Source organism: Capra hircus, chromosome 2 (assembly GCF_001704415.2).
Source record: "Capra hircus breed San Clemente chromosome 2, ASM170441v1, whole genome shotgun sequence".
Taxonomy (NCBI): Eukaryota; Metazoa; Chordata; class Mammalia; order Artiodactyla; family Bovidae; genus Capra; species Capra hircus.
The window spans coordinates 15115870-15172464 of record NC_030809.1 but is presented as its reverse complement, the minus strand read 5'-3'; the positions used below and the strand labels follow the sequence as shown (position 1 = coordinate 15172464).

Below are 56595 nucleotides of genomic sequence, written 5' to 3'. Positions count from 1 at the left end.
CTAGTACTTAACACTATCTATTCTAGACAAGTTACTTCATTTCAAAGTCTCCGTTTCCTATTTTTTAAATGGAGGTCACCTAAGTGGTTCCTATGGTGACCACGGATCAGCTGCTGTTCTGAGTATTTTAAACATGCTAACTTATTTAATCCTCAGAATTAGGGTATGAGATAGGTGTATTATTTCATTTCACAGATGCACAGGAAACACAGGTAATAACTGCTTAGGATTCCAGGTTTCCAACACAGGCACTGAGGAATCTGCGTTCCTGTTATAATATCCACTTCACAGGCTTGCGAGGGTTAAATGAGAAGATGAGAGTGAAGGGGTAGGGCAGAGCATGGCACACAGTGAGTATCGTTTTGAAAGGTAAAACACATTGGCCTGCAAGTCAGGAATTCCTTCAAAGCCCGTGATTTTCTGCGTGAATTCATCAGGCGTCTCCTCTAGGCAGTGAAATGGATGAATGGGGAGGATACTGAGGACAAGCCTCCCAAGATCGATAAAGCTCTCACGTCCCGTTACTCATGGATACTCCTATTTTGCAAGGCGAAGTGTAAGTAGCTGGCGGGCAGAAGCCCACTTCCGGTGTTACTGCGGGCTTTTCTAGCCGAGCAGGGGCCCGGCTGCACCTTTGCCTGCCTGCTGCGTCCCGGGAGGACCCCTTGCCCGTGGAGGCCCTCCCTCGGCAAAGGTTCGATTTTCCATTCGTGGAGGCTGCGAGCTCCGTCTGTCTTGTCCTTCAACCAATGGACTCGGCTGTCTGTTCTCGCTGTTTGGTAAAGTCTTCCTCCGCTCAGGCAGGGGGCGCCAGAGCGCGGGGGGCTCGAAACCTGGGAGGCTCTCTGACACGAAAGTGACGTCACGACGCCGGAAATCCGCGTCCCCGGGGACTTGGCTTGTGCCGGGAGCCGAGCGAGGAAGGCTAGTTTAGACGGTGTTTAAAGGCATCGTTTCCACTCCGGATAGACTCGGAGACTCAGATGAGAAAAGTGAGCTTCCAGAGGCAGGGATTGGTTCATATTCCAGCGAGAACCTCTCCCAGGACCAGCGCGCTTCCCACGCGACTCCTCGGAGCGGGGAGGGACGTCCTCGGGGTGGTTTGCTCCACCTGAGAAGTCCCTGAGGCAAGTGTCTCTGGAATACACCCATTGCACAGATGGGGAAAACGAACCCAGAGAGAGACAGTGACTTGCACGGTCGGGTTGCCAGATTGAGCAGCTAAAATGCAGGACGCCCAGTTAAAGGTGAAGTTCAGATAAACAACAGTGTTAGCCCATGGGCCATACGTTTACTGAAAAAGTAGCCGTCGTTTTTCTGAATTCAGCTTTAACTGGGCGTCCTATATTTTACATGGTAATCCTACCCCAAGGTCACTCACCTGAGTGGAAGAGCAGAAAGAGCTATTGAGATATCTTGTATCCCTCCCCACCTAAGATTCACTAGTATGTGGACCCGGGCTTCTCCTGGGTTATAATTCTGGAAGCCTGCAGGGTCCCTAGTCTTTTCCAGTTAGTGGTCTGCCCTTAGCGGGATCTAGGCTGCTGTTCAGGAGCTGAGGAGAAGGGCCTAGATATTCCTGCCTCGAGGTTCAGGGATAAACCCCTGCTATCCCATCCTCCAAGATTCGGTTCAGTCGCTCAGTCGTGTCCAACTCTTTGCGACCCCATGAATCGCAGCACGCCAGGCCTCCCTGTCCATCACCAACTCCTGGAGTTTACCCAAACTCATGTCCATCGAGTCGGTGATGCTATCCAGCCATCTCATCCTCTGTCCTCCCCTTCTCCTCCTGCCCCCAATTCCTCCCAGCATCTGGGTCTTTTCCAATGAGTCAACTCTTCGCATGAGGTGGCCAAAGTGTTAGAGTTTCAGCCTCAGCACCAGTCCTTCCAATGAACACCCAGGACTGATCTCCTTTAGGATGGACTGGTTGGATCTCCTTGCAGTCCAAGGGACTCTCAAGAGTCTCCAACACCACAGTTCAAAAGCATCAATTCTTCGGCACTCAGCTTTCTTCACAGTCCAACTCTCACATCAATATATGACCACTGGAAAAACCATAGCCTTGACTAGATGGACCTATGTTGGCAAATGCTTTTTAATATGCTATCTAGGTTGCATATCATAACTTTTCTTCCAAGGAGTAAGCATCTTTTAATTTCATGGCTGCAATCACCATCTGTAGTGATTTTGGAGCCCAAAAAATTTATTCAAAAAACACCAAGCACTTAGTTGGTGTCCGGCACTGACTCAGGCTCCAGATGATGTTGGCAAGTATGAAAAACATTCCCTCTCTTTGTGTAATTGACAGATTTGCAGGGAGACAAGAAGAAAAATTACAATGCACTATGATCAACAGTTCTTTAATATGGGTGAATACAGAGCAGTCAAAGTGCAGAGATACAATTCCCAGGCATAGAGTAAAAGAAAAGGGATATATCCAAGCTGAGATGTGAAAGATTTGTTCAACTTATATGTTGGACATTCGTGTGTAGGGTAGTGTTTTAGGTGCTAGGAACATGGCAACAAAAATAAACATATCTCTGCCCTTAAGAGCTTCAGTTCAGCTCAGTCGCTCAGTCGTGTCCAACTCTGTGACCCCATGGACTGCAGCACGCCAGACTTCTCTGTCCATTACCAACTCCTGGAGCCTACTCAAACTCATGTCCATCGGTCAGTGATGCCATCTGACCCTCTCATCCTCTGTCATCCCCTTCTCCTCCTGTCTTCAATCCTTGAGAGCATCAGGGTCTTTTCCAATGAGTCGGTTCTTTGCATCAAGTGGCTAAAGTATTGGCACTTCAGCTTCAGCATCAGTCCTGCCAATGAATATTCAGGACTGATCTCCTTTAGGATGGACTGGTTGGATCTCCTTGCAGTCCAAGGGACTCTCAAGAGTCTTCTCCAACACCCAGTTCAAAAGCATCAATTCTTCGGCGTTCAGCTTTATAGTCCAACTCTCACATCCATACATGACTACCAGAAAAAACATAGCCTTGACTAGACAGACCTTTGTTGGCAAAGTAATGTCTTTGCTTTTTATATGCTGTCTAGGTTGGTCATAACTTTTCTTCCAAGGAGCAAGCATCTTTAATGGCCACAGTCACCATCTGCAGTGATTTTGGAGCCCCCCAAAATAAAGTCTGTTACTATTTCCATTGTTTCCCCATCTATTTGCCTTGAAGGGATGGGACCAGATGCCATGATCTTAGTTTTCTGAATGCTGAGTTTTAAGCCAGCTTTTTCACTCTCCTCTTTCATTTTCATCAAGAGGCTCTTTAGTTCTTTGCTTTCTGCCCTGAGTGTGGTATCATCTGCCTCTCAGGTTATTGATTATTTCTCCCCACAATCTTGATTTTCCAGCTTGTGCTTCATCCAGCGTTTCTCATGATGTACTCTGTGTATAAGTTAAATACACAGGGTGACAATATACAACCTTGACGTACTCCTTTCCTGATTTGGAACCAGTCTGTTGTTCCATGTCCAGTTCTAACTTGCTTCTTGACCTGCATACAGATTTCTCAGGAGGCAGGTCAGGTGATCTGGTATTCCCATCTCTTGAAGAATCTTCCACAGTTTGTTGTGATCCACACAGTCAAAGGCTTTGGTGTAGTTAATAAAGCCGAAGTAGATGTTTTTCTGGCACTCTCTTGCTTTTTCTGATGATCCAACAGATGTTGGCAATTTGATTTCTGGCTCCTCAGCCGTTTCAAAATTTTAGAATTAAGAGCTTAATTCTAATTAAATGTATGTCAGATGATGAGTTATGGGGAGTGGGAGGAGGTAAGACTATGGAGGGGATCATGGGATGGTGGGGTGGGGTGGGAGTGTTACAGTTGTAACAGTGGTCAGGAAGGCCTCACTGAGAAGGTGGCATCTGAGTGAAGATCTGAAGCTGTGAGGGAGAGAGATCAGAGAGCTATTGGGGTTATAAGGAAATGCACCTGGCATGTCAGAGGAAGACAGGGAAATAATGAACTGCCTCCAATGGGATAGCTTTCTTAGGGATTTTCAGTGGCAACTGTGACTGTGTTTCTTGCCTTAAATGTTACCTTTAGAATCTACTTTCTGTAAAATGTGACCACCACCCCCACACACACACATAATTAGATGGGAGGGGCACTTTGAACAGAGTGTACAGAAAAGGCCTTCCTGATGTGCTCTTTAAGATGGGAATGAGTCAGCCCTGGAAAGCTGGAAGAAACGCAGTTTAGGCAGAGGGAACAGCAAGGGCAAAGGCCTGGAAGCAGAAAAGAATTCCGATAAACGTGAGGAACTGAAAAGAGGCCAAACAGGCTAAAGAGTTTTCAGCAGCAGATTGACAAGATTGGATTCATATTTCAAAAAGATCCCTCTGACTGTTAGAAGCCTACATTTAATAATTTTGCAGGTTAAGTTTACACAGGCTTAGCTACTCATCCACTAGGTGCCAGGATGAGGGTTTAAAATGGAGCAAAGGGTTGACTGGAAACGCCCATCCTGTTGTCTTCCCTATGGTCCCTTTGCAGCTGGAATGAGCTGGCTTGGGCAGATGGGTTTCCTAAAGGGAGAGGGGTGGACGGGGTGAGTGACACCCAGAGAGGCACCATCTTCCTCCTGAGCAGGGATGCACAGAGGGGACAACTTGTGTCTTTTGGACCCCTGGCTGGACCTGCCTTAAACAAGCTGGGGGTGAAGGAAGTGGATGCTACCTCCAGGTCTCCCTCTGCCCCCTGTGAATAAGCTTTCATTTATCCTCTCAAAGGTCTTACCATGCTTCTGCTCGGAGGCATGTAGGGCTCCCTACTGCCTGCAGAATTAAGTTCAGACTCCTTGCTTTGTTGTTCAGATTTGTAGGACTGAGCCCTTAACCTGTGGGATCTGATTCTATCTCACTCTAGGTAGGTAGTGTCAGAACTGAGTGGAGTTGTGGGACACCCAGCTGTTGTCAGAGAATTGTTTGGTGGTGTAGGGGGAAAAACGCACACATTGTACCAGGCTTACCCAGGAAGAAGCTCAATTCAGAATCTCTAGACCAGGCAAATCCACAGAGGTGGAAAATAGTTAAGTGGGTACCAGAGGCTGGGGGAAAGGGAGAATGGGGAGTGAATGTGAATTAACACAGTTTCTTTTTGAGGTAATGGACATGTTCTAGAACTAGATAGTGGTGATGGTTGCACAGACTCTGTGAATATACTAAAACCCACTGACTTCTACACTTTGAAAGGGTGAGTTTTAGGGAATATGAATTATATCTTTTTTAATTGCAAAAGAAAAATCTCTAGGATCACCCATTAACAGCTGGGGGACCTCTAAAATCTGAACTCCTTTGCTAAGCAGCTCACACACCCCACGCGCACAGTTTTGTGATCCTAACAATGTGAAGTCCTGACGAGAACTGCCCCACTGAGGAGCCGTGGGCCTCAGGGCCCTTGACGTTGGATGCGGCAGCAGTCTATGGCCAACCATGTGCTAACAGTCACTGCCTGAGTAAGCAAGACCAGCCATGTATCTGTATTGCTCCGACTGCCTTGCTGACGTGCAAGGAGAGGACGGGTAGGGGATCTCCTTAGAACCTCCCAGGTATCCACCTCTTCACTCTTCGTCTTTGGTAGGAACTCCCAGAAGCTGTGTCAAATATTCGATTGCCCCCACTTTAGGCCAGGATTTAAGCTGGGTATTGAGGACACCCAGAGACACCTCCTCAGCCATGAGCTGCAGCTCCAGTGCTACAGGGAAGCAACCCTGACCCCCACCCCAACTCCTGATGGCTCTGCCTTCCTCATGATGCCAGTGTGGAAGCTCGGGAAAACAAGAGAGGTGAATCAGAGAAGCTGGGCGCCAGTAGGGGAGGCCCACACTGCAGTGTGAGGTTATCATTGTAGGATGGGGAAGTCTCAGCCCTGGCCTAACCCCGGCTGCTTTGTGAACTGAACTGCCGATTGCACTGGAGTATTAAAAAACCTAAATATTTTATTTGCTTTATATTTACAAAGGTGAGAAGGAGACCAAGGGAGACCCCCAAGAACACGCCCACACCTGGCTGACCAGGCCCCTTGCGCTGCAGAGGAGGCAGACACAGCTGGAAGGGACAGGATTTATGTTGCATACTTGAACTACAGCGAGTGTAAGACTGGTCCTATTTACAGGGCAGAAACACTACAGGTGGAGTGTGGGGGGTGGCAGAGCGAGCACCAGAGTCCTGGCCAGAGGGTGCCCTGCTTGCCACTTTCCCCACCTCTCCCAGAGGCATCTCTGGGGCCCCTCTGGGGTTCTCCGGGGGGGAACGGGGCCCGCTCACATGATGCTCGCCGGGGTGAAGACGGGGCCCATGCACAAGGTGTCCGTGATCTCCCAGCCACAGGACAGAGGCTTGCACATGCCCTCAGCATCCTCGTCCTGTTCTGCAGGCAGCAGCTGCCCTTGCAGGGCTTCCCTGCAAGGGAGAGGGGGTCTCTGGAGGCAGCTGGCATGGGGCCCATGGGCCAAGAACTCCCCATGGCTCCTGCACTGGAAGACCTGGTGCCACTGGGGCCCCAGCACCCAGGGGCAAGGGCGGAGGGAGGCCTGCTGCCCCCTCTTTCCCCACTGCTGTCTTCTCCCAGAGCCTAACCCACAAGGGAAAGGAACCCACATTCACTGATGTGCCCATTATTGTGCCAGGCACTTCACTTACAGTCTAATTGTATTCTCCCAAAACCCTGTAAGGGTGACTTTATCATCCCCATTTTACTCCGAGCAAACTGACTTAGAAGTTACCTGCCCAAGGTCACAGTCCTAGAAGGAGGTAGAACAAGGACTCAACCCAACACTCACTTCAAAGCCCACATTCTTCATACCCCAGGCTTGGTACTTAAAAAATAAAAATCTGCCCTTCCCTCAAAAATCCTACAAACTGTTTCTCCTACATCCTCACATTAATAAACGGCTCCTGTTCTTGCCACGAGTTGGAGATCTTGTTCCCACACCCAGTGGATCCTTGCTGAGCCCCATTCCTAAGCATCCCCAAAGGCACCCACTTCTCTCCATTCACACTGACACCACCATCTCTAGCCAGGAAAGCACAGTCTCCCAGAAAAGTCCAACCCAGGTTCATCTTTCCAAAAAGCAAATCCCTTCTGAGTTGCCGGCAGTTTCCCTCCACGCTCAGGCCACACAAGATCTGGCCCCTGCTCGCCTCTCCCACCACGCACAACGGTGCAGCCATCTTCGGGCTTGCATCCCATCCCAGGCACATCCTGTGCACATCCAGTCTCTGCCTGCATCATCAACCCTAGTTGAGTCCCACAGCACAGTGTACTCCTTGATAACAATGAGCATTCAATACCTGCTTCCCTGACAATCCTCCAACTAGAGAGGGGCAGGGGATGTACCTGAGTTACTCATTGCCTAGTGCCCCTGACAGCAAATAAATACACACTTGGTGTGGAGAGGTGGACGCTGGGTGGAGGACGGGGAAAGAGCACTGCGTTCAGTATCAAGAGGCCGGGTCAGGGCAGCATGACAGCCTGTTCCTTACTCCTGCCAGGATCTGCTTCCCAGGACCCTCCCTCTTCCATCTACATCTTCCCTCCCCTCCTTTCATACTTCCAGCCTATTCCAGTCCCCCACCTGCAGGAAGGCCTCCCCTCTTTGCTGATGTATACAATTCAGCAGCAAATCAGTAGTCAGTCCAGCCAGGCCATTCCCTTCCAGGTGGGAGGTACTCTGGGCCAAGCGCCCTCTGTCTGAACCTCTGTTTCCTTATCTAAATGGGTTTTGAAAGATAAGTTTCTTAGACTCCTTCACTGGCTCCCCACTGCCTTCAAGATCAAGGCCAACCTGGGCCTCCAAGGTCCTCCTTGACCAAGTCTTCCTCTCATGCCACTCCAGCTAGATAGAACCACTTAAAACTCTGGATGAACTGGACTCTGAAGCCCCCCACCAGCCCAGGCCAGCCTCCAGTCAGCTTGCCTGGCCCTCTGGTGCCCGGCTAACTCCTCCCTCACCCATCAGGCAGTGCCTCCTCCCCAGCTCAATGGCCCACTCTCCCTCCTTAGTGACCTCTGCACTCTGCTGGTATGTGTCTATGTGTCTGTGTGTGTGTATCTGTGTGTGTGCGTGTGTGTGTGTGTGCGTGCAGGTCTGATGCTTGGCACTCCATATTCTCAGATGTTCTTTTACCCTCCAGGATCCAGCACAGAGCCAGATTCTAAAGTAGGACATGCCCATGAGGCCTCTTTGATATGGAGAATTTTTGGACGTGGCCATTTCAATACATCAGAATTTTATGTTCCTAGTAACATGTGCATCTGACTCCATGCAACTTCATCCACCTGTGTTTGCTGACAATGGAGCTGGGATAGATAAGGAAGCTTGTGTGATTATTGGTTTTTTACATTTGGTGTTTTGGGGGGGGGTTTTGGCCTTCTTAAAACACCCGTGATTTCAAAATGGCAGCATCAGCCTATCCCGTGCAGGGAGTAGAAGCGGCAGGTCTGTTGACTGGATGAACTACAGGTGACTCTGATCCCGAGCCCGTCAGGCCTGCCGTTTGGGACCATTGTTCCCGGGCTGGGGGAAGCTCAAGCCCCCTGCATGTCCCTGGGGGCACAGGCTTCACTCATTTCTGAGGACCCGGCAAAAAAGCCCCTCCCGATGGCTCCTGCCCTCTGCAGCCGTCTCCCCAGCCCCATAAGTGGGGGGGCTCTTCACTGCTGAGCAGCTGTGTGACCTCAAGCAAGTGACCTCTGTGTCAACACTGATCCCATAGTGTTCTGTGTTTGAGTAAAAGAAAATCATCATACGATGCCTAGTGTAGAGCCTGGCAGAAAGACCCAGGACTTTCAGGCTTGTCTTGCTGGATCCCAGTGCTGGCCTGGCGAGGGCATGCTCAGTGAGTAGCCACCCGACTGGTCAGCTCTACCTACACCTGCCCTTGTCTTCCCTTCATCCACCCAGTAGTTAGAGTGATCTTTCTAAAATCCAAATCGGACCATGTCACCCCCAGACTTCCAATCAGTCCCTGCCAGCTGCTGCTGGAAGCTCTAAGCTGCCCTTCATGGCTCTTCCCATGTCCAGCCCTGCTCCCTCTCCAGCCCCGACCAACCTCATGTTTTTTGAAGGCATGTTTGCCCCCAATTCCTTCTAAAATCCAAATCAGACCATGTCCCCGCCGTGGAAATACCCTCTTCCGGGGGACCTTGGAACAGAACCCCCTTCCTGCCCTTCCAGCCATTTGACTCCCTCCAGGCTTTGACTTCATCCTTCTTTCCTCAGGGAGGTAGATCTGGGGTGGGGATCTAAGCCTCCAAAACCCGGCCCCTCCCTGCAGCACTGTATTCTCAGGCACGCCTGTCTGCTTCTGTGTCCCTCCAGGGCTCTGAGCTCCCCAAGGGAAACTCGGTCTCATTAAAGACCACAGCCAGGTGCCCAGCACAGGCCTCACTTGAAATCAGTAGCCCAGGATTATGTGTCCCATTGGACTACACAGGGGCAGGGCCCCAAACCTGAGGCTCCCCATGTGGCTTCAGTCCAGCCTGCCCCCTCTCCAATCCCCATTCCATTTCCCAGCAGAGCCCCCTTACCAGGCCACCCGGGACATGGCGTAGGTGATGCGGCAGGTCTGGGCATCCCTGAGGAGGGAACCCATGCCCACAGTGTAGGCGCCCATGTTCTCAAAGACCAGCCAGTCCCCTACGTGTAGTTGCGGCAGCCACAAGCCCTCAGCTACACAGTCACAGCCATTGGCCACCGGGCCCCACAGGCTGCTGCTGTACAGGGGCTGTTCCGTGGATGGTTTCTGCAGGAGAGAGGGACAGTCAGCTTTCCCGGGCATACGTACACAGTCTGAGCACTCCCCCCCTCCAAAGCCTGCACGGCTCCCAGAGCAAACAGGATCAAGACCAGCTGGGCCTCCTAGCCTGCATTTAAGGCCCTCCCACTTCTCTGCATTCATTGCCTCCTACACTCAGAAGCCACAGTGCCTGGTCTTAAATGCAGGCTCCAACACTTGCTAGCTGTGTGACCTTGGGCAAGCTACTTAATCCATCAGTTTGCTCATTTATAAAATGGGAATAGAAGCAGTTACCTACCTGCCGGGGTTAGTGAAAGATACATTACATGACTAGAGGATGAGTGTGTGGACCAGCGTCTGACACACGGCAAGGGCCCAGTAAGTTAGCACCATCTTTATTCATCGCAGGGGTTGCTGTCAGCCTCTGGCTTCAGTCTTCACTGGACCATCTGCCGCTTTGCAGAACCTGGGTGTTTCCCCACCTCTGCAGCCCTTCCCCCTCCCTCAAATGGAGATTGTCCTCCCTGCCCAGCCCTGCGGCTCCTTCTATGCAGGCCATCACGATTGCCTCCTTCCAGGCCTGACCCAGTAACAGGGGCCAGAAGGACACCAGTGAGTTAGACCCTCCCTCAGGCTCCCACAGCACTCAGTCTGGTGAGGAGGACTGGCCTCCCACAGATGGTCACAGGGTGGCCTGGCAGGTCACAGAGAACCTCACAGAGTCAACAGAATTACTTCCATTTCAGAGAAACAGGAATTCTGAGAGGTTCAGTGACTTACCCAAAGACAAAACTGACTTACCCAAAGACACAACTAACAATGACGTAAAATTTTTACTTTGTCCTTAAGTGACTTCCAAATCCAGAAAAAAGTCTGTAGCACAGACCATCTGAAGACAACCAAGGTATCAGTGCCGTTTGTCGCAGTGCAGGGATGCTGCTAGGCAGGCTGTGACTGGGGCTGTGGAGCTGTGGCTCCCCAGGGAAACCCTGCTTCTGTCCCTCCCTCCCCTCACCCCTGGCTCCCCACGCCATCCCCATACTATTCCCTGAGGTCCCAAACCCACCAACTCCTAATTTTCCTTTAGATCTCAGGGTCCTCCTGGAAGCCTTTACTAAGGCTCTGCAAGGTTTGCCTTCATAGCATTTCCTATCATTTATAGTTCGATATTTAAGAAATGTATCTCCCAGGCCCGTCTTCCCGTCAGACCATAAATTTGGTTGAGTCCAGAGATCACGACAGTCTTGTTTACCCCCATCTCCTCCAAGCCTAGCGGTCTGGCATACAGTAAGTGCTTTTGTGAAGACTACTTAAGTGAATGAATGAATAAATAAAGGCATAGGGAATACTTGAGTGATGGGAAAGAGCAAAAAAGAAAAAGAAGGTACAAATAGACGCTATCCAAGAGCCTAGGAGGAGGCAGCAGAGGAGACCAATGGGAGGAGGAGGAGAGGTGTTTAGGTGCCTCAGCCAGGAGCAGGGAGAGCCACAGGTGCCATGAGCAGAAATATACTCGTGTGTTACTGCATAAGCCATTAATTAGTCTCATTAATAAAGACACGCACATGTTATTAAATCAAACATGAGAACTATCCTATACTCATTCATTCATTCAACAGATACTCATTAAGCACCTACTATGTGCCAGGCTCTGATCCAAGAGCCTGGGATGCAACAGTGAACACACGGAAAAACAAGGTTCCTGTGCTCATGAACCTCACATGCTAGAGGAATACAAATCAATACATCCTTGTTCATACAACTTAACACTCTTGTTCATAAGCTTCTTATTAATGAGTAAAGTTCATCTCAGTTGCTCTAAATTATTTACCTTAGCTCCAACAATTGGACTTTTAAAGATGTGTGAGGGGAAATGCTATATAAATGTATTCATGAGGATCCTTAACAAATCCTTAAGAAAATAGGTTTCAAAGCTTCTTCCACAATGAAATGAAAAGAAAAGGCACCCTTGAGTTATAATCAGATTTCTCTCACTTATTAGTGGTATAAATTTTAAATGGGTAGAAAGGAAAGATTTTAAAGTTTCACAGGATATAAGGCAATTACCATTTAAAACCTTTTTTAAAAAAAAGGAAATAAAAAAGGAAACAGCAAAATAAATGTTCCAAAAGTATGTGGGAGCAGGCTTTTAAGTCTCACTTCTGTTTTTGAGTTGGAAAATTGAGCGGAAATGGACCTGTAAAAATACAAGAAGCCAAACCAGCTACTAGGGCCCCTCTCTGAGAGAACAAGAAGAGGGTCCTACTTTACAAAGCACACCCACCACCACTTCACACTTCATCTGGGAGGCAGTTGCATTCCCATCTTACAGATGAGAAAACTCAGAAGAAGTGACCTGCTCCAGGTTCTGGAGGGAGTGAGTGGCATAGCTCCTGGGGGTCCCAGACAAGGGCCCTCCTAGCTGCACCTGGATGGCAGCTTTCCTCAAAGAGGCCCAATATGAGGGCAGATCCACAGAAGAAACACAGTGAAGCATTTAAGATGGCACATGGCTCTGAGGGAATCCCTAAATAACTCCCCAACTTTTAAAGCATACATAACTTAGCTCCTATACTGCATAAAGTGTACAGAAATATTTTAAAAGGAAAAAACATGGGATGAACAAGGGCGGCACACAAAAAGGAAAAAGAAGAAACATAACAAAAGCCTGTGAACAAAATCTCAGTTGTGAACATACAGGCAAAAATCCAAAATGAAACTCTAGCTAATCAAATCTACACTCTCATTCAAAGAATCACTTTCAATGGTCAGATGATTTAAATGGAAGGCAGGGACAATGAGCAAGGTGATCACTGGCTTCACAGTAACATGAAAAATATAGATCTATACTTCAAATTTAATTTCCCAAATCATGGCATTCAATAGCCCATAGCACCCCTTCTTGATTAAAACTATAGACAAAATTAAACTCCACAATAAAGAGAAACCATTTAAAATAAGGAGCCAACTCTAACTTAATGGAGATATACTAGAATGGCTTCATTTCAGAACTAGAAGCAACCTTAATTTTACAGTTAAGCCCTCTCATTTTCCAGATGAAAAGACTATAGACACGGGGCCCAGAGAGAGTAAGTAACTTGCCTAATGTTACTCAGCTACTAGATGGCAGAGCCAAGAACCAGACCCAAGTCTTCTGACTCCAAGACTGAACCTTTCTGTCATTTCTATTTTACATAGCATGAGAAATGCTGACAATAGCTATTATCTGAAAATACAGAAACAAAAAGACATAATATAGAAAAATAAAGAAATAAAATATTATACTGCAGACAAAGCTTGCCCACCTAGAAAATTCAGACGGGAGAGGAGTAGTTACTAGAGATTAGTGAGTTTTTACATGTAAGCTGATGTCTCACCTTAAACACATAGGGGACCATCTCCACTCACAGTAATGAAAGCATTAAGTTACTAAACTCAGGGATGTACTTGGGCCATAATAATACTTAACCCATGAAAATAATAAAACCTTGAAAGGAGAGATGAAATACAAGGACTCTACCTTCTCCTAGCTGGAAAAACTTAGTAAAGCCAAAAAAGAGAATTTCTTCCAATTTCAGAAATAAATAAGCTACTACTAAGTAAAAGCCCCAGAGATAGGGATCCAATTTCATTTTTTACATAGGGACAATCAAGTGACCTAGCATCATATATTAAGCAATTCCCAATGATGTGCTTTGCAAGTCTTGTCAAAGTCAAGTTTCCAGATATATGTGAATTTTTTGTGCTGGTCTGTGTTTTTATGCCACTCTCCAAACCAAACTGTTTTAATAAACGCCTACTATTTTAGTGGTTACTCAAGATATTTACTTTGTAATATGTATTCCTAAGGTAGTCTAAAATCAGTCAACATCTTTACCTTCTGCTCAAGCAATTGAAGGGCTGGTGATAGTGGTAAAGAGCTCGTCTTCCAAGGCAGGAGACTTAAGAGATATGGGTTCGATCCCTGGGTTGAGATATGGGTTCGATCCCTGGGTTGGGAAGATCTTTTGGAGGACGGCACGGCAACCCACTCCACTATTCTTGCCTGAAGAACCCCACGGACAGAGGAGCCTGGCGGGCTACAGTCCATAGCGCCGCACAGAGTCGGACATGACTAAAGCGACTTAGCACACACACACAAGAAATTCAAAACCTTAGAATACCAGCTTGGTCACTCTCCCTCCCAACTTACATTCTATTGCTATCCAGTGTAGGCTGATAGATCGGAGCTGCTCTTTCACTATCTTCTGCCTTCCATTGCTATGGGGGGACATAAGCTCTAAGTCTAATTAATATTCTTCTACCGGTATTCTTTCATCTGTCTCATTTCTCTCACTAGTTTTATGACCTTCCGTCTCTGGTGTTCAGTTTCACTAACATGTTGTCTACGTATGGATTCATTTTTAGGTAACATACTTGGAATTTGTTGAATTTCCTGAATCTGAGAATAAATGTTCCTCTCGTTTACTCTCTGCCAGCAATTCATTTTTATTTATTTTGCCTCAGCTCCAAATCTACCCGTCTCCGCCCTGCTTTGTGATACTGCTGCTGCTGCTGCTAAGTCGCTTCAGTCGTGCCCAACTCTGTGCGACCCCATAGACGGCAGCCCACCAGGCTCCTCCGTCCCTGGGATTCTCCAGGCAAGAACACTGGAGTGGGCTGCCATTTCCTTCTCCAATGCATGAAAGTGGAAAGTGAAAGGGAAGTCGCTCAAGTCGTGCCCGACTCCTAGCGATCCTAGAGTGCGGCACTTCTTCCTTACTAGCCGGCTCTGTGTTCTTGATGATGTTTAGTTGCTATGTCTGACTCTTTTGAAACCCCATGGACTGTAGCTCACCCCTCTCTCCATGGAATTTCTCAGGCAAGAATACTGCAATGGGTTGCCATTTCCTTCTCCAGGGGGTCTTCCCGACCCAGGGATCGAACCCACGTCTCCTGCATTGGCAGCCCGATTCTTTATCACTGAGCAACCAGGGAAGCCCAGCTAGCTCTATGTTGGGCTTTGTCAATATAAGTTGCTGGAAAAACACTGCAAGGCCAGATCAGGAAGAAGGAACTCTCTCCCTTTCAGCTTGCTGTTTTCCGTGTGGCCACCTTTGGTTCAGGGTATGAGGGTGTGGTTGCGTTCACCTCAATGGCCCTCAGTTCAGCTTTGGCCTGCACAGTCCAACAAGCTTTTCTCCACTCCACAGCAGGCTACTTCTGCAATTCAGTTGTGTTGGTGACCCTCTAAAAGTTTCCTTGCCACAGGAAGGTTGCATACCATGGCCTTTCCTCAAAGGTTTCAATCTCAGACTTGCAGGGAGGAGCCCTCCTCTAAGGTGCTTCATTTTTCACTCTCCCTTACCAGATATAGTAACTGCTTTTATCCTTTTTAGTAATTAGCCATCTTTAAAGTTAGCAGTTCCTTATGTTAAAATTTCCGTGTTCAAACCACCTGTCTTGTTTCTGTATCCTGATACAATCTCTTCCTGGAACTGTGGTTAGACATTACGCCCTCTCACTCTACCACACCTACGCCTTTCTTATTTCCATTTGTCTCTTTGTGCTACATTTGCTAAGTGCCTTCAGCTCTATACTCCAATTCCTTCTTTCTTTCCCCATATCCTCTCTCTTCAACTGTCTCTAATATCTTGCTTTGTTGTTGTTGTTTAGTCATTGAGTCATGTCTGACTCTTTTCCGACCGCATGGACTGCAGCCCGCCAGGCTCCTCTGTCCATGGACAGGCTCCTCCGTCCTCTGTCCCAGGCAAGAATACTGGAGTAGGTTGCCATTTTCTTCTCCAGGGGATCTTCCTGACCCAGGGATCAAACCCACGTCTCTTGCATTGGCAGGTGGATTCTTTACCTCTGAGCCACCTGGGAAGCCCCAATATCTTGCTTACTCTGTGTATAATTTCAATGTTCATATATTTCATTTCTACAAATTTTATTTAGTCCTTTTAAAAATATGTTAAGTCAAGTTTTTATATTTGCTTACTTTTTGGAAAGCAAAAGTAATTTTCAATTTACTATTTCTTTAAACACAGTAAATATTTTTATTTTTCAGTTCAGTTCCAACTCTTTGTCACCCCTTGGACTATAGCACGCCAAGTTTACCTGTCCACCACCAACTCCCAGAGCTTACTCAAACTCATGTCCATCAAGTTGGTGATGCCATCCAACCATCTCATCCTCTGTCATCCCCTTCTCTTCTTGCCATTAATCTTTTCCAGCATTAGGATCTTTTCAAATGAGTCAGTTCTTTGCATCAGGTGGCCAAAGTACTGGAGTTTCAGCTTCATCATCAGTCCTTCCAATGAATATTCAGGAATGATTTCTTTTAGGATGGACTAGTTGGATCTCCTTGCAGTCCAAGGGACTCTCAAGAGTCTTCTCCAAACACCACAGTTCAAAAGCATCAATTCTTTGGCACTAAGTTTTCTTTATGGTCCAACTATCACATCCATATATGACCAATCGAAAAAATATAGCCTTGACTAGACGGACCTTTGTTGGCAAAGTAATGTCTCTGCTTTTTAATATGCTGTCTAGGTTGGTCAGCAAGCATCTTTTAATTTCATGGCTGCAGTCACCATCTCCAGTGATTTTGGAGCCCCCCAAAATAAAGTCTGACACTGTTTCCATTGTTTCCCCATCTATTCGCCATTAAGTGATGGGACCAGATGCTGTGATCTTAGTTTCCTGAATGTTGAGCTTTAAGCCAACTTTTTCACTCTCCTCTTTCACTTTCATCAAGAAGCTGTTTAGTTCTCCTTTGCTTTCTGCCATAAGGGTGGTGTCATCTGCATATCTGAGGTTATTGAGATTTCTCCCAACAATCTTGATTCCAGCTTGTGCTTCCTGCAGCCCAGCATTTCTCATGATGTACTCTGCATATAAGTTAAATAAGCAGGGTGACAATATACAGCCTTTACGTACTCCTTTCCTGATTTCGAACCAGTCTGTTGTTCCATGTCCAGTTCTAACTGTTGCTTCTTGACCTGCATACAGGTTTCTCAAGAGGCAGGTCAGGTGGTCTGGTATTCCCATCTCTTTCAGAATTTTCCACAGTTTGTTGTGATCCACACAGTCAAAGCCTTTGGCATAGTCAATAAAGCTGAAGTAGATGTTATTCTGGAACTCTCTTGCTTTTTGATGATCCAGCTGATGTTGGCAATTTGATCTCTGGTTCCTCTTCCTTTTCTAAATCCAGCTTGAACATCTGGAAGTTCACAGTTCATGAGTTGCTGAAGCCTGGCTTGGAGAATTTTGAGCATTAATTTGCTAGCATGTGAAATGAGTGCAATTGCATGGTAGTCTGAGCATTCTTTGGCATTGGAATGAAAACTGACTTTTCCAGTCCTGTGGCCACTGCTGAGTCTTCCAAATTTGCTGGCATATTGAGTGTAGCACTTTCACAGCATCATCTTTCAGGATTTGAAATAGCTCAACTGGAATTCCATCACCTCCACTAGCTTTGTTCATAGTGATGCTTTCTAAGGCCCACTTGACTTCACATTCCAGGATGTCTGGCTCTAGGTGAGTGATCACACCATCATGATTATCTGGGTCATGAAGATCTTTTCTGTGTAGCTCTTCTGTGTATTCTCGCCACCTCTTCTTAATATTTTCTGCTTCTGTTAGGTCCATACTGTTTCTGTCCTTTATTGAGCCCATCTTTGCATGAAAAGTTCCCTTGGTATCTCTAATTTCCTTAAAGAGATCTCTAGTGTTTCCCATTCTATCAGTGCTAAAAGGATTCAGCATACATCCCCAGATAGAAGGCTAATTTCAGAGCTAGTTTTTCTCTCTGGATTAATTCACTTAACATATTTGAATAGTCACCATTGTACATGCTTGGGACACACTAGTGAACAAAACAGACAAAGATCCTTGTCCTCACAGGGTTTATAGTCTAGCAGGGGGGAGGAAAACAAAAAAGTATATACACTTTGTTATAAAGTAATTTAAAAAACAGATTAGGTGAGGGGTACAGGTGTAACATTAAATAAGGTATAAGGTGTCAGGGTGTAAGGAGATGACTTTTCAGCAAAGACCTAAAGAAGGTGAGAAGTGAACCAGGGTGGTACCTAGAAAAGAAGTGATCCGGTCAGAGGGGAAAGCTGGTGCAAAAGTGCTGAGGCAGGAATATGCCTGGTGAGTTCAGGGAGCTGCAAGGAGGCTGGAGTGATTAGAGATGATGAGCAAGGGGACGTGGGTGAGGGAGGTGGTGTGAGACGTAACAGAGTCAGATCTCAAAGGGCCTCGGGAGCTGCTGGAAGGGCTCTGGCTTTAATTCAGAGTGAGACGGGAGCCCAAGCAGAGTTTCAGTTAGAAAAGAGACCTGATTTAACTTACCCTTAAAAAGGATCCCTCAGACTGGTGGGTTGACTGACTTTTACACTAAGTGAAATGGAGATGCCTGCTTTCACTTGTGTAGTGACCTCTGAAGATTCCCTGCTATCTTGCAGGTCAGGACACAGTCTTCTTTGTCAGTGGGGAAGCTGTTCAGAGTATCTCCTCTACCACATTGCTGGAAATAGAAGGCACCCCCTACCAGGTTTCTAAACATAGCGCAAAGCTGTTGTCCAAAGAACAGGATAAAAACTAGAGATCATTGAAAAATAAAAGTAATGGATAGGATGGCAAAGCAGAAATGAAATAAGATTAGAAATCATTACTCAAGAATTTTTAAGACAAGAACTAACCAGATCCAGACCTGAAAAAGTATACGGCAATGTACTCCAGACAGAATCCTACTTTTTAAACCATAAAATAATTAGAATAAAATATAATGACAAATGAGAGAACCCGATCTTGGCAACAAAGGTGTCTCTGTACAGAGTGGGATGATCAGAGCTTGTACCCTGAATTTTGCTTCCGAAGAGTCTCGTAAAACTCCCATGGTACTTGCCCCCTCTGGGACCCTCTCCACACCTAACTAACCCTTGCATTTATGAAGTACTGAGACACATTTACTGAACTGCATTTTAGACCACTCAGTGAATATTTAAAATGTTTATAAATAAAAAGTCTACCTAACATATCAGTAAAGAAAATCATGTCTTGGAGAAGAGAATGACAAACCACTCCGGCATTCTTGCCTGGAGAAGCCCATGGAGAGGAGAGCCTGGTGGGCTATGTCTGTGGGGTCAAAAAAGAGCCAGACGCAACTTAGTGACTAAACAAGAGCATGCCAAAAATATTTTCAAGAGTAAAGGATATTATTACCTCCATTGTTGCTTCAAAAATAGCATTTTAAAAAGATAAAATTAATATGCCCAAACATTGTTAATAAAAGACAAAGTGACTGAGTTATTATATATCCAGGGCATCTCTGGGAGGCAGAGGTTATATACTGGTTTCTAATTTTAAAATGTTCACTTTATCAAACATGATTTGGCTTTGGTTGGCCTTTTATAATTTACATAAAACAAAGTTGATTTTCCTCAATTCTATGATTTAGATATTTCCCACACTGAGCAAATAATGAAATTTGAATTAATATAAAAAAGAAAACCATGTCTCATAATATATATATTTTTTAAAGTTAAAACAATGTGCACTATGACACTTAGAGAAATGAAAGTAAAATTTAACAATGGTCATCTATGAATGGTGGGATTAGTGCATTATTACTTTTGTGCTAAATTTTCTCCAGTAATTAAACATATGGTAAATCTATAACCCGCAGAGCAGGTAGAAAGAGATAAATACCCTTACTATTAATTGCAGAACACTTAGTTAAGACATATGAGAGCGTGTTGAAATATCTATTAAAGAAGGCTTTATACTTGTCAAAGAAGCAAAAATGAAAGACTGAGGTATACCATTTCAGATGAATTAGCCAACAAGAAAAAGGTCACAGTGTGTAATGCTGGTGAGCTTATTGTGAAATAGCACTACTGGTAATAATTCATATTAGTCCAAGCATGGAGGAAAACAGCCTAACAATACATATCAAGAGGAATAAAAACGCTCAAATCCTCTTGCTCAGTAACCCTATTCCAGAGACTCACCATAAGAAAATGGTTTTTAAAAGGGAATATACTTTAAGGATGTACATTGAGCCAGCTATACAGAGACTAACAAAGAACAGTGTTTTTGACAGAGGATACTCAAAGAAACATGAATAACAAAAAATTAGCAATGCCTAAATGCTAATGAAGACATTTTACAAGGAGGCAGCGATTTTACAGGGAGACAATCATTTTATAGGAAAGTAGTTCAGAGTTTGGTCTTTAGCAACAGAGAGATAATCAAAGATGAATAAGACATGAACCCTACCCCAAGGGTCTACAGTTTAAAACGCTGCCATTTATTGACTGTGTGACTTTGAGTAAGTTCCTTCACCTCCCTATGCCTCAGTTTTCTCACCTGTAAAATCCACTATAAAAACCATTTATAAGGGAATATCTGAACACTCACTAGGTGACAAGGGATACTATGGAACTGCTCCATTTTTAGTCTGATGATGACACTGTGTTTCTTAAGTCCTTATCTTTTAGTTGTTAAGTACTAAAATATTTTTGAAGAAAACACAGTAACATTTGTTCTATAGTTTTTGTACTTTTCTCATGACGTTGTTGTAGTCTGTGTACTTCTCTGTGTGTGTGTCACACACACACGTTTCTACGCAGCAAGATTGTATTTCCAAGGCACAAGCAATCCTTCCTTACCTACTACCTTCTGCAGACCTCAGTGCATGTGGAAGGTGCTCAAATATTTTTTAAATTAAACAACAAATGAAAAAAGGCCACACATATTCCAATGACGAGAAAAATACCCTGAAGCAAGGATTATGTTTAACACAACTTTTTCTACCTGAGGTCCAAAATCAAAGTCCATGGGCACAAAGAGCAGGGTAGAAAGCTGCCGTCCTGGCTGGTGAGGGGCACCTTCCTTGGGGCGGAGAATGCAGATGCCCTGGCCGGGCTGGGCCCTCCCGACACACTCCTAGCACAGCCATAGCCCATTTCCTAGGTGTGCTGCCATCTACTCAGTCGCCAAGGCCACACTGCGGCCCCACCCTGGGTATGGTCTCCTAAGTGGTGGGCAGCTCGAAGAAGAAACCCGGGCACCCCCAGAGGAGCAGCAGGACAGACCACTGAAAGAGTTAGGAACATCCTGGTGCCCAAGCCAGGAATACCAGCTGGAGACTGATCCGCCAAGCTCCTGGGGCAGGTGTGGGGCTGGGCTGGGACCACAGCCCCGCTCCTCGGAGGAGCTGATGAAGGGAACGGGGACTGGGTCAGGGATGGCCTGCAACAGGAGGCAGTGACTGGGACCAGCAAGGGGACTAGGAAGCGACTGCTGCCTGCTGTGTAACCTGGGGCTTGGCTGGTCTAGGCCGGTCCTTCCCCTGTGCGGTAGGATGTGGGAGACCGCAGGAATGCAAGCAACGCTAGTGCATCACCGTAGAAATCTGAATTCCCGAGCACTTCATCATCGGGGAGGCTTACTAGGCAATGACGCAGCTATGGAATGAGGACTCATCCAGTTGTGGGGGGTGGTGGGGGGCGCCTGGAGGAGGGAAGCTCCCTCTGCCTGCATAGGGGATGGGCAGGAAGAGCTACAAAGAGGAGCCCACATCTGGTTGACTCTGGGGGGAAAAAAAGACGGAAAGAAAAACAGCAGCACATACTGAAAGCTCACGGTGGTCTAGGTGCTGGTTAGGCACTCGAGCTTCCTTCCTGAAGCAGGACCACACAAAGGCCTGTGAAAATACAAGTGTGTCTGGTTTCTTTCCCCTCGTAGAAGCCCACTAAAGCTGCCAGAGGCCCTGGGCTGGATTCGGCAGGCTAGGAGGAACGTTCTATCTATCCCTGTTCCCTTGTTAACATGGAAAAACTCAATAAAACAAATTCTTAGAGACTTCCCTGGTGATCCAGCGGTTAAGAGTCTGCCTTGCAATGCAGGGGATACAGGTTCGATCCCTGGTCAGGGAACTAAGATCCCACATGCTCTGGGGACATGAAGCCCATGCAGCACAATGAAGACCGAGCCCACGAGCAGTGATCAGAGATGGATGTCAAGATAGACTCAGGAAGCTCAAAAACAGGAAACCAAATGGACAATTGCTAGAGTTAGATCGCCTAAAATATTATATGGTCATCAAGAAGCATGTTGTTAAAGATTCGTGAATGGCATGGAAAGAGTCACACCCCATATGAAGTGAAAAACAATCAGGTTACAAACGAATATGATCCCAACTTTATGGGGGAAAAGTATAACACATTTTTTAAAAGACTGAAATCTAAATATTCAAGGGGTCTATCTCTATGTGGTGGAATTAGGGGTGATAAGCTTCTTCACTCTTAGTGTCTGCTTTCTCCAAAGAATATGTTTTACTTTTTTAAAATTAGATAACAACACACACCAAAAAAAAAAAGTATAAATGTACCCACACAATTGAAAACAGGCCCAGCAGGGCAGGCTCACCTTCTGCAGGATGGGGGCGGGGCAGGTGCTGTCAAACAGGACTGAGCTGAAGACTCCATATACGCCCTCACCGAGGTGGTACACGATGCTCTTGGGGGAGGAACCGGTTTCCTCTGCAGGGAGGGGAGGGGTTGGGGGGCACAAGCAGATGTGAGGGGGTGGGACAACGGCGGGCTCAGCAAGCAGACAGGAGGGCTGCCCCCTCCTCAGCTACGGGGCGGCTCCTGCCTCCTCCTGTGTTCATGGCTGGGTTGGAAACACCTTTGCAGCTGAGCAACCCTGCCTAGGACACACTCCAGGCTTGCATCTGAGCCCCTTGATGCCCCAGCAAAGGCTGAAAAGCAGCCCACCAGAACTCAAGACCCTGAGAGACTGAGTCAGCAGCTCAGAAGTACACACAGTGGGGCAACACATGAGCTGGAATGAGAAGTCGGGTCTCCAGGCTGGACTGCTGCTGCTGCTGCTGTCACGTCAGTTGTGTCCGACTCTGTGTGACCCCTTAGACGGCAGCCCACCAGGCTCCCCCGTCCATGGGATTCTCCAGGCAAGAACACTGGAGTGGGTTGCCATTTCCTTCTCCAATGCATGAAAGTGAAAAGTGAAAGTGAAGTCGCTCAATCGTGTCCGACTCTTAGCGACCCCATGGACTGCAGCCCACCAGGCTCCTCCATCCATGGGATTTTCCAGGCAAGAGTAGTGGAGTGGGTTGCCATTGCCTTCTCCCCAGGCTGGACTAGAAAGTATAATCCCAGATCTGGAAAGGAAGCCAGAAGAATTCCATCCCTACGCACACATACACACACAGAAGACCTTCCACCTGGAGCCCACCACCCATCTCTGGGAAAAACACCCAGACTTTCAGACTGGGGGTCCCAGAGCAGAGAAAAAAGCTCCAAGATCAGAGTCAGACCTCACACTCAAGAGGCTGCTGGGAGGACTGATCTATCCGGAAGGTCAGTGAGGAGCACTGATGCTGGACAGAAAAGCCTTGAGTCAGCCTGAAAGTGTTAGTCGCTTCAGTCGTGTCCAACTCTTTGCAACCCCACGGACTGTAGCCCACCAAGCTCCTCTGTCCATGAGTCAGCCTAGCCTGGACTTGAACCCTGGCGCTGCCCCCTTCTCAGCTGTGTGACCTTGTGTGAGTGACCCATCCTCTTCACGCCTATGTTCTGTAGTCTGCAAAATGGGCTTAGGTCAGTATAAGTGGTTGTCAATTATTTTTATTATGTTATGAGAAGCAGTAGGATGAGTAAGAGCCTGGACTCTGGAAAGAAGACAAACATGGGGTCAAATGCAGGGTTCACCACTTACTAGCTCTTAAGCAATTCACCTGTATTCTGTCTGGCTCTCAGTTTCCTCATCTGCACTATAAAATGCATGCTCAGTCATGTCCAACTCTTTGCAACCCCATGTGCTGTAGCCCGCCAGGCTCCTCTGTCCATGCAATTTTCCAGGCAAGAATACTACAGTGGGTTGCCATTTCCTTCTCTAGGGAATCTTCCTGACCCAGGGATCAAACCTGTGTCTCTTGCGTCTCCTGCACTGGTGGGCAGATTCTTTACCACTGCGCCACATAGGAAACCCATATACAATAGGTTTAATAAAGTATCTGTTCTCCCCAAAGTTGCTTTGATCTCAATCTTCATAAAATATAAACATGCATAGGAGAAAAAAAAGATGCTAAAAGAGTGTCTTGGGGGTGAGGAGACATGACGGTAAATTTCCCTAAAGAAGGAGCCAGTCTTCAGATTTCCCCCACTGCCTAAAATCAAACCCAGCTCAGCCAACAACCGTCCTTGGCTTTAGGGAAGAACGGGCCTCCACTGCCCACCTGGCACCTACCTTCCCTGCCTGGCTGATCCAGAAGAACCTCCTTCTTGGCGATGATGCTGATAGCCAAGGTGAAGGCTGAGGTCACGTAGTAGCGCCCCAGCTTGGCAAGGATGTCCACACCACAGCCCTCCGGGAAGTATAGGTCCAAGGCTGAGTTGATCACAGAAGCAATCTGAGGGTACAGAGACAATTTCATGTTTGAAATGTGGGGTTTATGCTGGAGACTAGCTACAGCTCCAAGTCTTACTTCTTGAAAGCAGCTTTGATTTCGAGAAGCAGAACTTGGCAGCTGCTAAGACCCCAGCTGGTAATCACAGACAGCTGGCCAAGGCAGGCAAGCACAGATGGAGCAGGGTCAAGACCCTTACCCTTGAAAATCACCCTTCAATGCCCCCCACAATGGAAAAAGGAACTTTTAATCTAACAGTTAGTACTCAGATGACAGAATCTGTGATGCAGATCTTTCTTTTCTAGGTAACCAGTATGCTAAACAACACATTTTCATAGACAAGACAGAGAAGGAAAAAGAAGATAAAAGTCACCCCTAATTCTAACCCCAGATTAACCTATTCAATGCTAATTTATTGGAATCACTCCTTTAACTCCTTTTTATACAAACCTGAAAATCTGATTTTTTATTAGAAACATAATAGGGCTATAAGTATACAGGTTTTTATAACCTGCTTTACTCAGTACATTGAATGATCTCTCCATGTATGTCAGTTCAGTTTAGTCTCTCAGTCATGTCCGACTCTTTGTGACCCCATGAATCACAGCACGCCAGGCCTCCCTGTCCATCACCATCTCCCGGAGTTCACTCAAACTCACGTCCATCAGGTTAGTGATGCTATCCAGCCATCTCATCCTCTGTTGTCTTCTTCTTCTCCTGCCCCCAATCCCTCCCAGCATCAGAGTCTTTTCCAATGAGTCAATTCTTTCCATGAGGTGGCCAAAGTACTGGAGCTTCAGCTTTAGCATCATTCCTTCCAAAGAAATCCCAGGGCTGATCTCCTTCAGAATGCACTGGTTGGATCTCCTGGCAGTCCAAGGGACTCTCAAGAGTCTTCTCCAACACCACAGTTCAGAAGCATCAATTCTTCGGCACTCAGCTTTCTTCACTGTTCAACTCTCACATCCATACATGACCACAGGAAAAACCATAGCCTTGACTAGATGGACCTTAGTTGGCAAAGTAACGACTCTGCTTTTGAATATACTATCTAGGTTGGTCATAACTTTTCTTCCAAGGAGTAAGCGTCTTTTAATTTCATGCCTGCAGTCACCATCTGCAATGATTTTGGAGCCCAAAAAGATAAAGGCTGACACTGTTTCTAGTGTTTCCCCATCTATTTCCCATGAAGTGATGGGACCAGATGCCATGATCTTCGTTTTCTGAATGTTGAGCTTTAAGCCAACTTTTTCACTCTCCTCTTTCACTTTCATCAAGAGGCTTTTTAGTTCCTCTTCACTTTCTGCCATAAGGGTGGTGTCATCTGCATATCTGAGGTTATTGAGATTTCTCCCAACAATCTTGATTCCAGCTTGTGCTTCCTCCAGTCCAGTGTTTCTCATGATGTACTCTGCATATAAGTTAAATAAGCAGGGTGACAATATACAGCCTTGACGTACTCCTTTTCCTATTTGGAACCAGTCTGTTGTTCCATGTCCAGTTCTAACTGTTGCTTCCTGACCTGCATACACGTTTCTCAAGAGGGGTTCAGTTGGTCTGGTATTCCCATCTCTTTCAGAATTTTCCACAGTTTATTGTGATCACACAGTCAAAGGCTTTGGCTTAGTCAATAAAGCAGAAATAGATGTTTTTCTGGAACTCTTTTGCTTTTTCGATGATCCAGCGGATGTTGGCAATTTGATCTCTGGTTCCTCCGTCTTTTCTAAACCCCGCTTGAACATCTGGAAGTTCACGGTTCATGTATTGCTGAAGCCTGGCTTGGAGAATTTTGAGCATTACTTTACTAGCGTGTGAGATGAATGCAATTGTGCGGTAGTTTGAGCATTCTTTTGCATTGCCTTTCTTTGGGATTGGAATGAAAACTGACCTTTTCCAGTCCTGTGGCCGCTGCTGAGTTTTACAAATTTGCTGGGATATTGTGTGTAGCACCCTCACAGCATCATCTTTCAGGATTTGAAACAGCTCAACTGGAATTCCATCACCACCACTAGCTTTGTTTGTAGTGATGCTTTCTAAGGCTCACTTGACTTCACATTCCAGGATGTCTGGCTCTAGGTGAATGATCACACCATCATGATTATCTTGGTTGTGAAGATCTTTTTTGTACAGTTCTTCTGTGTATTCTTGCCACCTCTTCTTAATATCTTCTGCTACAATTTCTGTCCTTTATCAAGCCCATCTTTGCATGAAATGTTCCCTTGGTATCTCTAATTTTCTTGAAGAGATCTCTAGTCTTTCCCCTTCTGTTGTTTTCCTCTATTTCTTTGCACTGAACGCTGAGGAAGGCTTTCTTATCTCTTCTTGCTATGTAAATGTATATAAATCTATGTAAATTCTTTTCCCATAAGAATATACCATAATTTACTCAAGGACCTCAAACAGAGGCTCTGTGACAATCTAGAGAATTGGGAGGTTCAAGAGGGAGGGAACATGTGTATACCTATGGCTGATTCATGTGGATATTTGGCAGAAAACAAACTTCTATAAAGCAATTATCCTACAGTTAAAATAACTTTTTTTAAGTAATTAAAGAGAAAGATTTAAAAATAAAAATATTTTAATAAATCATATTTGCATTTACCCAGAAAATACACTGGTATCATTGCCATATGATAAAATATTTTTATAAAAACATTTTTATAAAAAATTATATCTTTATAAAAGTAAAAATATTTTACATAAAAAGAAAGAATGTACTGTAATTTAGCCAATCCCTGAGCGACTTCACTTTCACTTTTCACTTTCATGCATTGGAGAAGGAAATGGCAACCCACTCCAGTGTTCTTGCCTGGAGCATCCCACAGACGGGGTGAGCCTGGTGGGCTGCTGTCTATGGGGTCGCACAGAGTCAGACACGACTAGAGCAACTTAGCAGCAGCAGCATCAGCAGTGTTAGTTGGACCAGGAAAGTCCACTGAACTTCAGTTATGAAGAATGTTGCAATGCTCATCTTTGAAGCTAATTTTTTTTATCCGTCACAGATTATTTTCTTAAATTCAGTTCCAAGATGTGAATAGTCCAGAACGAGGCATTTACTAAGGAAAAGCATCCCCTAGTGGTTCCAGTGGGGATTGCTATGACACAATTTTCCTGATTTAATCTTGGCATCCAGTCCCATCACTTCGTGGCAAATAGATGGGGAAATAGTGGAAACAGTGACAGACTTTTTTTGGGGGGGGGGCTCCAAAATCACTGCAGATGGTGACTGCAGCCATGAAATTAAAAGATGCTTACTTCTTGGAAGGAAAGTTATGACCAAAAGAGCAGAGACATTACTTTGCCAACAAAGGTCCGTCTAGTCAAGGCTATGGTTTTTCCAGTAGTCATGTACGGATGTGAGAGTTGGACTATAAAGAAAGCTGAGTGCCGAAGAACTGACGCTTTTGAACTGTGGTGTTGGAGAAGACTGTTGAGAGTCCCTTGGACGGCAGGGGGATCCAACCAGTCCATCCTAAAGGAAATCAATCCTGAATGATCATTGGAAGGACTGATGTTTAAGCTGAAACTCCAATACTTTGGCCACCTGGTGCAAAGAACTGACTCATTTGAAAAGACCCTGATGCTGGGAAAGATTGAAGGCAGGAGGAGAAGGGGACGACAGAGGATGAGATGGTTGGATGGCATCACTGACTCAATGAACATGAGTTTGGGTAAACTCCAGGAGTTGGTGATGGACAGGGAAGCCTGGTGTGCTGCAGTCCATAGGGTTGCAAAGAGTCAGACACAACTGAGCAACTGAACTGAACTGAAACTTGCAGGTGGGAAGGAGACAGATGGACTACAAGTAGACAGAGGGTTGGCTTTTCCTTCCCCTGCCTAACTTGATTTCTCATCATCCCATAGGAGGGTGAATAGGGCATACCCAGACCCTCAGAGAACTTTATGACTTATGCAGATATGGCCCGGTTAAGCCTCAAATATGTGCATGTTCAGAGTCCGGGCAGAGCTGGGTGTGCAGCCGGCCCTGCCATGGACTCAGGAAATGAAGTAGCTTCTATGAGCCTCAGTTTGCTCAGCTGTAACACAGGGTTAATAATGAGATAATCCAGGCAAAGCACCAAGCGCAGCACATAGTACAGGGGACCCACTCACAGGGGGCTTCCTAGGATCACTGTAACCCCCGCAACCCCCACCCAGCCCAGCACAACACTTGTGACCCCACTTACCTCTTCGAATCTCACTTTGGCGTCCTCCACTCCAGGGAAGCCGCCGCCGAGGTCCAGGATGTGCATCCTGTGGCCCAGCTCAGCACCCATTTCGAACACAACCCGGGCGTCTGCAATGGACTGAGCGTAGGCCTGAGGGTCAGGACAGCCACTGCCAATGTGAAAACTGGGGAAGAAGGAAGAGTCTCGGTTTACACACAGGACCCCAGGTGTCACCACTTCAGCCTCAGCCAGCAGCAGCCTTGCCCAAGCATACTGGATGCTGTGCCCATTTTCCAGATGCAGTGACTGTGGGCCTAAAAGGTTGAGTGGGGTGCCAAGGGCCATGTGGCAAATGAAGAGTGGACAGGGGACTAGATCCAAGGACCTTTGGCACTTGGTGCCCCTCTCATCCCTCCACGCTGCCTCTGGGGGCTGAGCCTTCCTGGGATGAGGGCTAGGGCCCCAGAGTCAGCCAGAACTAACGTACATCTCACTCAGCAGTGTGGCCGGCCATGCTTCAGTTTCCCCATCTATAAAGTGGGGATCGGTTCAGTTCAGTCGCTCAGTCGTGTCTGACTCTTTGCGACCCCATGAATCGCAGCACGCCAGGCCTCCGTGTCCATCACCATCTCCTGGAGTTCACTCAGACTCACGTCCATCAAGTCTGTGATGCCATCCAGCCATCTCATCCTCTGTCGTCCCCTTCTCCTCCTGCCCCCAATCCCTCCGAGCATCAGAGTCTTTTCCAATGAGTCAACTCTTCTCATGAGGTAGCCAAAGTACTGGAGTTTCAGCTTCAGCATCATTCACCCTCCAAAGAAACCCCAGGGCTGATCTCCTTCAGAATGGACTGGTTGGATCTCCTTACAGTCCAAGGGACTCTCAAGAGTCTTCTCCAACACCACAGTTCAAAAGCATCAGTTCTTTGGCACTCAGCCTTCTTCACAGTCCAACTTTCACATCCATACATGACCACTGGAAAAACCATAGCCTTGACTAGACGGACCTTAGTCAGCAAAGTAATGTCTCTGCTTTTGAATATGCTATCTAGGTTGGTCATAACTTTTCTTCCAAGGAGTAAGCGTCTTTTAATTTCATGGCAGCAGTCACCATCTGCAGTGATTTTGGATCCCCCCAAAATAAAGTCTGACACTGTTTCCCCATCTATTTCCCATGAAGTGATGGGACTGGATGCCATGATCTTCGTTTTCTGAATGTTGAGCTTTAAGCCAACTTTGTCACTCTCCTCTTTCACTTTCATCAAGAGGCTTTTTAGTTCCTCTTCACTTTCTGCCATAAGGGTGATGTCATCTGCATATCTGAGGTTATTGAGATTTCTCCCAACAATCTTGATTCCAGCTTGTGTTTCTTCCAGTCCAGCGTTTCTCAGGATGTACTCTGCATATAAGTTAAATAAGCAGGGTGACAATATACAGCCTTGACGTACTCCTTTTCCTATTTGAAACCAGTCTGTTGTTCCACATCCAGTTCTAACTGTTGCTTCCTGACCTGCATACAGATTTCTCAAGAGACAGGTCAGGTGGTCTGGTATTCCCATCTCTTTCAGAATTTTCCACAGTTTATTGTGATCCACACAGTCAAAGGCTTTATCAAAGGATAAAGTGGGGATAAGGTCCCAAAATTGTGGGACAATGTCTATGGAGCGTTTAGCACAGTGCCTGGCCGTCCAAAATCCAGAGCATAGGAAAGTTAAATCATCAGGTCCTAATTCTGGCTTCTTCCACATCCTCACCAGAAAAGCGTCAAAGACAAGGTGTGCCAGGATGACCTTTAGCTTCAGGCTGGGGACACTTCCTGCAAAGCCAGGTCCCTCCTGGAACCTCCTGGGACAGGACCTTCTGCAGACTGTGGGATTGGGGCACTGGGACACTCCAAACCTTCTTTCCAAAGGGAAGAAACTCTCAAATGGCAGAATTCCAGAAGCAGGGACAGGCCTGCCTTGAGGGCCCTGGGGGAGGTCCCACACAGAATTGAGTAAGTCCTGGGAAAGAAGCAGGAGGCAGCGGGCATGGTGGGGGATGGCGGGGTTCCGGCACTCACCTCACACCTATCACCTCTACATGGTCCCTCTTGGCATTCTCAAGCAGGTGTCGGCAGGATTTCAGCGAAGCTCCGAACTTGAGGCTCAGGCGGCTCAGAGAGTGGGAGTCCTCGGTGGCAATGCACAGAACCATCCTGAGGAGGGAGACATGGGGCAGCACCTCGGCAGGGGTGGGAGCCTACTTCCTCCACCCCAGCCACATCTTCTCTAGTCTAGGGGGATGAACCCTCATGGCTCAGAGCTATATCCAACCCCAGAAGCCCCGGCCCCCTTCCTCCCCCTGCACAGCCAGTCAACCTCTAAGTCCTGTCCAATCCACTCCCTAAATGTTCCCCGACCCTTCCATGGGACCCCTGCCCTGGTCCCGGCCTCACCAGTTTCCCCCTGGGCAGCCCTACTTCCTCCCAATCAGGCAGGCTTCTCCAACTTCTCTTGTATGGTGGGGTAGAGGGGACCATTTTTTTTTTAAACAGTCTTATTGAAAATGCCTGTATCCTCAATATGTGAAATAGTCAAAACAGAAGCTGCTTTGGGTGAACCCGAGTGGTGCCCCTCTTGGCCCCTCCAGTGTGTCCAGTGACCAGGTGAGGGGCACACATGAAAAAGATGTCCAGCCCTGACCCCTTCCAAAGCCCATGTGCACTGGGGTGCCTGCCCTGTGACCAGCGTCACTGACTTCTCCTTCACCCCTGGCCGCACATGGTATGATCCAGCCACATCAATTTCTGCTTATCCTGCAAACGCCCTGTGCTGCTTCTGGCCTTCATGTGCTTGCTCCTGCAGCTCCCTCTGATGCACTGTTTATGCCCGCTCCAGATGCCAGTCGCCCCTGAAGGCCCACCTCAAATGCCGCCTCCTCGGTGGCATTTCCTGAGCACTGCTCCTTCTGCCATGACTTTGACCTCTGCAATACCATGGGCTTTGCCTGGACTATAACCCATCATTTCTACCTCCACCCTAATCAGCCTCTGGCATCCTGGGTCCAGCCCAGGAGTGCCTGCCCCAACCTCCTGTGGCTATGACTGGCTCCAGGGCAGGGTCCTCAGCCCCAACCCTATTTCACCTACTCCCCCCACTCTAACCCACAGCCCAGCCTCCCACCTGAGTGGTTCTCAGCTTACTTGGCACTGGGGTGGCTTTTCACCACCTTTGCCAGCTCCATCTCGTTGTCAAAGCTCAGCAGCCGGACCCCGTGCTTGGCAGCATACTTGATGTGTGCAATTTGCTTACAGGGATTGGCATAGATGATCTTACTGGCGGGGACACCAATATCCTGGACCAACTCCATCTCTGCCTGTGGGGTCCCAAAGGTGGTGGTGAGGAAGCGCCAGAGCCTGCTGGGCCCATGGAGGCCAAGGAAGCACAGATGAGGGGCAAAGTCATAGCTATGCCTAAGGAGGTCCATAAGAAATGGGCCTCACTTTTAGACAACAGATATACAACAACCAGAACTCACACTGATTCCCTGTTGACAAGAAGGCCTGCCACGTACAGCTGTGCAGAGGGTGAACTGCTCAACCCTAGGGAGGGTGGGGCCCCATTCAGAGAATCATGCATGCATATTCAGTCGCTCAGTTGTATCCGACTGTTTGCAACCCCATGGACGGTAGCCCACCAGGCTCTGCTGTCCATGGAAGTTTTCAGCAAGAATACTGGAGTGGGTTGCCATTTCCTATTCCAGGGGATATTCCCAATCCAGGGATGGAACCCATGTCTCCTGTGTCTCCTCCATTAGTAGGCATATTCTTAACCACTGCACCACCTGGGAAGCTCCATTCAGAGACTACACAGTATATTGGTATGTTTATTACAACTTCCTAATGGTGAAGCATCTTACTCTAACAAAATCCATGTATTTGTAACAGTGTCTTCAAGGTACATTTTAATTCCCACAAAGGCACTGTACAGATTCATGGTGGCCCTGAAAACAGGCTTCTGACATATTTTCCTGGCAGATTTAAATGGATAGAAAATATCATTTGATGTAGTAGAAAGTTTGCCAGCTCAAGAGTCTTCTTGGCACAGGTCATCCCACATCCAAAGGCCAGCCCTGTGTGTGGTACTGTGCTGGGTGCTCCAGCAAGGCCTCTTCCTCCTCAACTTTCCAGAACAGTGCTTCACATGATTGCTGAATTAATGATACAGACAACAGTGATGTTGTTGGTGAAGAAAGCAGCCATGGGCGCCTACCACAAGGAGGCACCGAATGACAGGCTTTACATAGGCCTTGGCAAATTTTTCCCATGAAAGGCCAGAGAGTAAATATTTTATGTTTTCTGAGCCAGTAGTTTCTGCATAGCTAAGCTGCCTTTGTAACACCAAGCAGCCACAGATAAAGCATAAGTGAACGGACATGGCCGTGAGCCAGTAAAACTCTGCAAAACACGCCATCCATAATTTGTCAACCCTTGTTTTGGATTCACTCTTATTTCCTCCTTACCATACCCCACCAGAGGGGTATTAGCTCCATTCTACAGAGAAAAAAACATCCTCAGAGAGGCCACACAGCATGTAGGAGGCAGAACCAACTTTCAACCTCAAACCTGATTCTCCATGATTAACAAGGAAGCAGTTTTGAAACATGGTAGAAACACAGGGCCATCCTTAGCCATCCTGAGTTTGTAACAAGACTGTATTTAATTTTAACGTAGCAACTTTTCAGCATGAGGTTTTTCTGTGCATTATCTCATGTGATGTCTGTAACTATCCTATGAAATATTTATGGCCACGTCTTACAGAGCATGAAATTGAGTTCAAAGGAGCCCGCTTGTCTGGGTGACGCAGTCAGTGAGTAGCAGAGGGAGAATCGAAGGCCCCTCTAGAGCGGAAACTGCCCTCATCAGAGCTGGCTTCCAAAGACCCTGCCTCTCTGCAGACACAAAAATGTGGTTCTGCTCCCGGCTTCACCCATGAGGTGAGAGGAAGCAGCAAGGGTAGCACTTTGGGGACCTGTGGTTGAGCTTTGATTATAGTTATTTAAATAATAACCATTGTCACTCCTTGATGGATTACCATATGCCAGTCATTGCATTAAATATTTTATAGACATTCTCATCATCCTCATAATCATCTTATGAGTCAGGGAACAGAGGCCCTGAGAGGCCTTAAGTGACTTGTTCAGCATCACACGGCTTGCAGGTGGCACAGCTAGAATTCTAACCCAGCTAGAATTCTAACTGTGCGACTTTAGCTCACTGGCTCTCAGCCACAGCGCTTCGGCGGAAAAGACGCCTCGAAGCTGCCCTGGCAAGTGTCTCTTGTGCATCTATCGAGTCACCAGGCTCTGTGACAGGTGCAAATGAAAGCAAAGCGCTGAGTAAAGCAGACAGGGTCTCTGCTTGTGGACCTTTCAGACAGACGGGAAAGAAGGGGAGGAACGAAGGAACACTGAATAATGATAGGATTACAAATGGATAGGAGCCATGGAGAAAAAGTATGGGATACTAGAGAATGTGGGATGCAGAGACCTGGGTGAGAGGTGTGGCAGGCAGCTTTCTGAGGGTCAGAAGTTTAAGCTGAGGAGAAAGTGTGGGGAAAAGGGAACCCTCCCAGCCTGCTGGTGGAAATGTAAATTGGTATAGTCACTATGGAAAATAGAATGGAGGTTCCTTAAAAAAACTAAAAACAGAGCTGCCATATATATGATCCAGTAACCCCACTCGTGGGCATATACCCAGAAAAGATGAAAGCTGCAATTCGAAAAGATGCCTGCACCACAACGTTCACTGCAGCATGGCTTATAGTAGTCGAGGCATGGAAGCAACCGAAGTGCCCAGTTATAGATGAGTAGATGAGGAAGATGCGGTGGATATACGCAATGGACTATTACTCAGCTATAAAAGATGAATCCTGCCATTGGCAGTAATGTGGATGGACCGAGAGATTATCACAGTAATCAGCCTGGACCGCTCAGCCTGATGGAGGAACAGAGAATGCTGGTGTGGTCTGGGCAGGGTGACCAGCGAGGGAGGATGAGGTTGGAGGGAGGCAGGCAGAGCCAACGGGGAGAAGAAGAAGGCTGATGTGGATTTATGTTCGATGCTGCAGGTTGCGGGAGACGGTCTGATGGGATCTCAAGAGGGAAAAGGACATGGTCAGATGCGCATCTTTAAGGCAAGGCCTAAGTGCATGTCACTCCAGACACCACGTGAAAACGGACAAGGGAGGGCCCGGAAGGACCTCCCCGGGAGACATGACACGCTGCGCTAGAAAGCGGTGAGGGTGTGGTCTGGAGGCAGGGCTGGAAAGCTTGCTGATAGACGGCACGTGGGGATGTGGGGTAAGAGGGGGACTTCACACCCAGCAGACCTAGGGGCCCCTCTTGAAGGGAAGATTGTGAATGCATTTGAACACGCTGGCTCCAGGCATCCTGTAGTATCAACTAGGAGTCCGCCTGCCAATGCAGGGGACACGGTTTTGATCCCTGGCCCAGGAGGATTCCATGTGCTGCAGCACAACTGGGCCCATGCATCACAACTATTGAGCCCATGCTCTGCAACGAGAGGTCACCGCAGAGAAGCACTGCAACAAAGAGTAGCGCCTGCTCCCCATAACTAGAAAAAGCCTGCAAAAGCAACAAGACCCAGGGCAGCCAAAAAGTTAATTAGAAAAAGAAAACTGGGGAGGTGGTGGCATCTTGGGGATACTTGAAGCCATGGGAGGAGATGAAATCCCCTAGGAAGATGAAGTGGAGAAGGCAACGGCAGCCCACTCCAGTACTCTTGCCTGGAGAATCCCATGGATGGAGGAGCCTGGAAGGCTGCAGTCCATGGTGTCGCTAAGAGTTGGACACAACTGAGCGACTTCACTTTGACTTTTCACTTTCATGCATTGGAGAAGGAAATGGCAACCCACTCCAGTATTCTTGCCTGGAGAATCCCAGGGACAGGGAGCCTGATGGGCTGCTGTCTATGGGGTTGCACAGAGTCGGACACAACTGAAGCGACTTAGCAGCAGTAGCAGCAGGAAGATGAAGAGTTTATAAAAGAAGGGAGCCTGAGCTGGAATCCAGAGGAACAATTCCAGCTAGAGCGAGGGGCAAGCTGGCATAGGACTGGCAGAGAGGGAAGAGACAGCATCTCCAGAAGAGGCAGGACAATGCAGAGGTTACTACGCCATTCCTGCCAAGGAAACCCTGTCTTACAGTTCACACCTGAGCAGGAGACGCCTGCACTGTCAGAGGCCTCAGACTTCACTTTGCTGTGCTTCACAGATATTGGGGTTTTTCTTTAAAACTGATAGTCTGTGGCAACCTTGCATGGAGCAAGTCTACTGGCACCATTTTTCCAACAGCGTTTGCTCACTTCACCTCTCTGTGTCACATTTTAGTAATTCTCTGGATATTTCAGACTTTTGCAGCGTGACTGTATCCATTATGGTGATCTGTGATCAATGATCCTTGATGTGACTTTGCCATTGTTTTAGGGTGCCATGAACCGTGCCCATAAGAGATGATGAACTTAATGGATAAATGTTGTGTGTTCTGATGGCTCCACCCACTAGCCATTCCCCAACTCTCTCTCCCTCTTTTTGGGCCTCCCTATTCCTTGAGACATAACAACCCAACCATACTGAAATTAGGCCAATTAATAATCCTACAACAACCTCTAGGTATTTCAGTGAAAAGTAGAGCTATCCCTTAAGAAACTAGCCACCCCAACCTTCAGCAACAACCACCCTGGTCAACCACCAGCCATCAACATCAAAACAAGACTGTCCACCAGCAAAAAGATTACAACTCACTGAAGCCTCAGATGATAGTTAGCATTTTTTAGAAATAAAATATTGTTGACTTAAGGTATGTACATTTGACTTAAGGTATGTTTTTTTGAGACATAATGCCACGGCACATTTAATAGACTACAATATAGTATAAGCATAGCTTTTATATGCACTGGGAAACCAAAACATTTACATGACTCATTTTATTGTGACCTTTCCTGTAGTTGTCTGGAACCTAACCCACAATATCTCTAAGTTATGCCTGTGTTTTTAAAAAGACTATATTTCAATGCATGCAACTAGAAATTATTATACTAAGTGAAGTAAGTCAGAAAGAGAAAGACAGATACTGTAAGGTGTTACTTTTATATGTAGAATCTAAAATATGACACAAATGAACCAATCTAAGAAACAGAAATAGAATCAGGGACATAGAGAGTGAATTGGCGGTTGCCAAGGGGATGGGGTGTGGGAGAGGGTTGAATTGGGAGTTTGGGATTAGCAGATGCAAACTGGTATACAGAAAAAGGATACACAAAAGGCCCTACTATACAGCACAGGGAACTATATTCAATATCCTGTGATAAATCATAATGGAAAAGAATATGAAAAATGATATATATATGTATAACTGAGTTACTTTATTGTATAACAGTAATTAATACAATATTGCAATTTAAATATACTCCAATTACAAATAAATTCTAAAAACTTTAAAAAAAAAAGAATGTTTCAAATGGGGAGTTACTGTTCAGTGTGTATAGTGTCAGTTCTGCAAGAAGAATAAGTTCTAGAGATCTGCTGTACAACACAGTGCCTATAGTTAACAATTCCTTGTTGTTCAGTCGCTCAGTTGTGTCCGCCTCTTTGCGATCCCGTGGACTGCAGCACGCCAGGCTTCCCTGTCCTTCACCATCAGAGTTACTTATATACGTAAAAAAATTGTGAGGAAAGATCTCACATTAAATGTTCTCTCCACACACACACACACACACACACACACACACACACACACGCACACACTCCAAAAAAACAGTACAAAACAAACAAAGCCTTTTTTCATGGTAAAAGCAAAAAAAATTGGAGGATTAAGGAATGTCCCCTACAAGGTCTAAATGTATCAACACAGACAGATCTCCAAAGTCTGCTGACTTTTAAAGCCACTGAGGCACAGTGCCTACCAGATGAATATTTTATATTTTGTTACAAAATCACAGCATACTTTGTATATTTTCTATGGATCATATTTGTAAGTATTTTTAGAAGATCGCCACCAAACTCAAACTCCGAATGTTGATTATCTCTGGAGATGCAAAGCTGATGTTCTACTTCTCTTCTGCAGATGAATCAATGTATTATTTGAATAATTCAAGATGAGTGTTTAGTATAAAGTGCTCACTGGATCCTGCCGATCACTGGGGACATTGGGAAGAGGAAATTCCTTGAAATGATGAGTGGAGGTCAGGAAGCAGTGGCTTAAGAAGTGGGTGCTAAGGGAAAGAGACAAGTGAGTATAGATAAGTGAGTGTAGACAACTCAGTTTGGTTTTCAAGAGGGAGCAAGGGATTGGACTGGGGGGAAATGTGGTGTCCAGAGAAGGCTTTTTAAGATGGGAGGATGCTGAGGGAGACAACAAGAGAGGGCAAGGGATGGGGCAGGAGAGATGACAGAAGGTCCTTGGGAAGGTGGGTGGGTGGAGCAAAGCCCCAGATGAGGAATGGTTGGTGCCCTTGACCCTGGAGCCTGTCTGGGGCATATCTGTACACAAAGCCCCAGCTCACGCCTGTCCCTTGGCCATGCATGGGCGTGCATGCTTAGTCACATCCAATTCTTTGCGACCCCATGGACTGTGACCCACCAGGCTCCTCTGTCTGAGGGATTTCCCAGACAAGAATACTGGAGTAGGTTGCCATTTCCTTCTCCAAACCGTCTTCCCAACCCAGAGACTGAACTCATGTCTCCTGTGTTTGCAGGTGGATTCTTTACCACTGAGCCACTCGTGAAGCACAGAAGCATGGTGCTGTACAGGGTGGCCACCAGCCCTAGCCTACCAGAAGAGGGCAGCCTCGGCCTTCCAAGAAAAGCTGTACCACCTCGACGTAAAAGCACCCAAGGGCTAGGTGATCCCACCTACCCAGGAGGGGTCCCATCTCTGCCATCCCCTCCCCAAGAACCTTCATGAAGACAGCAGCCATAAAGTCAGAGAGGCCCTCACCATACTCAAGCGGCCCTTCCCTGGGCATCCCTCAAACCTCTGGGCCTCCTTCCCTTATATGCTAACTGCTTCCTCATGGGACTGTTGTCAGAATCACTGTGATAATAATTACTTTACAGAGTTGTTTCGAGAATCAAATGAGATCATGTACAGAAAGCGCTTGGCAGAGAGTCTGGCATAACAGATGCCCTCAGCAAACAGTAGATGCTTTTAACATTCCCCACTGACTTCTAAGCCCTAACACCACAGTTTTGCTCTTTGAAGGCCAGTCCTGAAGCTTAAGGGCCAGCACAGGGCCCACCTCTAGGTTTCCAGAAGCAGAGGAGTCTAGTCAGTGAAGTTTGGTCTTGTTCTTCACCCCTACACCAAGCAGGCTGGAAAAGGGTCCCCTTCCGCCTCGGTCAGAGCAGAGACTCTGAGAGCTGCAAAGGGCAAGTCCTGGCTCTGCCATCAGTAAGTTCGGTGCAGCTGGTCCCCAATTTCCTCAACGGCAAAATGGCAATCTCCCCCTCAGATACCTTACTGGGTCTTATGTAGGGCATGTATGAAACTAGGTGCGCAAAACAAGAGCTGATGCAAAGGGGCTTCATGGGTGACAAAAGAGAGACTTATCTGCAACTAAGGACACTGATGCGTATCTCTGATAAAGGCGAACCTGCTCACTCCAACCCCCACCATTGGTGTGCACCTATCCTCCACTCACTCCTTCCATCCCTGCATGCCGCCCAGGCAAACTCTCCTTCTGTCTCCTCCAGGATCCCTTTCTAGAATCCTTACAACACCCAGCCATATTGCTGACCAGAATTTAAAAGGGGTTCCCTCTCAAAACAATCATTACTAACCGTTAAAAAAAAGTAACAGTAATAACAATATCACAAACCAATGCCCACCAGGCTTTCTCCCACCTCAGGGCCTTGGCACTTGCTGGTCCTTTTGCCTGGAATGCTCTTCCCCTAGTTATCCACCTGGATTGATCCTTTGCTTTCTTAGAACACAGTTCAGATCTCAGTGAAGCCTTCCTTGGCCAAACTTTCTAAAAGTACAACCCTCTCTCCCAACAACCATGTCTCTTCCCTACTTCCCTTTCCCACCGTAATTTTCTCCACAGCATTTACCATCTAAACTACCATAGATTTTCATTGTTTGCTTGTTCTTTAGAAAGCAACTTCCATGAAGGAAGAATCTTTTTTTTTGTTTTGGTCACTTGCTAAGTCCCACTGAGAAAAGAACTTGACCCCACAGTAGGTGCTCAATAAACACTTGCTGAATGCATAACTATGTCAAACCTGTCTATGTCTCGGAGGAAACTCTGTCTCACAGGAAACTCTATAGCTAAAAGACTTTATCAAGTGAGGACAGAATGAAGATAGATAAGCTGTGCACTCAACTCAATGACAACAGAGTCTGTTTTACTCAATACTGTATTGCCAGCTAAGTAAGGCTTTCTTATCTCTCCTTGCTATTCTCTGGAACTCTACATTCTGATGCTTATATCTTTCCTTTTCTCCTTTGCTTTTCACTTCTCTTCTTTTCACAGCTATTTGTAAGGCCTCCCCAGACAGCCATTTTGCTTTTTTGCATTTATTTTCCATGGGGATGGTCTTGATCCCTGTCTCCTGTACAATGTCACGAACCTCAGTCCATAGTTCATCAGGCACTCTATCTATCAGATCTAGTCCCTTAAATCTATTTCTCACTTCCACTGTATAATCATAAGGGATTTGATTGAGGTCATACCTGAACGGTCTAGTAGTTTTCCCTACTTTCTTCAATTTAAGTCTGAATTAGGCAATAAGGAGTTCACGATCTGAGCCACAGTCAGCTCCTGGTCTTGTTTTTGTTGACTGTATAGAGCTTCTCCATCTTTGGCTGCAAAGAATATAATCAATCTGATTTTGGTGTTGACCATCTAGTGATGTCCATGGGTGGAGTCTTCACTTTATTGTTGGAAGAGGGTGTTTGCTATGACCAGTACGTTCTCTCGGCAAAACTCTATTAGTCTTTGCCCTGCTTCATTCCATATTCCAAGGCCAAATCTGCCTGTTATTCCATGTGTTTCTTGACTTCCTACTTTTGCATTCCTGTCCCCTATAATGAAAAGGACATCTTTTTTGGGTGTTAGTTCTAGAAGGTCTTGTAGGTCTTCATAGAACTGTGCAACTTCAACCTCTTCAGCGTTACTGGCTGGGGCATAGACTTGGATAACTGTGATATTGAATGGTTTGCCTTGAAAACAAACAGAGATCATTCTGCCATTTTTGAGATTGCATCCAAGTACTGCATTTCGGACTCTTTTGTTGACCATGATGGCTACTCCATTTCTTCTAAGGGATTCATGCCCACAGCAGTAGACATAATGGTCATCTGAGTTAAATTCACCCATTCCAGTCCATTTAGTTCGCTGATTCCTAGAATGTTGACATTCACTCTTGCTATCTCCTGTTTGACCACTTCCAATTTGCCTTGATTCATGGACCTAATATTCCAGGTTCCTATGCAATAGTGCTCTTTACAGCATTGGACCTTGCTTCTATCGGACCTTGCTTCTATGCTCAATAAAGGACAGAAATAGTATGGATCTAACAGAAGCAGAAGATATTAAGAACAGGTGGCAAGAATACACGGAAGAACTGTACAAAAAAGATCTTCACAACTTAGATAATCACGATCATTCATCTAGAGCCAGACATACCGGAATGTGAAGTCAAGTGGGCCTTAGGAAGCATCACTACAAACAAAGCTAGGAGAGGTGATGGAATTCCAGCTGAGCTATTCTGAATCCTAAAATATGATGCTGTGAAACTGCTGCACTCAATATGTCAGCAAATTTTGAAAAAGTCAACAGTGGCCACAGGACTGGAAAAGGTCAGTTTTCATTCTAATCCCAAAGAAAGGCAATGCAAAAGAATGCTCAAACTACTGCACAATTGCATCCCTCTCACACACTAGTAAAGTAATGCTCAAAATTCTCCAAGCCAGGCTTCAGCAATACGTGAACCATGAACTCCCTGATGTTCAAGCTGGTTTTAGAAGAGGCAGAGGAACCAGAGATCAAATTGCCAACATCCGCTGGATCATCAAAAAAGGAAGAGAGTTCCAGAAAAACATCTGTTTCTGCTTTATTGACTATGCCAAAGCCTTTGACTGTGTGGATCACAACAAACTGCGGAAAATTCTGAAAGAGAAGGGAATACCAGACCACCTGACCTGCCTCTTGAGAAACCTGTATGCAGGTCAGGAAGCAACAGTTAGAACTGGACATGGAATGACAGACTGGTTCCAAATAGGAAAAGGAGTACGTCAAGGCTATATATTGTCACCCTGCTTATTTAACTTCTATGCAGAGTACATCATGAGAAATGCTGGGCTGCAGGAAGCACAAGCAGGAATCAAGATTGTTGGGAGAAATATCAATAACCTCAGATATGCAGATGACACCACCCTTATGGCAGAAAGTGAAGAACTAAAGAGCCTCCTGATGAAAGCGAAAGAGGAGAGTGAAAAAGTTGGCTTAAAGCTCAATATTCTGAAAATGAAGATGGCATCTGGTCCCATCAATTCATGGCAAATAGATGGGGAAACAGTTGCTGACTTTATTTTTGGGGGCTCCAAAATCACTGCAGATGGTGATTGCAGCCATGAAATTAAAAGACACTTACTCCTTGGCAGGAAAATTATGAGCAACCTGGACAGCATATTAAAAAGCAGAGACATTATTTGTCAGCAAATATCCTTCTAGTCAAGGCTATGGTTTTTCCAGTAGTCATGTATGGATGTGAGAGTTGGACTATAAAGAAAGCTGAGCACCAATGAATTGAGGCTTTTGAACTGTGGTGTTGGAGAATACTATTGGGAGTTCCTTGGACTGCAAGGAAATCCAACCAGTCCATCCTAAAGGAGACCTGTCCTGGGTGTTCTTTGGAAGGAATGATGCTAAAGCTGAAACTCCAGTACTTTGGCCACCTCATGCGAAGAGTTGACTCATTGGAAAAGACTCTGATGCTGGGAGGGATTGGGGGCAGGAGGAGAAGGGGACAACAGAGGATGAGATGGCTGGATGGCATCACCAACTCGATGTACATGAGTTTGGGTGAACTCCAGGAGATGGTGATGGACAGGGAGGCCTGGCGTGCTGCAATTCATGGGGTCGCAAAGAGTTGGACACGACTGAGCGACTGAACTAACTAACCAATGAGAGCAGGAGGGAATTAAGACAATAGCATTAATCAAATCAGAAAGGCAGCAGAACTGGCAACAATAACAAAAGTCTAAGAGGATTAGTTAAAAAAAATACAGTCACACATTAATATTATAAAAGAAAAAAATAAAACCAACGATAGAAAGGTGTTTTTGTTTTGTTATGCCTTAATTACTAGAATATCACATATAGCTCTATGCCAAGAAGTTTTAAAAGCTCCATTAAAAAGGTGACCCACGTGCCCAGGGACACATCTGATTCCAATGCGGAACTTCAAGGCTGGCAGATTCCTCCCTCATCCCTTAAACTCCTCCCAAGTGGGTGGCCCCTCCCAGAGGACAGGGGCCATCACAGGTACTCCTGCTTCCCCTGGTCCACCGGATTGCGGCAGCTGCAATCGGGCCAGGTGTGCGCATTCAGTAAGTCAGTTTGCAGGCAGGGGATGGAGGCTCACCTTGTTGGCACAGCTGAAGCCCAGCCCCAGCTCGGCCAGGACCTTCAGCACGCCCGGGCTGCTGTTGCACTTGACAGCGTAAAAGGATCGGACTCGAGGCAGGCACTTCAGAAAGCAGAAGTGCTTCCTCACCACGGCACCCAGGTCGGCCACGAACAAGGCAGCGACCTCTTCCTGTACAAGAAGAGGGGTGAAGACGAGACCCCACTCAGCTCCCTGCTAGTGCATGCCACCCACGTTCCCCCCAAGTACTCTGCTCTAAAATTCTCTGGGGCTCCTCAAGAGGTTCTGTGATCCAGCTCCAGTCCCTCCCCTCACGGCAGCTCAAACTCCAGCTCTATCTTCCATCATTTCCCACCTCCCACCCTTAATTGTCACCACGCCTCCATGTAGAATACCCTGCCCCCGTAGGAGTCTGGCAAATTCTTAATCTACCTTCAAGTTTCAGCTGAAATGCCACCTGCCCCCAAACCAATAAGGCAATTCTTCCTTTAATGCTCGCACTGCATTTTGCATATGGTGCCAAAGTATCAGAACTGGGTATATACCCATCTGTCTCCTCCAGATCAATTCCCTGAAGACCAAAGCTATGGCCTTCAGCCACTGGCTTTCCTGCTGAGGAGCTCAATGAAGCCTTGAGGTAGTCCCACTGTAGAACTGCAGCCCAAACCTGTGGATACCTGTCTGCTGACTGCTGGATGTGTATGAGGCCATGGGTGAGACCACATTATTTAAACTTTTCCTGTGCCTCAGTTTCCCTTTTATGCGACACCTTTTTACTGATGCCCACTTGGTATCTGATCAAGCATATTTATGCAAGTATGCTAAATAAGGTACAAAGATGAACAGACAGGGCTCTAGCCCTAAAGGGGCTTGGGTCTGGACAAGAACCAACCCTGCAAGCAATTACAAGCGCATTCAGGAAATGCTAAGCAGGAGTTTCTACAAAATGCGGAGGGAGAAGTACAAAACCTGCCTGGGGCAATCAGGAAGAGGTGACAGATGAGTGATAAGCAAAGAGCAGAAACAGGCATTGGAGAAGGAAATGGCAACCTACTCCAGTGTTCTTGCCTGGAGAATCCCAGGGATGGGGGGAGCCTTGTGGGCTTCCGTCTATGGTGTCGCACAGAGTCAGACACGACTAAAGCGACTTAGCAGTAGCAGCAGAAACAGGTAAGAGGCAGAGAGGCTGGGAGAAGGGTGTTCCATGCATAAGGAACAGCCTGGACAGCAGAGTGATAATGGAGCACATGGAATCACTGGGGAACATGAGCAGAGTAGTTCAGTTCAGATGGAGCACGATACAAACCCGGGGAAAAGCCAGAAATGGGGCTATGAAGGCAGAGGGGTTCTGACTTGGATCCTGTAGGCACTGGGAAACTGCCAAAGAATTTAGATTTTGAGCAGGGCTGTGATAAAGTTGGAAGGGGTGGGATGAGGCAGGGAAAAGTTTAGGAGGGTTTTCGAGAGATGAGGCCTAAACTCCAAAGTGAGGTTCCACAAGAGCACGTGTGTGCGTGCTAAGTCCCTTCAGTTGCGGCTGACTCCTGCGACCCTATGGACTGTAGCCCGCCAAACTCCTCTGTCCATGGGGATTCTCCAGGCAAGAATACTGGAGTGGGTTGAAATGACCTCCTCCAGGGGATCTTCCTGACCCAGGGATTTAACCCTTGTCTCTTATGTCTCCTGAACACTGAAGGATAATTTAAGGAGGCTGAATTTACAGAACTTGGTGGTGCCCAGGTGTGGGAGAGAAAGTGAGGATTCCCAGGTTTCTGACTTAGAGGGCTGTGTAGATGATGGTAGTGTTGTTCATGAAAGTGGAGGACACAGGAGGGGCAGGACTGGGGCAAGGACCAGGAATTTGCAGATAAAATGAGCCCCTCTCTTGCAAACAGCAAGGACTGAATACCAAATGAGTGAAAAGAAGCAGATGAGGGCCCTAGGGGGCAGCCGAGCCTGCTATGAGAATAGAGGTCCCGCCCCCACCCCCAGACCCTCACCGCGGTGGCCTGTGAGGCCCCCAGAGTGAGCTCCTCCAGCAGGTCTCGGGTGCTGAAACCCTCCTCCACCATCACAAAGTCCGTTTCTCTCAGGTAGCCAGCCATGCCGAGGGGGAGGACCCGATGGGCTGGATGGTGTTGCCGCTGCCTCCGGCCGCCTTAGAAAGTATGCAATACACTGCGGGAGGAGAGTGAGGGACGGCTGGGGCACTGGCCTCAGCTGCGCCCCGCCCCTCCCCAAGCCAGGGCACCCAGTTCTGTCACACCCTGCCCCCAGCACAAGCTTGGGGAAATTAGGCTCACTGGGGAAAGTGAGGATGATCAGGACTTCTGGCCTGGGACTGGGTATTATATGCCTAGGTGTCATTGCCTCTCCGAGCCTCAGTTTCCCCATCTGTAAAATGGATGAATTGCTTTGGCGATCCTTTCCAGTTCTGAAATTAGGGTTTTGGTTAAAAGGGAAAGAATGAGAGGGAAAGGGCAGGACAACCGGGGGGAGAAGTTTCCAGGTGCGCCCCCTATCAGGACCACGCCCACTTAAAGGGGCTGCAGGTGGCCCCACCAAGGAGTCTCAACTCCCTGACCCTGGATATGGCCGACCCTCTCTCAGAGCTTAGTTTCACCGTTTGTAAAGTCGGGGGCGGGCTAGTCCTGACGTGCTAGGATTCTAAGCATGCATAGGAGCGCCACATGTAGGTAGGGGCCGCGGACTGAGGTTCTGTCCTGGTGAGCCCTCCTGAGTGCAGAGCCGAGGTCCCGCCCCCACAAGACCCCCTTACCAAGCCCCGTGCTCCTTCGCGGGGGCCAGAGCCAGGCGCGCTGCTAGGGGGGGTCGCCGGTGACCTCGAAACCTGTGCAACACCCCGAGGAGTGGCAGTTGCGGAGCCGAGGCCCCTGCTGAGAGAAGGCAAGAGTAGCCAGGGAGCAGGTCAGCATCGGAGCCGAGAGCGCCCGCTCCCGAGGATCCCCGAGGGTCTCCCAGCACTCGCCTTAAAACGCATTTACACGGCTTCGGCCCATAGGTCTCCCCAGCGAGTGAATCGGATCCTCGGCGCCTCCGCTCGCTCGCTCCCCCCGGCTCGGGCCCCGCGGCCTGCGCCCCGCCCGCCCAGCAGCCACCGACCCCCCCCACGCCCCGCCTTCCACCCGCCACCCACTTATATAAGCCCCGCCCAGACCCCACCCCTGGCACACAAGCCCCGCCTCCACTCGGCGGCCCCTTCCGTAGCCCTGGCAACGGGGTGCCGCCGTCCCATTGGTCGATTCCGACACAAAGCCTTCAACTCTGCTAGTCAGCTTCGCAAACCTGAGCCTCAGTCCCACGGAGACCCCTCCGCGACTCCCCTACGCTGGTAAATCGGTACTGCAGGACCGCCAGCTCAGAATCCTGAGCGTCTACGCCATGGGACCCTTAGCTCCTGGATCTTGGGTCTTAGAGAATGGGCAGAAAGCCAGATTTACTATTCGCTCTGAGAAGCCTTTTCTGACGATGCCTCTCTTCTCTGATCTGGTGAACTGCTCACTCGTCCCTGGAAGCCCAGGCCAAATGTCATCTGCTTGTATTACTTTTCTCATCAAGTCCTTTTCATTTGTCTCTTCCAGCATCCTCCAATTCAAAACCCAGATGAAACGTCTTCAACGATGCTTCTTGTCATTTTCCCAGCTCAGGGCAATCCCTCCCTTCATCCCATCTGAATCGGGCAAACTCCTACTCACTTCTCAAGTAAAATGTGTCCCTCTCTCCAAATAGCGTTCTCTGACTTTCTCAAAAGAGTTTCTTCTTTTATATCTAATGAACTCCTGCTCCTGCGCATCCATCAAATTCCAGTATGTCACCTCCCCCGTTGAGCCTACCAAGACTTTCCTAGCTTGGAGAAGCAACGGAATTCACAGCACTTACCTCTGGGTGGACTTCTTCCTTTTTCCGCTTTTGTTTCCTGTTTTACACTGCTTGTTTGGTTACACTGCCCAGTTGATTTGAGAGCTCCCAATAGTAGGAACTGAGTGCCTGCCTCCTCAGAGTGCCCAGAACCTGGCATAAACAAGAGTGCTGAGGAAGATTCAATATCTCTGCTATTCAAAATCGAACTGAAACGTTCATCTGAAACTGTAATTGTACTAGAACAGCCAAGACATTCTTGAAAAAAGAAGAGGATGTCTTCTACAAGATAGCAAAGTATTTTATAAAGGAAATGGCAACCCACTCCAGTATTCTTGCCTGGAGAATCCCATGGACAGAGGAGCCTGGTGGGCTACAGTCTACGGGGTCGCAAAGAGTCGGACACGACTGAGCGACTTTACACGCACACATGGTCTTTAAAGCAGCATGGTGCTGGTGCAGGAAAAGGCAGTGGTAGAACAGAATAGAGTTTAGAATAGTCTTGTGCATGTTGGAGAATTTGGTACACAGGGAAGGCAGCATGTCAAATCAGTGTGACCAAAGAGCTTTTGGTATAACGTATGTGCTCACATCCCGTTGTCAGGCTATAGGCTTCTTGAAAGTCAGAGGCACTTCTTTTTTTATATACATGAACTTGTTTTGTATTGGGATATATTCAATTAACAAACAATGTTGTGATAATTTCAGGTGAATAGTACAGGGACTCAGCCTTACCTATACATGTATCCATTCTCAACCAAACTCCCTTTCCATCCAGGCTGCCACATAATATTGAGCAAGGGTTCCATGTGCTACACAGTAGGTCCTTGTTGGTTATCCATTTTAAATATAGCAGTTTGTACATGTCCATTCCACACACTCTAACTACCCCTTCCCCATTTTTTTCACCCTGGCAACCATAAATTCATTCTCTAAGTCTGTGAGTCTCTGTTTTATAACTAAGTTCATTTATATCATTTCTTTTCAGATTCCACATATAAGGGATGTCATTTGACATTTCTCCTTCTCTGATTTACTTCACTCAGTATAACAATCTCTCAGTCCATACATGTTACTGCAAATGGTATTATTTCATTCTTTTTAATGGTTGAATAATACTCTATTGTATACATCTTCTTTATCTATTCCTCCATCAGTGGACTTTTAGGTTGCTTCCTTGTCTGAAAGTCAGAGGCGCTTCTTGTTCTGCATCAGTATCTCCCTAGGGCACCCTGCACAACCTAATCAAAGCATCCTTAGTACACAGATGGTATAGAACGTTGAAGTCTGGAAGAACCATTTTCTGCTCCCCACCTAGCATGGCTGCATAACTGATGGATGTCCTTGGTTGGACCATCCTGCTGAGACCAGGGTCATGTCTGCCTGGTTTGATTTCCCCCTGTGAACTGAGAGCATTCACACTGAATGATATCTGTGGGCCTTTCTGCCTGGAACACTCATGCTTTCTATACTAGGAAAAGCCTTTCAGAAAGCAGTCACTTTTACCAGAGGGGTCTTTTGGCAGATCCATTCCTTGAGAGATCTGTAGCCATTTGCACCATAGTATGAATTAGTGACTGAAGTCCTGCTAAGAATAAGCATCTACTGACTGGGAAGGAGTAGACCAAGATGGCCATGGCAGAAACCTCAAAGGGAGCCCTCAAGAAAAGATGACAGTAAGAGGAGGGAGGGGCACCCAAACGAACTGTCTCTACTTTTTAAAAAATCATTGTTGAGCTGGCTTTATGATGCCATGGTCTAAGTTTGCCTCACTAGCTCTTTCCATCACCTGGTATACAGTAGGCATGTAATAGACACATTCAATGTGCTAACTGAATGAACCAATAAAGATAAAAAGAAACAAACCATAATCCAATCTGTCCATTTGAAATCTGTTAAGGGTTGGTAGTCAGAGCAGAAAAACCATCTCCTGAACTGGATACAAATACACTGTGGATTTATCTTTTACCCTACTGGGTATATGATGTTACTGAATCACCATGACAACCCTATGTCATAGGGCTATAATTGTCCCCATTTTACAGATAAAGAATCTGAGATTCAAAGAAGTCAGTAACTTACTCAGGGTCACACAGCAAGTCAGGGTGGAGCCTAGGCTTAAACCCATCTGACCTGACCCTTCACCTTCATGTTTAACTGCCAACCAGTGGCTGAGCATTCGGGCCCCAGCTCAAAAAATGTCAGCCAGTCATTCTGCTGGCATCCAGGCTGAAATCTGGTGGCTCTTGTGCCACTGTTATCAATGCATACTATGCAGAGCCCTCAAAACCATATTGCTGAAGCAGGACAAAGAGACTTTGATCATTGTATAAGTCAATTTCAACCTGTTCTGCTTAAATCAGTTGTAATTGTATTCACAAACACTCGGTAATAAAAATGCCTCATGTGTGCCTATGGAACAACAGATTGGTTCCAAATAGGAAAAGGAGTACATCAAGGCTGTATATTGTCACCCTGCTTATTTAACTTATATGCAGAGTACATCATGAGAAACGCTGGGCTGGAAGAAGCACAAGCTGGAATCAAGATTGCCGGTAGAAATATCAATAACCTCAGATATGCAGATGACACCACCCTTATGGCAGAAAGTGAACAGGAACTAAAAAGCCTCTTGATGAAAGTGAAAGGAGTGAAAAAGTTGGCTTAAAGCTCAATATTCAGAAAACGAAGATCATGGCATCTGGTCCCATCAATTCATGGGAAATAGATGGGGAAACAGTGGAAACAGTGTCAGACTTTATTTTTGGGGGCTCCAAAATCACTGCACAGCGGTGGATTCTTTACTGTCTGATCCAGGGAAACCTGAAAATCCAGTAGGAGTTGCCCTTTTGTAAGACATATTTATATTTGTGAGGGGAATCTGTTTTGTAAGGGTATCTCCATCACTGTACCTGGAAAGAGAGAATGACCAAATCTCTGGAAAATATATCAATAGAGAAACATTGACTCAAACATGTATTTACAACCTTACCCTTGTTTACTGTGCTTTTCCTGGTCACCTTCTGTAACTGACTCTCCCCACCCTCAAAATTCTCTTTTGTGTTTAGCTGAAGGTGGAGTATAAGGTGAGAGCTTTGACCATTTTGGTGAGTTTCCCTGGCTCTTTCTCATGTATACATGTTATTAGACTTTTGTTTCATTTTCTCCTATTACTCTGTGTCATGTTGGTTTAATTCTTATACCAGTCAGAGAAACCTAGAAGGTTAGAGAAAATTTCTTTCTCCCCCAACATAAGGAAGGAGAAATGTTTAACCACTGTCCAACTAAGAAATGTCTAACCATTTTTTAACCATTCATTTCTGCATGCATAGTCTTGGTGATCCTCATGAGAATTATTGTATTATTGACCCCATTTGAGGAATGGGCTTCCAGGTGTTGCTAATGGTAAAAATCTGCCTGCCAGTACAGGAAACACAAGAGACACAGGTTTGATACCTGGGTAGGGAAGATTCCCTGGAGTAGGAAATGGCAACCCACTCTAGTATTCTTGCCTGGAAAATCCCATGGACAGAGGAGTCTGGCAGGCTATAATCCATGGGTCTGCAAAAGAGTCAGACATGACTGAGCACAAGGGAGACTGAGTGTTGCCACTTGCCACTTGTCCCCTAAGTGGGATACCAGAAAGAAAACCAGTGTCTTTGGCTTATGGTCCTCAGTGTCTTTGCTTTCTCCCTTCACTCAACACTTAATCTTTGTTTTGATATCATTATATTTTAAAACTAAAGAAGGCTTTCGATGTAACAGAACTTCCCAGGAGCCCTAACCTCCTTTCTAGACTTCAGCCAACAGCTCAGCTCAAGACAGTAGTTTCACCTCACTCTGGCTTTTGATATGCATACTAGACATTATCCAGACAAACTAAAAAGACCCTACTAGACCAGGACAATTGCAGATGACAATGACCAGGAGAAAATGGAACATTTCTACCACTTTTACATTTATTTTTCATCCATTACTTCATTCCTATTCCTTTATCCACATGCTTTGCATTGAAGAGGGAAATTAAATGAGTATAATATTCCTTGTCTGTCCTCAAGAAGTTTCTAATCTACTTATGGAGCTTATGTGTATATAAAAATTATGTGTAGTCTCAAACTTTTCAGAGTGTATAAACATGGAACTTGGGGTGGTGGGGATATATATGTGTGTGTGTGTGTATATATATATATATATATATATATATATATATATATATATTAGACAGCTGATTTGCTTTGTTGTATGGCAGAAACCAATACAACATTGCAAAGCAGTTCTCCAATTAAAATTTTTAAAAATTTTGGAATTTTATAATTTTTTAAAATCAATTTTCTCAATGCTCTTTCTCAATGAACAGTTTTCATGATGCTGCCTTAGTCTTAAACTTGCCCGTATATAAAGTTCACTTTCATTACTATATAGTGTTCTATTGTATGTAAATACAGAGCTTTCTTGGTGGCTCAGATGGTAAAGAATCTGCCTGCAATGCAGGAAAACCTGGGTTCAATTCCTGGGTCAGGAAGATCCCCTGGAGAAGAGAATGGCAACCCACTCCAGCATTCTTGCCTAGAGAATTCCATGGACAGACGACCCTGGAGGTTATAGTTGATGGGTCACAAAGAATCAGACACAACTGAGTGCCTAACACTTTCACTTTCTATTAAGGATGGATATTTGCACTGTTTCAGGTAAGATGGTAGATGTTGCAAGAGGGCATCAGAGGGCAGACACACTGAAAACTCACAGCAAACTAGTCAATCTAATCACAATAGGACCACAGCCTTGTCTAACTCAATGAAACCAAGCCATGCCTGGGGTGCAACCCAAAACGGATGGATCATGGTGGAGAGATCTGACAGAATGTGGTCCATGGAGAAGGAAAGGCAAGCCACTTCAGTATTCTTGCCTTGAGAACCCCATGAACAGTATGAAAAGGCAAAATGATAGGATACAAAGAGGAACTCCCAGGTCATTAGTGCCCAATATGCTACTGGAGATCAGTGGAGAAATAAATCCAGAAATAATGAAGGGATGGAGCCAAAGCAAAAACAATATCCAGATGTGGATGTGACTGGTGAGAAGCAAGGTCTGATGCTGTAAAGAGCAATATTGCATAGGAACCTGGAATGTCAGGTCCATGAATCAAGGCAAATTGGAAGTGTCAAACAAGAGATGGCAAGAGTGAACGTCGACATTCTAGGAATCAACGAACTAAAATGGACTGGAATGGGTGAATTTAACTCAGATGACCATTATATCTACTACTGCGGGCAGGAATCCCTCAGAAGAAATGGAGTAGCCATCATGGTCAACAAAGAGTCCGAAATGCAGTACTTGGATGCAATCTCAAAAATGACAGAATGATCTCTGTTCATTCTCCAAGGCAAACCATTCAATATCACAGTAATCCAAGTCTATGCCCCAACCAGTAACGCTGAAGAAGCTGAAGTTGAACGGTTCTATGAAGACCTACAAGACCTTTTAGAACTAACACCAAAAAAGATGTCCTTTTCATTATAGGGGACTGGAATGCAAAAGTAGGAAGTCAAGAAACACCTGGAGTAACAGGCAAATTTGGCCTTGAAATGCAGAATGAAGCAGGGCAAAGGCTAATAGAGTTTTGCCAAGAAAATGCACTGGTCATAGCAAACACCCTCTTCCAACAACACAAGAGAAGACTCTACACATGGACATCACCAGATGGTCAACACTGAAATCAGATTGATTATATTCTTTGCAGCCAAAGATGGAGAAGCTCTATACAGTCACAAAAACAAGACCAGGAGCTGACTGTGGCTCAGATCATGAACTCCTTATTGCCAAATTCAGACTTAAATTGAAGAAAGTAGGGAAAACCGCTAGACCATTCAGGTATGACCTAAATCAAATCCCTTATGATTATACAGTGGAAGTGAGAAATAGATTTAAGGGACTAGATCTGATAGATAGAGTGCCTGATGAACTATGGAATGAGGTTCGTGACATTGTACAGGAGACAGGGATCAAGACCATCCCATGGAAAAGAAATGCAAAAAAGCAAAATGGCTGTCTGGGGAGGCCTTACAAATAGCTGTGAAAAGAAGAGAAGCAAAAAGCAAAGGAGAAAAGGAAAGATATAAGCATCTGAATGCAGAGTTCCAAAGAATAGCAAGAAGAGATAAGAAAGCCTTCTCAGTGATCAATGCAAAGAAATAGAGGAAAACAACAGAATGGGAAAGACTAGAGATCTCTTCAAGAAAATTAGAGATACCAAGGGAACATTTCATGCAAAGATGGGCTCGATAAAGGACAGAAATGGTATGGACCTAACAGAAGCAGAAGATATTAAGAAGAGGTGGCAAGAATACACAGAAGAACTGTACAAAAAGATCTTCATGACCCAGATAATCACGATGGTGTGATCACTCATCTAGAGCCAGACATCCTGGAATGTGAAGTCAAGTGGGCCTTAGAAAGCATCACTACGAACAAAGCTAGTGGAGGTGATGGAATTCCAGTTGAGCTATTTCAAATCCTGAAAGATGATGCTGTGAAAGTGCTGCACTCAATATGCCAGCAAATTTGGAAAACTCAGCAGTGGCCACAGGACTGGAAAAGGTCAGTTTTCATTCCAATCCAAAGAAAGGCAATGCCAAAGAATGCTCAAACTACCACACAATTGCACTCATCTCACATGCTAGTAAAGTAATGCTCAAAATCTCCAAGCCAATTGAGCCTTTTCCTAAACCAGCTTGAACATCTGGAATTTCACAATTCACATATTGCTGAAGCCTGGCTTGGAGAATTTTGAGCATTACTTTACTAGTGTGTGAGATGAGTGCAATTGTGCAGTAGTTTGAGCTTCTTTGGCATTGCCTTTCTTAGGGACTGGAATGAAAACTGACCTTTTCCAGTCCTGTGGCCACTGCTGAGTTTTCCAAATGTGCTGGCATATTGAGTGCAGCACTCTCACAGCATCATCTTTTAGGATTTGAAATAGCTCAACTGGAATTCCATCACCTCCACTAGCTTAGTTCGTAGTGATGCTTTCTAAGGCCCACTTGACTTCACATTCCAGGATGTCTGGCTCCAGGTGAGTGATCACACCTTTGTGATTATCTGGGTCATGAAGCTCTTTTTTGTACAGTTCTTCTGTGTATTCTTGCCACCTCTTCTTAATATCTTCTGCTTCTGTTAGGTCCAGACCATTTCTGTCCTTTATCAAGCCCGTCTTTGCATGACATGTTCCCTTGGTATCTCTAATTTTCTTGAAGAGATCTCTGGTCTTTCCCATTCTGTTGTTTTCCTCTATTTCTTTGCATTGATCACTGAGGAAGGCTTTCTTATCTCTCCTTGCTATTCTTTGGAACTCTGCATTCAGATGCTTATATCTTTCCTTTTCTTCTTTGCTTTTTGCTTCTGTTCTTTTCACAGCTATTTGTAAAGCCTCCCCAGACAGCCATTTTGCTTTTTTGCATTTCTTTTCCATGGCGATGGTCTTGATCCCTGTCTCCTGTATAATGTCACGAACCTCTGTCCATAGTTCATCAGGTACTCTATCTATCAGATCTAGTCCCTTAAATCTATTTCTCACTTCCACTGTGTAATCAATCATAAGGAATTTTATTTAGGTCATATCTGAATGGTCTAGTAGTTTTCCCTACTTTCTTCAATTTAAGTCTGAATTTGGCAATAAGGAGTTCATGATCTCAGCCACAGTCAGCTCGCAGTCTTGTTTTTGTCGACTGTATAGAACTTCTCTTTGGCTACAAAGAATATAATCAATCTGATTTCAGTGTTGACCATCTGGTGATGTCCATGTGTAGAGTCTTCTCTTGTGTTGTTGGAAGAAGGTGTTTGCTATGACCAGTGCATTCTCTTGGCAAAACTCTATTAGCCTTTGCCCTGCTTCATTCCATATTCCAAGGCCAAATTTGCCTGTTACTCCAGGTGTTTCTTGACTTCCTACTTTTGCATTCCAGTCCCCTATAAAAGGGGACTGGATGAAAAGATGAAAAGGACATCTTTTTTGGGTGTTAGTTCTAAAAGGTCATGGAGGTCTTCATAGAACCGTTCATCTTCAGCTTCTTCAGCGTTACTGGTTGGGGCATAGACTTGGATTACTGTGATATTGAATGGTTTGCCTTGGAAATGAACACAGATCATTCTGTCATTTTGGAGATTGCATCCAAGTACTGCATTTCGGACTCTCTTGTTGAGCATGATGGCTACTCCATTTCTTCTGAGGGATTCCTGCCCGCAGTAGTAGATATAATGGTCATCTGAGTTAAATTCATCCATTCCAGTCCATTTTAGTTCGCTGATTCCTCAAATGTCAATGTTCACTCTTGCCATCTCCTGTTTGACCACTTCCAATTTGCCTTGATTCATGGACCTGACATTCCAGGTTCCTACGCAATATTGCTTTTTACAGCATTGGACCTTGTGTCTATCACCAGACACACCCACAACTGGGTGTTGTTTTTGCTTTAGCACCATCTCTTCTTTCTTTCTGGAGTTATTTCTCCACTGATCTCCAGTAGCATATTGGGCACCTATTGACCCGGGGGGTTCCTCTTTTGGTATCCTATCATTTTGCCTTTTCATACTGTTCATAGGGTTCTCAAGGCAAGAATACTGAAGTGGTTTGCCATTCCCTTCTCCAGTGGACCACATTCTGTCAGACCTCTCCACCATGACCTGCCCATCTTGGGTGGCCCCACACGGCATGGCTTAGTTTCATTGAGTTAGACAAGGCTGTGGCCCATGTGATTAGATTGACTAGTTTTCTATGATTATGGTTTGTTTGTCTGCCCTCTGATGTTTCTCACAACACCTACCATCTTACTTGGGTTTCTCTTACCTTGGATGTGGGATAACTCTTCACATCTGCTCCTATTATAGGGAACTGGTATGCAAAAATAGGAAGTCAAGAGTTACCTGGAGTAACAGGCAAATTTGGCCTTTGAGTACAAAAGGAAGCAGGTCAAAGGCTTACAGAGTTATGCCAAGAGAATGAACTGGTCATAGCAAACACCCTCTTCCAACAACACAAGAGAAGACTCTACACATGGACATCACCAGATGATCAATACCAAAATCAGATTGATTATATTCTTTGCAGCCAGAGATGGAGAAGCTCTATACAGTCAGCAAAAACAAGACTGCAAGCTGACTGTGGCTGAGAGCATGAACTCCTTATTGCCAAATTCAGACTTTAATTGAAGTAGGGAAGACCACTAAATCATTCAGGTATGACCTAAATCAAATCCCTCATGATTATACAGTGGAAGTGACAAATAGATTCAAGGGATTAGATCTGATAGACAGAGTGCCTGAAGAACTATGGAGGGAGGTTCATGACATTGTACAGAAGGCAGTGATCAAGACCATCCCCAAGAAAAAGAAATGAAAACAGGCCAAATGGTTTCTGGGGAGGCCTTATAAATAGCTGTGAAAAGAAGAGAAGCAAAAGGCAAAGGAGAAAAGGAAAGAAATAAGCATCTGAATGCAGAGTTACAAAGAATAGCAAGAAGAGATAAGAAAGCCTTCCTCAGCGATCAATGCAAAGAAATAGAGGAAAACAACAGACTGGGAAAGATTAGAGATCTCTTCAAGAAAATTAGAGATACCAAGGGAACATGTCATGCAAAATGGGCTTGATAAAGGACAGAAATAATATGGACCTAATAGAAGCAGAAGATATTAAGAAGAGGCAGCAATAATACACAGAAGA

At 46.1% G+C, this 56595-nt stretch overlaps 1 protein-coding gene across 2 annotated transcripts; it reads right to left on the bottom strand.

Moving 5' to 3' along the window:
- Positions 5930-45916, bottom strand: AZIN2 (antizyme inhibitor 2). Of its 2 annotated transcripts, XM_018054382.1 has the most exons (10): positions 45781-45916; positions 45002-45179; positions 42999-43172; positions 31532-31704; positions 30410-30544; positions 28367-28532; positions 24020-24182; positions 22178-22290; positions 9546-9760; positions 5931-6415 (listed from the first exon to the last, which is right to left on the bottom strand). In XM_018054382.1, the coding sequence occupies exons 2-10, from the start codon at positions 45104-45106 to the stop codon at positions 6277-6279; spliced, it is 1383 nt and encodes a 460-aa protein (XP_017909871.1). In that variant the 5' UTR covers positions 45107-45179; positions 45781-45916; the 3' UTR covers positions 5931-6276.

Coding starts and splice junctions, on each gene's coding strand:
- AZIN2 (XM_018054382.1), bottom strand. CDS start 45,106: ATGGCTGGCTACCTGAGAGAAACGGACTTTGTGATGGTGGAGGAGGGT. Junction 30,545..31,531: donor AAAAGCCACCCCAGTGCCAA/GTAAGCTGAGAA, acceptor CTCCCTCCTCAG/GATGGTTCTGTGCATTGCCA. Junction 9,761..22,177: donor CCGCCCCCATCCTGCAGAAG/GTGAGCCTGCCC, acceptor TCTCTCCTGCAG/AAACCATCCACGGAACAGCC.